The sequence below is a fragment of the Hemitrygon akajei genome, chromosome 17 (genome assembly GCF_048418815.1).
Source record: "Hemitrygon akajei chromosome 17, sHemAka1.3, whole genome shotgun sequence".
In the NCBI taxonomy this organism is placed as follows: Eukaryota; Metazoa; Chordata; class Chondrichthyes; order Myliobatiformes; family Dasyatidae; genus Hemitrygon; species Hemitrygon akajei.
Genome location: NC_133140.1, coordinates 25,503,334 through 25,575,422, shown reverse-complemented (window position 1 = coordinate 25,575,422; position 72,089 = coordinate 25,503,334). Strand labels below are relative to the sequence as shown.

General features: G+C 42.3%; 1 protein-coding gene across 2 annotated transcripts; it reads left to right on the top strand.

The window, feature by feature from the left end:
• The first annotated feature begins 22,293 nt into the window (after positions 1–22,293).
• LOC140740545 (palmitoyltransferase ZDHHC1-like) lies at positions 22,294–71,754 on the top strand. 2 transcript variants are annotated; one of them, XM_073069797.1, is made up of 11 exons: positions 22,294–22,418; positions 27,201–27,416; positions 30,014–30,189; positions 31,418–31,519; positions 39,529–39,653; positions 44,618–44,773; positions 53,175–53,290; positions 57,205–57,275; positions 58,487–58,589; positions 61,800–61,902; positions 71,044–71,754. In XM_073069797.1, the coding sequence occupies exons 2-11, from the start codon at positions 27,201–27,203 to the stop codon at positions 71,193–71,195; spliced, it is 1,320 nt and encodes a 439-aa protein (XP_072925898.1). In that variant the 5' UTR covers positions 22,294–22,418; the 3' UTR covers positions 71,196–71,754. The 2 variants fall into 2 exon arrangements, with proteins under 2 accessions (XP_072925898.1, XP_072925897.1); XM_073069796.1 differs by lacking the exon at positions 22,294–22,418 and adding an exon at positions 22,595–22,726.
• The last annotated feature ends 335 nt before the right edge of the window (positions 71,755–72,089 follow it).

Here is a 72,089-nt window from a genome sequence, read left to right as displayed (position 1 = left end):
CATGTTTTCTTCACAAATACACTTGCATATTGGGTCCAGGACAGATCCTCTGAAATAGTAATACTCAGAAATTTAAAGTTGCTAACACTCTCCATCTCTGATCCTCCAATGAGGACTGGCTTGTGGACCTCTGGCTTCCCATTTCTGAAGTCTACAATCAGTTCCTTGGACTGGCTGACATTGAGTGAAATGCTGACTGCACCCTTTTCCATAGATGTCGCCTGGCCAGAAGAGGACCTCCGGCATTTTGTGTGTGCTGCTGTCATCATTCCTGTCTCCTGCAAACACCTCTGAGATGTCCTAATCTCTGGAGCCTTGCTTTTTAGGCTCTACCTGTACACAGGTAGGAAGAGCGCAGCCAAATGATCCGATTTACAGAAATGTGGTCAGGACAAGGCACAGCTGGAAATTCTTCTGTTGTTCTTCCCTGCAATTATTTATTGGGAATGGAGAAAGAAACAAGTTGAAGACACAAGAGAAGCCAGTAATCGCCCTACTCTGAATGGGGGATTCCATAATCCAATTAAATTAAATTAATGTGATGTGAATGAACTGAGAAACCAAGGGGTGTCTGGGCCCCACCAGGCCATCAGTTACTGTTCCCAGGCAATGCCTCTCTCTGCACCGTCAGGGTCCAACTGCCGACCCCTCCTGTCTGTGCGTTACCGTCTCAGGCGACATCTCTCTTTGTACTTAATCTCTTTCCTCCTCCTGTCTTCACTACTGGCACTCTCTAAAGCCTCTGCTGCAAATCTTTCCTCAAAGATCATCCCCAACCCCTCAAAAGAAACTCATGAAGATAATTGCTCTGTACATCTGTACTTTCTCTCTCTGTTGGCAGAAGAGAGGGAGCTGCCAGAGATAAGGAGAGAATAATGTTTACCTTCAGAGCTTGAGCTCCAGTGCTGTTTGTGTTGACTTTACACAATTTCCCAATAAACATTCGAGTTTCCACTGGGTGCTCCAATTATCTCCCACTTCACACAGACCTGGGGGTCGGTTGTCTTCTCCAGGAATGAATAATTAGGAGTCTAAACTGACACTTTGTATTATACACAATCATTAATCATTAACATACAGAAAATGATAGATGGCAATTCATTGAGAGATACAGGAGGGAAACAGACCCTTCTATTAGCCACCTCATCCTGTAATTCATCTGTTATTTAATTCCATTGCCACCCACAAGAAGCCCTGACCCTCCCACTCACTAAAACATTAGGGACATTACAGTAGCAAATTAACACACCATCCCACACATCATTGGAATGTGGGAAGAAACTGGAGCACACAAAAGAAGCCTTTGTGGTCACGTGGAGAACATACAAACTCCACACAAACAGCACCTGAGGTCAGGATTGAACCTGCGTCTCTACATTGCAGTGTCACAGGCCTCTGCAGCTTGTCATGTAGCATAGGGCTTTGAGGTTTCTCGAGCACCAGTATTTACTAACTGTTATCTCAACTGGAGCTGTTAACCCCTGGTGCTTTCTGTTTAATCTTGCCAAGTTGATTGTGACTGGCATGTGTTTCCCACATTCTGTGATTGTTTAAAGGGGACTTGTTTAGCAATGTAGAACATAGAACAGTACAGCACAGGATCAGGCGCTTTGGCCTACAGTGTTGTGTAGTCATTGTACTCGCATGGAGAATGAGTTGTGGTGTCGCTCAGTCGTGACTCCAGTGGTCCGTTGGTATTCATGTTTCTAACCTCTTGTTTCCATCTCATCATGGGGGGGGGGGGGTCTTCTATGGCTCCAGTCCTGTGTGCAACCACCAAGGTGGAATACAAGAGTCCCCTTTAAATAATCACAGAATATGGAAAACATGTGCCAATCAGAATTAACTTGACAAGATTAAACAGAGAACACTAGGGCTTAATGCCTCCAGTTAAGATAACAAACCATAAATAAATGTGTTCAAGAACCCTCAAAACCCTCTGCTCTATGGCAAGCTGCAGAGACCCATGTGGTTCATAACATTGTGAGGCATTAGTCTACCACTCGAGCCATTGTACCGACCCTGTCTACATCATCTTTCTGCTTCTCGTCTACACTCGCTCCTGAAATCAATTTAGCATCAGTTCCCAAAGCCATTACAAGAGTAAATCAGATCCACTCTGGAGAAACCAAACAGATAAACCAGTCTGAGAACAGCACTTCATCTTCCAAATGAACACTGTGCAATCATCCAGACCCAATGTCCAGTGTTATCATTTCTGTTAACTGACTTTCTCTGTATCAGAACCGGCCCATTGTGTCGCAATTGTCTGCTGTGTGCTAGCTGTCTAGAATATTCACTCTAATTTTCCTTTAATAACAAGCCTTAGCTGCTGGGGAAAAGCTGCAGTTCTGCCCTGACTTCTATTTCACAGCTTTTCCCTCTCCCCTTGTTTGAAATTTTTACAAATCGCAGGTGGTGAAAATTTGAAATAAAACCAGAAAGTGCTGGAAACACTCAGCGGGTAGACAGCACCTGTGGTGAGAAATAGTTAATGTTTAAGGTCAGATATTCTTTCACCTGAAATAGGGAAGAAAGGAAACTCTCACATCTCTTACTGAGGTTTCAACGGCACTTTATCCCCCCCGGCACCATTGAACCATCCCCACGACAGACATCCACATTGTCACATTTGTCCCTTCTTCATTCCCTCTGACAACTAATTGGATTTCTCTCAAAGTTTGGGACTTCAACATTAAACATAGACTCTGTTTCCTTTTCCACAGCCTGTTTCTAACCTGCTGAATGTTTTCTTGGTGAGTCTTGTTTTTATTTCAGATCTCCAGTGTGAGTGTAATTTTAATTTTTTATTTCCTGTAGGTGGTTTACTATAACTTGGCTTGGTTTTTACTGTGCAAGTAAAAAATGCTTGCTTTATGATCGTCAGGCAGGTGTGAATTGGAATGGGCCTATCGGACACATCCATATGTCAACAACCATTTATAGTTGTTATGGGTTTCCCTTTGGTTTTCTGTAATGATTGGCCAAGGCATTCCTAAATGCTGGGAAGTAAAATGTAAACATGAACTATTTTAAACATTTTGTATTGTGAGGTGGGGAAAGAAATGTATAAATTCTATAGTCATTATCAAACAATTTACAATCAATCATACAAAGGTCCAGAATATTAGGAACACAAAGTTAAGTTTGACATTACCGCAGGATACTTGGTAAGTCAATACAGTTTTGTTGTATATTTAACATTCCAGTTAAATTTGAAGAAATCTTATATATACTGGTGATTAAGCTCTCTGTTCATTTAAATCATTCATTATGTAGAAATTCGTGAAATGCATATGTCAACATGCTACCACGTGATACGTGCATGTCTCGCTTAAAGTAAAGATGAAGTTACACCTGTATTCCTAGACTCTTGTGTCCTCCTTTGAATTAATGAAGTTACAAAACATAACATTGGTGAGGAGCTATTTTAAAACAAATTGAGATGGCTACCAACCTGTTTTAGAGCAGCAAGACATTCAAACTAAAAATAACACAGCAAGTGAAATGACAAGTAAAAAAAATAAAACAGTCCAGCACATACAGAGTTTTCATCGGATGGAAAGACACAATTGAGTTTTAAAAAATAGTCAGAAAATGGAATTCATGAGTTCAAAAAACAGAAAGGAAAGATACATAGTTTTATAAAACCGATTACTGGATAATAATAATCATTAAAAAATCATAAATGGCTTACTACATCGGGAAGATTGACAAGTTTGATTATACAACCAGTAACTAGCTCAAAACTAGCCGAGCTATTGGAATGATTTTTTGAAATAAATTAAATACCTAGAAATGAACAGCAAATTAACTAAAATGGAATTGAACACTGGTTCAGCTTTTTCAGTCTTTCCACAAAATGAGTTTGAAGTGCATTTCAAAAAATATTAAAATATGAAGCCTACAGAATCTAACTTATAAGTTATACTGTAGAAACGATTACTCCTGTGGGAATAACATTTGTGGCAGTGAAATACAACAATCAACAAGCTACATTGAGCTTGTATGTGGTAAAAACAGGAAGAGCAGCATTGTGGGGGCTTGATTGGCTGGGACAACTACAACTTATTGGAGATCCATCCTCCATTTGCATGACACATCCCCTGCACTGAAGCAAATAGAAAACAACTTTAAAAAGTTACTGAATGATGCCAAAAACTGTCTCCATGCCAATCACCATGAACCGTTGCCCAGCAGAGGACAAACAGGTGTTGGTACCAGTCTCTGGGCCTCTGATTGGAAAGCATATTGAACCAATGAAGGACTATGCTGCTCAGAGGAAGTGTGAAAGTGACAAAAGCAGTTTTCATAAGCCATGTATCTGAGAAAGCTTCTGATACATTAATCAGCTAGTTGTGAAATGAGGTTTGGTTTTAAACTGGAAGAGATAAAAGGAGCTTCAGGAAAATTGTCAGCAACCAGCTTTTGTGAGTATAAAGAAGCAAAGTCTACTCTGTGTAGTTTAAAGTTATTGCATGAACTTGGAGGCGGAGTTAAGATGGCACTAAATAGTGACTCCTTTGCTTGCATTCTACGGAAACGGCTCTATTTCCATCTTTAATATCTTTATTTTTCCCTTTCAGGGTTCTTTTGAAAACCCTGACCTGGAATTAAATGCTAACTTCAGTTCTTTGTGGGAATGGGACCCATTCTCGGGGTTTCAGGACCGGCCGTTGTTCGGCACACCAAGGGTTCAGCCTGAGAGACGGCCTGGTGTTTGGAAGCCTAAGATCTCAGGCCTCTGGAGACCGGTGGATCGAGGGTCAGTGTCACGGCAGGAGACTCATTTCATCAGGAAGGCCAGAAAATCTTTAGCTGTGGGCCCAAAGACCCGAGATCTTTGTGACCTTCAGACATGTAGTATTTGTACATTGTAGTTGAGATGCATTCCCTATTGAGTTAGAATTCATACCTAAGCAGAGAGAAATGTTGTGTATTATTATTTCCACTTATACTTGAATTATCTGTGTATATTGGCTTAAGCTTTTTGGTTGTTTAAATAATAAATTACAGGTAATATGTATAAATACATTAATTGCTTCATCATCATGCTACCATGTCATAAGTGTACACCTTGCTTAAAGTAAAGACCAAATTATCCCCGCACTCATGGACTCTTGTGTATTCCTTTGAATTAATTTAATGTTTTGAAGTTACAAAACACAAAATCATAAAAAACCTACAACACCATACAGGTCCTACAGCCCACAAAGTTGTGCCGAACATGTCCCTACCTTAGAAATTACTAGGCTTACCTATAGCCCTCTATTTTACTAAGTTCCATGTACCTATCCAAAAGTCTCTTAAGAGACCCTATCGTATCTGCCTCCACCACCATTGCTGGCAGCCCATTCCACACACTCACCACTCTCTGAGTAAACACCTTACCTCTGACATCTCCTCTGTACCTACTCCCCAGCACCTTAAACCTGTGTCCTCGTGGCAACCATTTCAGCTCTGCGAAAAAGCCTCTGACTATCCACACGATCAATGCCTCTCATCATCTTATACACCTCTATCAGGTCACCTCTCAATCTCCATTGCTCCAAGGGGAAAAGGCCGAGTTCACTCAACCTATTCTCATAAGGCATGCTCCCCAATCCAGGCAACATCCTTGTAAATCTCCTCTGCATCTTTTCTATGGCTTTCACATCCTTCCTGTAGTGAGGCGACCAGAAATGAGCACAGTACTCAAAGTGGGGTCTGACCAGGGTCCTGTATAGCTGCAACATTACTTCTCGGCTCCTAAATTCAATTCCACGATTGATGAAGGCCAATACACCATACGCCTTCTTAACCACAGAGTCAACCTGCGCAGCTGATTTGAGCGTGCTATGGACTTCGACCCCAAGATCCCTCTGATCCTCCACACTGCCGAGAGTCTTACCATTAATACTATATTCTGCCATCATATTTGACCTACAAAAATGAAATGAACCACTTCACACTTATCTGGGTTGAACTCCATCTGCCACTTCTCAGTCCAGTTTTGCATCCTATCAATGTCCCGCTGTAAGCTCTGACAGCCCTCCACACTATCCACAACACCTCCAACCATTGTGTCTTCAGCAGACTTACTAACCCATCCCTCCACTTCTTCATCCAGGTTATTTATAAAAATCACGAAGAGTAGGTGTCCCAGAACAGATCCCCAAGGAACACCACTGGTGACTGACCTCCATGCAGAATATGACCCGTCTACAACCACTCTTTGCCTTCTGTGGGCAAGCCAGTTCTGGATACACAGCACAATGGCCCCTTGACATAGCAATCTGCACACTGAAGTTGGCCATTAACTGATTTCCAATTTGATTGTGATACCACACAGTCTCATCCCGATTGCTCCATGCTTGGGGGAAGAAGGAAGAATGACTGGGCATAACTTTGTCAATAAAAATCCTTTACCCATATAATAAAAATAACTCTATTTTTGTCAATGAGAAGCTAGAGTGAAGGGAGAACCAGAGAGAGCAGGGAGAACCTCTGTGATCTGAACAACTAGGTGCAGTTCAAGATTTGTTAAAGGGAGAAAGCAATAAGGAGTGAAATGGATCTGAAAGAGGCACAGCAAGGTGGGCTCAAGCAGACATGAAAGGGAGAGGAGGTAGCGGACCGTGTAGAGTGAACTAGGATTAGGGATGGACAGAGTGAAGGGGCAACTAACCCAAGAATACGCGACAGTGATGGTGTTTGGAAGTAGAGTGATGTGAAGGGAGGTGAGGCACCAGGTAGCAGAAAGCAGAGACAAGCTGGGAAGGTAGAGCGATGCAGGAACGAACCAGGTAGAACACTGAGGTAGTGGGTAGCACGGACATCCTACGTGATCCAGCATTTTGGCAGGGTGGAGCTCCGATGCACGTAAAAGGGAGAGGGTGGTGTGGTCAGATGCAGGGTGGGGCAGCGAGAGCAGTATGTTTGGAAGCGGAGCACATAACGTGAAGAGGCACAGGGTGGTGAGCCGGTCCACCAGGTAGGCACAAGCTGAGAAACATAGAAAACCTACAGCACAATACAGGCCCTTCAGCCCACAAAGTTGACCCGAACATGTCCCTTCCTTAGAAATTACTAGGCTTACCTATAGCTCCATTTACCTATCTAAAAGTCTCTTTAAAGACCCTATCGTATCCGCCTCCACCACCGTTGCTGCCAGCCCATTGCACACACTCACCACTCTCTGAGTAAAAAACTTACCCCTGACATCTCCTCTGTACCTACTTCCGAGCACCTTAAACCTGTGTCCTCTTGTGGCAATCATTTCAGCTCTGGGAAAAAGCCTCCAACTATCCACACGATCAATGCCTCTCGTCATCTCGTACACCTCTATCAGGTCACCGTTCATCCTCCATCGCTCCAAGGAGAAAAGGCCGAGTTCACTCAACCTATTCTCATTATATATTATTTTACTGAGAGATAAAGCACATTAACAAGCCCTTCTGCCCCAGTGAGCCCCCACCATCCAATTACACCCCTGTGACCAAATAACGCATATGTCTTTGGACATGCGAGGACCTAGAGCAAAATTCGCACGGTGATGGGGAGAGCGTGCAAACTCCTTACAGACAACAGTATAATTGAACTCAGGCTGTTGGCACTGTAACAGTGGCATACTAACTGCTACTCTACTGTGCTGCCCCTTCCTGTTTGCAAACATTCAGCATATCATCTAAAGTTTAGACAAAATTCTTTAGGGGGACGGTGGACAGTATATTGACTGGCTGCAGCACAACCTGGTACGGAAACACCAATGTTGTTGAATGTAAAATACTACAAAAAGTAATAGATACAGCCCAGTCAATCACAGGCAAAGCCCTCACCACCACCGAGCACATCCACACGAAATGCCATCGCAGGAAAGCTGCACCCACCACCAGGGACCCCCACCAGGGCTCTCCTCTCACCGTCGCCACCAGGAAGAAGGCACAGGAGCCTCTATGAGATGTCTGTCCAAGAATCTGATAACAGTGGGGCAGAAGCTGTCCTTGAGCCTGATGGTATGTGCTCTAAAGCCCAATGGGATAGGGAGAAGAGAGAACGTTTCAAGTGGGAGAAGTCCACATTTACCGAAGTGGGAGAAGTCAGAAGGTAGAGCTTTTTACCACTTTCAGGCTCTAAAGATGTGGACAACAGGGAGAAGTGGTGGCACAACCAGGAGTGTATTTGGCAAACTGGGTGCAGTCCCCGTAGGGCAGTGAACAAATGGACTTGAAAGACAGACAGTAGGTTAGAGCTTACACTTAGACTATCGCACAGTCTCATCAGAAGAATTGTGAAATCAATCAATCCACTTTCCAGATAAAGTTACAATACAGTGAGTGACAGGGCAGCATTCAAGTGGATGGGAAGCAAGAGGGGAGCGTGGAGCTCCAGAAGACCTGAAGGAGACACACCAGGATGGAACTAAAGGTGTTGTGAAAGGGCTTAATGGGCTGTGTAGGGTGAACCATGATAAAGGATTTACACAGTGAAGAGGCTACTAACCTATAAGGATTTGCATCTGTTGTAGGTCAGCTAAATATTGTGACTTGTACTCTATCAGACAAGATGGAGGTTAATTCTTAAGGCTACCAATTGAGAAAAAGTTCCTGCTAAGTTTAGTATCTTTAGCAGGGATGCCATCTGCTCCAGTGAACTTCCTGTTTCCATTTGGTTCTTCTCACCATCTTCATCAGTCAAATGCTTGAAGATCCAAACCAAGAACGTAAAGCTCATTGCATTAGTTAGCAGAAGTCAGGGACTTCCTACAGCAGGCACTTTAAAGCAGAAATACCCTGTAAACTCCTGCAAATACAGTGGCAGGAGAAGCAAACCAACATTAGCATCATCAGAGAACAGCTCCACTGAGGCCATAATTATGCCATCATCCAGTATGCAAATGATGTTCCATGCTGACACTGCATTTCCAATCTAGATACCATTCACGGCTCCATCATAGGAATAGATGTAAATGGACAGCTGGACAGAAAACCAAAGATGTCTGTCTCCTTCAATCAAATGCAACATCCCTACACTTGGAGTAAACATTGACTCATAACTAACAGAACACCTTGTGGATCCAAGGTGTGGATAAGGCCAATGTATGCAAAACCACCACTCAAATGCAACACAGAAGGCAATTCTAGGAAGTTTCTAACATTGGAAATGTCAAACTAGTCTAACCACACTGAAAATGTCAAAGACTTGACAATACTCATAGGATTACATATTTTCACCAATCCATTGTCACACGTGTTTAGTCATGTATTGATACTTTTACTTGGTTTGTTCTGACAATTTGAAGGAGTCTTCATGTTTTCATTACTTCAGCCAAAGTAATTGCAAGGGCAAAGAATACCATGGAAATTATTACAGACAGGGATGATAGTGAGCACAAGGTCTGCAACAGAAGATTGAAAATATTTATGCTGGTGTAGTTGCATCAAGAATAATAAACAGCTTTTTATTTTCTAAACTAAGAAAAGCTCATCCACTTTTAGAAAGCCACTTGCCTTGGAATACCATTCAGGCAGATGTGACTGAAGATGGGTTCATTGAATAAGTCCATAAGGCAATAAAACTTTATAGATGTGGTTGGTTTCCTTTTTCATTTTTGTGATGATTAGCCAAGACATTTCTACATGTTGGGAAGTAAAAATAATAAGTAATCATGAGCTATTTTAATATTCTATATTTTGAGTCTGGGGAAGGAACAAGTGCTTCATTTTACAGAATCAGGGACAAAGAACTTACAATCATACAAGGCTCCAGACTGTCAGGACCAAAAATTTCAGTTCTGTAATGCACAGATACTTGGAAAATCAAAACATTTGCACACTGAAGTTGGATGTTGTTTCATTTCCAATTTGATTATGATATTGCACAGTCTCATCAGAAGGACATCTAATAAATATCAATTCTTTCCAAATCTCAATTTCAGTTGGAGAAATTCAAAGCATTCATTACTTATTTCCTCTAATTAGATTTGTGAAATCAATTAATCCACTTTCCAGATTAAGTTACTGGAAAACAGGGTAGAGGGAATGTATAAACATTGACAAACTTGGAGTATTGAAAAGACCCAGTGATGCTGGGCACATTCAAGATTGTACTGGATTTAAACATTATCTCCTCATTAGAAAAATAATTTTAAAAAATAAAAGTTCAAGGTACTTGATGTAATAGCCATGTTTAGTTTAGAGCCACTATTTCCAGGAACATTTGATTTGTTGATTTATAGCTGAGAATTCCACAGATGTAGTCTCATACATGCCACTTTCAGAGTGCAAAGCTGGAAAATCATGGGTGAATTCATTCATCATTTATAAATGATAAATGAGATACAATCAATCTATGTATATTGAGTTCAACCTGGATAAGTGTGAGGTGGTTCATTTTGGTAGGTCAAATTTGATGGCAGAATGTAATATTAATGATAAGACTCTTGGCAGTGTGGAGGATTAGAGGGATCGGGGTCAGAGATCATAGGACACTCAAAGCTGATGTGCAGGTTGACTCTGTGGTTAAGAAGGCATACGGTGCATTGGCCTTCATCAACTGTGGGATTGAGTTTAAGAGTCTAGAGGTAATGTTACAGCTATATAGGATCCTGGTCAGACCCCACTTGGAGTACTGTGCTCCGTTCTGGTCACCTCACTACAGGAAGGATGTGGAAATTATAGAAAGCGTGCAGAGGAGATCTACAAAGATGTTGCCTGGATTGGGGAGCATGCCTTACGAGAATAGGTTGAGTGAACTCAGACTTTTCTCCTTGCAGCGGTAGAGGATGGGAGATGACCTGATAGAGATGTATAATATGGTGAGAGGCATTGATTGAGTGGATAGTCAAAGGCTTTTTCCCAGGGATGAAATGGCTAACGTGAGAGGGCACAGTTTTAATGTGCTTGGAAGTAGACACAGAGATGTCACAGATAAGTTTTTTATGCAGAGAGTGGTGAGTATGTGGAATGGGCTGCTGGCGACTGTTGTGGAGACATATGCAATAGAGTCTTTTACGAGACTCCAGGATAGGTACATGGAGCTTAGAAAAATAGAGGGCTATGTGTAACCACAGGTAATTTCCAATGTAAGTACATGTTCAGCACAGCTTTGTGGCCCGAAGGGCCTGCATTGTGCTGTAGGTTTTCTATGTTTTTATATAAGCCATCTTAAACAAGAGAAAATCTACAGAAGTTGCAAGTCAAAACAACCCACACAAAATGCTGGGGGATCTCAGCAGGTCAGGTAGCATCTCTGGAAAAGAACACAGTCGACACTTGGGGCCGAGACCCTTCATCAGGAGTGGTAAAAAAGATGAGGAGTCAGAGTAAGAAAGTGACAGGAGGGGAGGAAGAACTACAAGGTGATACGTATTTATTGTAAAAGACAAAATGCTGGAGGAACTCAGCAGGACAAGCAGCGTCTGTGCATTTTATGTGTGTTGCTTTCGATTTGCAGCATCTGCTGATATTCTGGGGTTTACGTACTGTGTTCTTTTTATTGTGTTCTTTATCTCTTTGTGGTTTTTTTGGGCTGCATCAGATCCAAAATTCAATTATTTTGTTCTTCATTACACTTCTGCATTGGAAATTACATTAAACAATTTTGAATCTGAAGTGTGGAAGGAGTGTTGAATGAATGGGTAATTTGAGGATTCGCAAATGCATTCGGTTTCGATAGAATGAAGCAATCATTTAGACCCCTATCAGTTCCGTCAACTGTATTGTGACGCTTTGGCAGGAGAGCATGGTCGACAGTCTGCCCCTGCATTTCTAATGACCGGTACTGTTTATTGTTCTTGTGGTAAAATGCTTTTGTGTGATTATGGCGGGAAATTCAAATTCATTTATTCTTGCTTGGGTTATACAGTTATTTGCTTGTGTATTTACTGGTCACCCTAATGGTAACTGGGGTGTGTGATGGTCACCTCCCCTGACTGCAAGAGACTGGTTGGGTTCACTTTCTGGGTCAAGGTCTGTTTTGAGTCTATCACAATTAAATGGTTGTTGAGTTAACAAGCTTTCTCGTCTGTCATTCTGGACTAAATGCTCGCCACATTTGTGTCAGGAGTGGGATGCGAGATTGAAGAGCTACGACGTTGGATAGAATGCCTTAAGATCCGGGGAATAAGACAAGGGACCAAGCAGAATGCCATCAGTGCACCCATGGGCAGGGCCCATGAGGACGATAGCCAAAGGGAGGACCTGCAACCTGAGCATCATGCCCTCCCAGGGGTCCCCAACAGAGTGAGCGTACCCAGGCTCTGCAACCCAACAGAACAGGGCGCATCACCCGCCTCCATTGCGACCTGCTACAAACTGCACATCATGTTTTCCCAGGAGTCCCAACAGAGTGAGCGTACCCAGGCCCTGCAACACGGGGAACAGAATGGGGCGCATCACCCGCCTCCATTGCGACCTGCTACAAACTGTACAACATGTTTTCCCAGGAGTCCCAACAGAGCAAGCGTACCCAGGCTCCCCAAACCTGGGGACAGAGCAGAGTGCATCACCCACCTCCATCGCAACCTGTGCCCGAGAAACCAAGATGCCGTAGCCCTGGGAGGATGGGCACCATGGTAGATGCCACCAGAGCAAGAGGAAGATCAAAGGGCCCTAACAATTTGTACCTCAAGGTCTGTCCTGAAGCTCCCCAGATACAATGGTACCAGCCGCCTGGAGCCTTACCTGACACAAGTCAACCTTGCTACCTGGCACAACAGGTGGAGCCCCACTGAGACAGCGGTACACCTTGCCCTGGCACTGGAAGGAGACGCCCTGTGGGCCCTCCTCGATCTAACACTAGCGGAGCAGCGTGACTACAGGGCCCTTGTAGTGGCGCTCGAGCAGTGTTACAAGCAGAGGCTGTTGGTGGAAGCAATGAGGATAGAACTTTTATTAGCAAAATATACTTTATTCACAATATAATTATTTACAATAAACTATTCAATAACTAAATTATTCACAGACTATTACATTCTATACAGTTTAAAAATTTCAGCCACTCACGTGGCGCTCTGGTGGTTCATATTATACAACCATAGATGATGTTCCGGCATACAGGAGGGATCTGACTGGGCGGGCCTCTCTCACCGCCAGCCAGACTCGGTTTTGGTGCCGGTCGGTGAGGTCTGGCATTGATGCATTTTGCCAGATGACCTGCAAAGTCTGCTCCGGGAACCATCCCACTGTGTCTATCACGTCCTTCTCCTGCAGTGTCTGCAGCACATTCTGTGTTGACCACTGCCAATGGCCCTGTGGTCAAAGATGTTGTTCTGAAAGAACTCTTCCATGAAGGACGGGTAGTGTGGCAATGTCCAGCTGACTGGGGCATTGCACGGGAATGGGGCCAGACCTATCCTTCGTAACCAGGGCGACAGGTAGAACCTGGGTATGTAGAGGTACTTGGTCCCACACATTTGGGATCCACACACAACCTGATGCAGCCACACTCAAAGCTGGTCATCAGGATGAAGGTGACATTGGGAACATATCTGCATAAGAAATAAAATGGATGATCTTGAAATTCAGCTACAGATTGGCAAGATTGTGGCCATTTCTGAAACTCGGCTAAAGGATGGCTGTCATTGGGTGCTGAACGTCCAAGGATATTCGGTGTATTGGAAAGGTAGGTTAGTAGGCAGAGGGGGTGGTGTGGCTCTGTGTGTAAGAAATAATATTAAATCATTTGAAATGGATGACATAGGATCAGAAAGTGTAGAGTCTCTATGGGTTGAGTTAAGAAATGGCAAGGGTAAGAGGACCCTAATGGCAGTTGTTTATAGGCCTCCAAACAGCAGTCGGGATGTGGATTACAAATTACAGCAGCAGATAAAAGGCATGTCAGGAGGGCAGTATCATTATCATTGTAGGGGATTTTAACATGAAAATGGATTGGGAAAACCAGGCCAGTACTGGACCTCAAGAGAGAGAATTTGTAGAATGGTGAAGGGCTGGCTTTTGGAACAGCTTGTTGTTGAGCCCACTAGGGGATCAGCTGTGCTGGATTGGGTGTTGTGCAAAGATCCAGAGGTGATAAGTGAGCTTTAGGTTAAGGAACCCTTAGGGAACAGTGATCACAAATATGATGGAGTTCACTTTGAAATTAGTGAAGGAGAAACTAAATTCCAATGTGTCGGTATTTCAGTGGAATAAAGGAAATTACAATGTCGTAAGAGGAGAACTGGCCAAGGTTGACTGGAAAGGGACACTAGCAGGAAGAACAGCAGAGCAGTAATGGCTGCAGTTCCTGTGAAATATTAGGGCAGTGCAAGACAGATGTATTCCAAATCAGAAGAGATTTTCAAATGGAAGAAGGACACTGCCGTGGCTGACAACTGAAGTCAGAGCCAAGTAAAAGCAAAAGAGAGGCATGCAAGGAAGCAAAAGCCAGTGGGAAGATAGAGGATTGGGAATCTTTTAAAAACTTGCAGAAGGAAACTAAAAAGGTCATTAGGAAGGAAAAGATGAATTACGAAAGGAAGCTGGTGACTAATATCAAAGAAGGTACTAAAAGCTTTTATAAGTATATAAAGGGTAAAAGAGAGTTGAGGGTAGATATAGGATGATTAGAAAATTACACTGGAGATATTTTAATGAGAAACACAGAGATGGCAGAGGAACCAAATGTGTATTTTGCATCAGTGTTCACAGCGGAAGACATCTGCAGTATACCAGACATTCAAGAGTGTCAGGGAAGTGATGTATCTGCAGTGAAAATTATGACTGAGAAGGTGCTCAGGAAGCTTAATGGTTTGAGGGTGGATCAATCTCCTGGAACTGATGGAATACACCCTTGGGTTCTGAAGGAAATAGCTGGAGAGATCGCGAAGGCATTAACAATGATCTTTCAAGAATTGACAGATGCTGGCATTGTACCGGATGACTGAAAAATGCCAAATGTTACTCCGCTATTTTAGAAGGGTGGGATGCAGCAGAAAGGAAATGACAGACCAGTTAGCCCCACAGCAGTGGCTGAGAAGTTGTTGGAATCAATTGTTAAGGATGAGATTACAGAGTACCTAGAGGCACATGACAAGATAGGCCAAGGCCAGCATGGTTTCCTGAAAGGAATATTCTGCCTGACTAACCTACTGCTATTTTTTGAGGAAATAACAAGCAGGGTAGACAAAAGAGATGCAGTAGATGTGATGTACTTGGATTTTCAGAAGGCCTTTGACATGGTGCTATACATGAGGCTGCTTAGCAAGATAAGAGCCCATGGGATTACAGGGGAGATACCAGCATGGGTGGAGTATTGGCTGATCGGCAGAAAACAGAGAGTGGGAATAAAGGGATCCTATTCTGGCTGGCTGCTGGTTACCAGTGGAGTTCCACAGGGCTGAGTGTTGGGACCACTGCTTTTAACAATGCATGTCAATGAAACCACACTTGGAGTACTGTGTGCAGTTTTGGGCTCCATTTTTTAGAAGGGATATATGGACATTGGAGAGGGTTCAGAGAAGATTCAGGAGAATGATGCCAGGAATGAAAGTGTTACTGTATGAAGAATGTCTGGCAGCTCTTGGCTGTATTCCTCAGAGTTCAGGTGAATAACGGGGGGGGGGGGGGGGAGGGGGGAGGAGGAAATCTCATAGAAACAATCCGATGTTAAAAGGCCTGAACAGATTAGATATGGCAAAGTTATTTCCCATGGTAGGGGAGTGTAGGAAAAGAGGGCACAACTTCAGTTTTGAAGGATGTCCATTTAGAACAGAGATGTGGAGAAATTACTTTAGTCATAGCCTGGTAAATCTGTGGAATTTGTTGCCACCAGTAGCTGTGGAGGACAAGTCATTGAGTGCATTTAAGCTAGAGATAGATAGGTTCTTGATTAGCCAGGGCGTCAAAGGGTATGGGGAAAAGGCAGCGGAGTGGGGATGACCAGAAGAATTGGATCAGCATATGATTCAATGGCAGAGCAGACTTGATGGGCCAAATGGCCTACTTCTGTTTCTATATCTTACAGTATAACGCAGGGGTCCCCAACCTTTTTTGCACCGCAGACAGGTTTAATATTGACAATATTCTTGTGGACCGGCCAACCGGCGGGGGTGGGGGTCGGGTGTTGGTGTTCAACTTTCCCACTCCCAAATTAGGGACAAAAGTAGCAGTCAAATACGGGACACTTGTTTTTACCCCAAGAAAGTCTACCATGACCATGAAGCCTTGTGCAGGCACCTGCGTGCACATCAGTATGTGCCGATTTTGTTCTCCTCAAATCAGTATTGCCTTAATCTTCCTGATTCTGTTAAGTGAAACCCTGACAAAGAGTCAGCAAGCGTTTGGCGTCGTCCTGACCATGAATGGGTTGTTCGAAGACCTTCTTCATTTCAGCAACAAAGGAGGGGAAGGAGGAACAAACCTCTGGTCTGTTATCCCATATCACGGTTGCCCAAGCCAAAGCATCCCCTCGTAAGAGCCCCATGATGTACGCGATCTTCGACTTATCTGAAGTGTAGGTACGTGGCTGTAGCTCAAAGACCAGAGAGCATTGTAACAGGAAGGCCCGGCACCTCCCTATGTCCCCAGCGTAGGGTTCAGGCTCGGGAACGTATGGCTCTTAAGGGGACTGTGATGCTGCTCCCGGGGGTGACGCCATCCCGAGTGGTGCGGTTTGGGTCGTTGGGATTCTTGGAGAGAACAGAGAAAGTGCAGCTGAAACTTGATCCGCCTGCTCACTGACCTTTGTACATTCGTGGACAACGTCTGACGGTTTTCCATGACCTCCCTAAATAGTTGGTCGTGGGCGCCCAGTAGGTAGCCCTGACTGGCAAGGGCCTGTTGTACGGGATCCTTGTCTGCTGGGTTCATTGTGGCCAGTTCATTCTGTTGCAAGGACGAGGCTGAGGATGAACCCAAGTGCAGAACATGGGAGCGGAGGCAGAGTCAGGAGGCGTTCTTGACGTAGCGAGCGTGGAATTGGTATTCAGGAGTGATGCTAGACTTAGAACTGACAGTCCTAAGAACCATGAAACAAGGTTACTCACACCGGAGTTGACCAATGAACTGGCAGCTCCTTCTTCTTCCATTTCCGGCAGTTTAGACGCATCTTGGCGTATTTCTGCCCTCCACAGAATGTATAATTAGTTACAGAGTTTCAAGAAACTCAGATTCTTGAGTATACACTAGTCGCATGTAGAAACAGAATAATAAACTTTTCAATCAGATGGTGGTTCTCTTGGTGGCCAAACAAAGATTTAACAGAAAAACAAAATACATTTAAATCAGACAGCCTCTTGATCAATATGCTTCTCCCAATTTTATATCAATTACAACTCAGCAAAATATGCTGAACTGTCTCTGGACTACCAGTCACATAATCCAGTAGGATACCTTCCTATTATCTTTAAGTAATAGTTTAGCCCACAATGCCCCAACCTAAATCTTGTTAATTTCACCATATCTCTATGATTTAAAGAGTAACAGTCTGAGACCTTTTTAACTAGTGACTAGAAAATAAATGCCTTCCCTTTAATTCATTTTTCCAATTCTCCTGCCATTGCTTCTCTATACTTTAAAAAAAAATCTTAGTTCTCAATTCTGCACCACCAAAGAGTATTCTAATTCCTACTTGCCCACTCTGTAAGGAAGACTTTGCAATGCCATCCACAATTTCATTTCCCTCCACCCTATCATGCCTAGGTATCCATGTACATCTGACTTCACAACCCATCTTCCCTACTCTAAATAAAGCTAAGAGAATCTCAGTAATTATGTCAGGACGAGCTTTTGATTTATTCCCTTTTATAGCCTCTAAGGCAGCAGCAGAATCTGAACAGATGACAACCCTGCATAGTCGAGAGTCTTCTATCCACCATAAGGCCCAGAGGATTGTTAATAAACTGGCAGCTCCTTGTTGTGATCACAGGGTTTTTATCCTGCATTTGCTGATGGAAAGCAGGTGTGTGAGTTAGTGGAACCTGGGAATGACTGGAAACTAAACAAGGTGATTGAGGCCCAATTCCTGAGGTCAATAGCCAGGTGGGCGATTGCCAGAAGGGACCATGACACTATCCCGATGAGTAGATCTTGGCGATTTAATTTAACTCTGTTATCCGATGAGAACTTTTTAAAATTTATGAAGAATCAAATTACGCTTTTTTTTGAAGAAAATACGTCAGAAGAGACATCTAGTCTTATTATATGGGATACCTTTAAAACATATATCCGGGATCAAATTATTTCTTATACTGCAAACATCATTAAAAAGCTAACAAAGAGAGAAACAAACTAGCTAATCAGTTAAAACAACTGGATCGTAAATATGCTTCGGTACCTGATCCTGAAACATGTGAAAGACGTATTGAAACCAAAACTAAATATGATCTCCTTTTAACCTATCCAATTGAAAGTCAGCTTTAAAAAGATAGAAGTCAGTTTTATATTCATGGAGATAAAACTGGTAAGCTATTGGTTAATCAATTGAAGCCATTTATAGCTAAGCGGCAAATTAAAGAAATACGTAAAATTAATGGGGATCTGACAACTGACCACTTTGAAATTAATGACACTTTTAGGGAATTTTATTCCAAATTGTATAGCTCTGACTCAGTTAATGATAATACTGCAATGAATAATTTTTTAGATCAATTAAATATTCTTAATCTTTCGATAGACGACCGTAGGCAATTGGTTCAACCCATTTCCCAGGAGGAAATTGCTCAGGCTATTCAAGAATTGCATTCTGGAAAATCCCCAGGACCCGATGGATTCTCTGGAGAGTTTTATAAGGCTTTTTCCTCCTTTCTTATATCACACTTATGTTCTACCCTTACAGATTCCTTCAACATAACAGCATTATGAAGGACCCCATACACCCCTCATACAATCTCTTCTCCCTTCTGCTGTCTGGGAAAAGGCACCAAAGCATTCGGGCTCTCATGACCAGACTATGTAACAATTTCTTCCCCCAAGCTGTCAGACTCCTCAATACCCAGCCCCTGGCCTGACACCTTGCCCTATTGTCCTGTTAATTATTTATTGTAATGCCTGCACTCTTTTGTGCACTTTATGCAGTCCTGGGTAGGTCTGAAGTCTAGTGTAGTTGTTGTGTGTTTTTTTTTCTCTGTGTTTTTTTTTAATGTAGTTTTGTGTACTTTTGCTTCCGTTTAGTTTCTCAACATTTTTTAAAGTTAGCCAAACCTTGTGGCTCTTCTGAAGTGGGTGAGGACTGTCTTTGGGAAACTCCCGGTCTCTTCCTGATATATTTCTCTCGGCCTCCTCCCGTCTCCTGCCTTCTCGATTCTCGCATTATTTCCCAAGCGGAGCGGGATAATTCCTCAGTCAGGCTTTCCCTCGATTTGGTCATGCTGACGGGCAACCCTCTGGCCTTCATGTCTGTAGTCACCTCTTCCACTGTCTGGTACAAACGCGTCCCATTGTCATAAAACACTCGAAGTTTAGCAGGTTACGGAGTTTGAAATCTAATCGTATTTTGCCTTAGTACTCGCTTTACTTCAGAGTATTCTTTGCATTTCTGGAGGACTGCGGGGGGGGGGGGTAATCTTGGTCGAAATATATTAATTTATCCTCGAAAAACACTCTCTTCTTACCCCAGGCCCTTCGTAGAATCTCCGCCTTGGTGCTGTACCGAAGGAATTTAATTATTATTGAGCGTGGCTTTCTATCCTGGGTAGGATTTGGGACTAATGCGCAGTGGGCTCTTTCGACTTCCAGCTTCATAGCTGGGGGAAGATCCGCAGTAACTTTCCGACAAACTCCGTCATAGACGAGCCCTCTGCTCCTTCGGGAACGTTGTAGATTCTGATATTTTTTCACCGTGATCTTCTCTCCAGGTCAAGCAGTTTACCTTCTTGGTGATATATGATTTTTATTGTCTTACTCAGTATCCGTTCCACGTTTTGAATGCAATCTTCCACCTTCTCAATTTGAGTCTCTGCTACCGCTATTTTTTTTATTAACGCTGGCAAGCTCTGCCTTAATATCATGGCGCTGCTGTTCTATTTCTTTCCGGAACTCCCTTATCTCTTTCAGGATTTCAAAGATATTCACCGCTTTGCCTGAACGAGGCCCAGCAGCCGCCTCTCTCGCACGCGGTCGGGTTGGAGCGCCGCTCGCTGCACTCCTCTCGGCCGCAGGCTCCACAGTGTCGCTTTTTTTTATTTCCATTCCTTTTCCCCAGTCTTGCCCCTCTTTTCAGTTCAAACATTTTTTGAAAGATATTATATTTGATGAATTAACGGGGCTTAATACGCATTTTTCCAGAGGAGCTAGCGACTTAAGCTGCCATTTTTGACGATGACGTCACCGGAGAAGCTCTCTTGTTTCTATACAGATACTTCCCCCTACTGTGATAAATGTACTAATGGAGTGGCCACACTAATTCATATGTTTTGAACATGTCTGAGCCTTGAAAATTTTTGGAAAGGTGTATTTCAAAGTTTTTCTGTACTCTTTAATGTGATTTTTAAGCCAAATCCCTTGACTGCCATGTTTGGTATTGCTGAGGATAGTATTACAAAACTGAAGCCATCTAATTTGTGGGTATTGGCCTTTATGTCTCTTATGGCCAGGAGGGCGATCTTGCTCAAGTGGAAGGAGGCTGCCTCACCCACTCATGTTCAATGGCTACCTGAAGTTATGTTGTGCCTTGATCTAGAGAAGATTCATTGTTCGATTTCTGATTCTAAACATGATTTTCTAATGTTATGCTTATTCCTGATAACGATGGATAAATATCCTGCTGAGAAACAGAAGATGCGTCAATACAAAGTTACATACTTGGAGTATGGTTTTATTCCGTTCCCATCAGATCAGCAATGCTCCATGAGTCTTCTCTGTATTGCCTAATGAAGGAATGAAACCATCAAGATTGCAGGAACACTTCGGTAAAAGACACCCTCAAAAGGCCGCTTATGGTGTTACTCAGTTCCAGAAGATGAAAGAAGCATTTGAAAAGTGTTGAACACTCAAAGACCTTGATAGTGGTCTCATTGCTTCTTATAACATTTCCAAAATTATAGCAAAATGTGGAAAATCTCATGCAATTGGTGAAAGGTTAATAATGCCAGTGTATCAGAAATGCTCACCACTGTTTTCAAAATGGATACCAGCATTTTAAAATCAATTCCTAAGTAATTACTCTGTAGCTTGTCGTATTGACAAAATGAGTGAGGACATTGAGAATAATCTGTGCACAGAGCTACAAAAACAGAATTTCTGATACAATTGGATGAATAAACAGTGCAAGGCAACGAGGCATTGCTAAAGGCATATGCATGGTTTATCAAAATTGGAAAAGCTTATGAAGAGATTGTCCTTTGTAAAAAGTTAAAAACAAATATCTGTCAAAAGGCTGCTGCTTAACACGTTTCTATGATCTTTTTGACACGGTGGTTCAGTCTTTGCTCCAATTCAACAAGAGCTTGGGAAGTAAGATTGAACTTCTACATGGAGCTGTAGCGTACCAAGCCGATCTGTGTGACGAAATGAACATTCTAAATACGAAACTGTAGGGTGAGAATTTCAATTTAATCCAGGCAAAAAGCACAGTGTCCACTGTGGGTAAGGAGTTGGACGTTTGGAAATAAATAAGCAAAACATTGGGAGAAGTATGTTCTCACAGTTTCCCTGTGTGGAAGGTCTTTCACAGATGGTGACTTAACAGAGTACTGCAGTCACTGTAGAAAGATTTTCAGAATGGATTCAAGGACTTGAACGATCTGGAAAATCTGGACTGGGTAAATAACCCGTTTCTTTGCAAGATGGAAGAACAGGGAGAGCGCTTGCAAGAAGAAATGATCAAAATTCAGGATGATAAAGAAGCAATATTTTTTCAAAAATGTTGGCTTTTTTGGTGTGTGATTACACTGTCGTACGAAGTTTCCTAGTCTTTGGACAAGAGCCAAACTGCTCTTCATTGCATTTCCATCCTCCTACCTTGTTGAAAGAGGCTTCAGTGCAGTGAACGACATACAAAGAAAAAAGAAACCGCTTGGACATTGTTACGCGTGGGGTCTTAAGCCTTTTGCTGTCACAACTTGAACCCGATATTTCAACTCTTGCTAAAAAACCATCAAGCTCAAAGATCACAATGATATCGAAGATGCTGTACAACGTGGTGTGTAAGATAGCTTCTAAAGACAGATAAAAGTTTAAAGCAGAATCATTTTCTCATTTTAGCATATGGTAGATTTGATTTTACACTATGCGGGCGCCGGAAAGTATATTGTGCCTAAGAGGAGTGTTGGCAAGTAGGAAAGGTCGGAAAACACTGGGACTTTTTGGGAAGGGAGGAGCGGGCAGACGATCGGAGTTGGAAGAAGAAAACAGCCCCTCCCCCAGCGATCCGCAGTCTCCCGCGCCGCGCGGGCGTCGGAACGCGCAGGCGCAGTGTGTGTCGCGTCACGAAAGGCGGTTTGTGACGTGGACAGTGGTGACCATGGTGTTGGCGGTTGCAATGGCTCATAACGTGTTTGAAAGGTATGGCGAGCGGACGTGTTTTCTGCTCGGGGAGTGGCGGGCATCACTATCCGCTGTCCGCCCGGTCGATGCCCGCCGTGGCGCGGTTCTTGGCGATATGGTGGTGCAGGGTGAAATCACAGCCGGTCATTCACTCACCCTGCGCGATGGTGTGGGCAGCGCTCCGGTGCCGAGCTCCGGGTCGGGCTGCCGAGGGGAAGGGGATGGTTGTGTGTTGCTGAACCGAGTTACTTTTCACGGGGACGGATTTAACGATAATGATCCGCTTCGAAAGGATCTCAGACCCAGAGCCAATGTCACGGCCCAAGGTAGGAGCATGGCGCATCGTAAACTTACATTGCGATGTCCTCCAGAGCCGGCCTTGTCGCCACCCTCGTCTACTACATTTACAATACTATCCCGAACATGCGAAGTATTGACCAGGTATGACAGTGTAAAACCACTCTAGTCAGTTTTCTTTCAATTGTCGGCACAAATATTCATTTTCATCATCATTGTATGCCGTATCAGCCAAAGTGTTAGTGCTGTCAAATGGGACTTAACCTGCTGTAACCTGGGCTTGGGTGCCCAATGCTGGTTTTGCCTGGATCACACAGCAGAGGTGAAAATGTAGATGAGACAGCAATTTTCCAGTAGTGAGGTGAGAGTGACCAACGTTGAGGCACTTCAGGATGTGCGATGGCTTGTGGTATCAAGGAGTCCTGGTAAATTTGAAGCTTGCTGGCATCACTCTTCTGGCCCAGGTAGTGCCAGTGAACAACGCCACCTCAGGTTGATGTCCAGTCACAAACTGGAGAAAATCTGCAGATGCTGGAAGTCCAAGCGACACACACGAAATGCTGCAGGGGCTCAGCAGGCCAGGCAGAGAGTGCAGTTGACATATTGGGCCCACTGTACTCTTTTCCATAGACACTGCCTGACCTGCTGAGTTCCTCCAGCATGTTGTGTGTGTTGCTCAGGTCGATGTTCTTGTTGCTGTTCCAGGGATTTGTTTGTTGTGCCGGGGAGGGAGGGTGATGTTCTTGCTGCTGTTCGGGGGATTTTTTTTTTGCGGGGGGGGGGGGGGGGGGGAATGTTTTATTTTGAATGGGTTTTGTGACTGTGGAGAATTTAAGTCTCAGGGTTGGCTACTGCATGCAATCTTTGATATAAATATACTTTGACCTTTGATCAAAGGGACAATAGAGAGACAGATTAGGGGTGCTGGAAAACTGGAGTGACACGTGCTGGATGCTGGAGGAGTTCGGGGGTCAGGCAGCAGCTAGGAGGGAAATGGACAATCCCTTCATAAGGCTGGAAGGAAGGGGGACATGCGCCAGAAGGAGAGGGCAAGAGGGGAAGAGGTGTTGATGGGTGATGGGTAAATCCAGGTGGAAGGTAGGTAAATGGGATTACTGTCAGGTGATAGAAGAGGCAAAAGGTTGAACAAGATGGAATCTGATAGGAGAGGGCAGTTGACTGTGGAATAAAGGGAAGGAGGTGAGAAATCTGAAGGTGCTGGTCTGTGATGTTGATGCAGGTTGGAGACTATCAGGATGGTATTGCTTCGAGCAAGCCTAACACTCTAACATGGTAGTCGAGGAGGCCCTAGACAGATACGTCAGTGTGAGAATTGGAAGCGGAATGGAATGGCTGCTCACGAGGATATCCTGACCGTTAGCATCTGGAATGAAGGTGTTCAATGCAGTGGTCCCCAAGTCTGCTTCAGGTCTCTGCAATGTAGAGCAGGTCACGCTGAGGGCACTGAATGCAAGACATGGCGCTGATGGAGTTGCATGTGAAAGCTGCCTCTCCTGGAAGATTGTTTGAGGCCCTGAATGGTGGTGAGAACGATGAGTAGGGGCAGGTTGCTGGGATAAGAGCCTGGAGGGGAGTTAGCGAGCGATGAGCAGACAAGGGAGTTGTGGTGAGTGATCGCTGCAGAAAGTGGAGAGGGGAGGGGAATATGTGCCCTAAAGTGGAACTCTTGTAGTTCTTCTCTCACATTTTGGACTGGGTCAGGAGTTAGCTTTTTCATTGCAGTGCTTGTAAATCTTTGAGATTCTCCGTTGTCCCAATGGATTGGAGCTGATCGACTACCTTCACAGCTGAGACTGACAGCTTTTGGTAGAATGATTACATGTTATAGTTCTTCAGTCATTATATAAACTGTTCAATCTCAGCAATAATATTAAAGCACAGTCTTCAGAAAGAATTTTAAATTACTTTGTATATTTAAAACAGTTTCCTGTTGCTACCTACATGATAATATCTTGTGGTTACCTTCCATTTCAAAAAGCTATCAGTCGCACTGAGTGCCTACAAGCTGACTGGGCTGGGAAATTTCAAACATTTACTCTCTTCTCAGTGAAAAGGTCTTCGTCACTCGGTCCTAAGTGACTGTCATCTCCTTGGATTTAGGTCTCTCTTTTCAGAATATACATCAAGGCTCATAGATTGTTAAAACCTAATGCAAAAATGTTACCGTGTGGTCTCCGCTTGTTCCTTTAAACTGAATGGGATGTGTGTCATGCAGGTGAGAAACTGCTAGAAAATTCAGCAGTCTAATGAACAAATAGGCAATTAAAAGAGAGAGAGGACTCTGACTTGGTTTTGATAACACTTTTAATTGTGACCTTGAGAGAGAGAGAGTACGGCGCCAGCTGAGACACGAGTTGGGAAGTCACCATGGTAACAGCTCAGAGCAGTTGAGCTAACGGACGGCTGGAATTTCGAATGGATTATAAAAAGTTGAGGCTTTTGGTCTGATAACGGCAGAGGAGACACAATATGGGAGAAGTGCGGAAGCTACCCGAGAACCCACTGGTGGAGTTTAAGACCACCACGAGGGTGGAGGCCACGGACCGATTAATTTCAACCTGTAATTACCAGTGTGGGTAAGAGCTTGCCGGTGGGGGGCCTGCTGGTGGTGAACCCGTGCTGTGGGTTAGTAGACCGTTCCCTAGATGGGGCTCTGTCCGTCTGTGTGGGGTTCACACAAAGTGACTCTAAAGACTTTGGAAGCAAGAACAACTAAAGCTGCCAACTTAAACATCAACTCAATTAACTCTCTCTCTCTCTCCCCATCAATTCAACTCGACGCAGCACAAAGTGAACTGAACTACTTAAACTTACCTGACACCGTAAGACTGATATCTACCTCCGGGACTATTATCTTTGTATCCACACACATTTGTGGAGAGATATATATAATATAGTTTATAACCTGTATCGTATTATCCGGTTTAATGATATTAATTCGTAGTAGTAATAAATATAGTCTTAATTTATAGTAAACCAGACTTCAGGTGTGTTCCATTTCTGCTGGTCCTTTTCAACTTGTCACGAGATTCGTGACATGGGCCTGTTTGGATATATGGAACAATTTCCTTATGTCCGGGAACAGGAAAGTGTTGGATGTATTGGAAAGAGGTTAAAGCTCGGGAGAAAGCACAGAAAAGAATGATTTGTCGGAATGAAAGGCTTTGTATGTTATGACAGACAAAAATAACTTGTTTTCACAAAGAGAATGTTAAATAAAATCTACATATTTTGTTTGAATTTGGGAGGTTTTAGTAAAACAGGTGTGCGGCTGACTGAAAGATAAAAATCAGAATCAGGTTTATTATCACTGACTGATAGGTCATGAAGTTTGTTGTTTCGTGGCAACAGTGCAACACAAAGATACAGTCTACTATAAATTACAAAATAAATAGTGCAAAATCCAAACTAATGAAGTAGTCTTTGTGGACTATTCAAAAATCTGCTGGCAGAGGCAGGAGGCTCCTGTACCTCCTCTCCAGTGGTAATTAATAGAAGCGGGCATGCTTGAGTGGTGAGAGTCCTTAATGATGGATGCTGCTGCTTTCTTGGGAGTCCGCCTCTTAAAGAAATACTTAATGTCGGGATGGTCTCTGCCCATGATGGACTGGCTGAGTGTATGTCCCTCTGTGTCCTCTGTCGATCCAGTCAGAATGCTCTCCACCCCTCAACTATAGACATTTGTGACATGCCAAATCTCTTCAAACTCCTAATGCAGTACAGCATGGAGGTGCTTTATTTCAATATTTTGGGCCCAGGATAGATTCTCTGACATACAGAAGCTTGAAGCTGCGACCCTTTTCCACCACAGACCCCTCAATGAGGACTGGTGTGTGTTCTCCCAGTTTCCCCTTCCTGAAGTGCACAATTAATTCCCTGGTGTTGCTGACATTGAACACGAGGTTGCTGTATGACACTTCTCAGCCAGCTGATGTATCTCACTCTCTCACGCCTTTCATTTTCAGATTACTAAAAGAACATGGGGAGATTATACTGCAAATACAACAATATGACAGGAAATACAGCAACATTAGCAGTATTTTGCAGAAAGGGCCACAGGATTATTGATTTAAATACATAGTGCAGTTCCTTAGAATACAGACCTTTTTATAGAATTTGAGATATATAGGATTTCGATATCCTGATTCACACTCCACTTCAGAAGGTGGTGGTAATGCACCTCAAAGCTGTTTGCAAGCTGCCATATAGCCGGAGGAGAAGAAAAATAACTAAAAGGAGAGGGTGTGGCAGATGTGAAAATGTTTGTGTAAGGAAATCCATCTCACAGAATAAATAAAATCAAGGTTTATACAAAGGGAAAGTGAATTGAAACTGCATAGGAACTACTATGAGAATTCATTTTACACTCATGACTGGGGCATAAAGTTAACGCAGTGTAAACTGAATTGCCTCTATAGTGGAACTAACATAACTTTCATTTCAACGTTAATTTACTTATGACTTTTTAATGTTACATTGCAGATGGATTGCTTCCGTAAGGGTCATAAAACTGAACCAGAGGAAAACCGTCGTAGTCAAAGACGCTGCACCCCCAGGCGTCCAAGGGTCAATGGTTGGAGCTGGCCACCCCATCCCTTTCAGATAGTATCTTGGATCGCCTGCTTGTACTTCCCTATCGTTGTAGTGGGTATACTTATCCCTCTTCTTCCATCGAGATGGGTACCTGCTGGCTACATTGTATCCTTTTTAACAGGACTGCAAGACCTTACTAGTGCGCGGTTAAGGAAATAGTTGCACAGCCTGACCTGTTTCCTTGCAGTGATCTTATTTGCGAGTTGCATCTTGCAGATAATCTGCTGGTTTCAGGTTTGGTGAGCATGGAAATTTACAAGCATTTGAGCTGATAAAGAACTGTAGTAGAAGTGGGTATTAATCATGTAAAAATATACTGTATGAATTTTATAATTTATTCTTCTGATTTAGCACATTTTCCTGTAATAAACTAGAGTCTAAAGTATTAAGGTGACTACAAGACCAGGAAATCTTACTGCAAATGGCTAGCAAGTACTGCCTGTCTCTGCAGGCAAACCCTATCATAGAATGGTTACAGCATAGAAGGAGATCATTTGGAGAATTGTGTCCATGCTTGTTGTCCATCCGAGTAGCTTGTCAGTTCTACCCATTGGTCATTTCTCTGCAGCCTTTCAAGATTTTCCTCACCATTTATTTATGCAAGGACAGAACGGAACCTGCCTGCATCACATATGCAGATTACTATCATTCCAGATACTCATTGGCCACTTTATTGAATACAGGAGTGGAACTCCGTGTGTCCTTCTGTTGCTGGAGCCCATCCACTTCAAGGTTCAAACATGTTGTGCATTCAGAGAGGCTCTTCTGTACACCACTGTTGTAATGCAAGGTTACCTGAGTTACTGCCACATTCCTGTCAGCTTGAACCAGTCTGGCCATTCTCTGACCTCTCATTAATGAGCTATTTTTGCCCACAGAGCTGCTGCTCACTGATTTTTTTTTTCCTTTTTGGCACCATTCTCCGTAAACTCTAGAGACTGTTTTCTATGAAAATCCCAGGAGATCAAGAGTTTCTGCGATACTCAAGCCACCCAGTCTGGCATGGTCACAGTCACTTAAATCACATTCTTCCCCGTTCTGATGTTTGGTCTGAACATCAGCTTCACCTCTTGACCATGTCTGCATGTTTGTATGCATTGAGCAGCTGCCACATGATTGGCAGATTAGATATTTGCATTAACGAGCTGGTGTGCCTAATAAAGTGAATATATATGTTGCATAATGAAAATGAGATTTATCTTAAGTCACTCTTAATTGATTTTCCCTTAGTTATATACCTGTGACTTTTAGTTCTTTACCCCTTCACCAGCGGGGACAGCTTCCCACTATCCCCTCTGTCCAGACCCCTCATCGCTATCAAATCTACACTCAGATTTCTCTTCTTTTAGAAAAGTGACGCAAACTTTTGTAATATTTCTAATTGTGGTATCACATTCCAGGAATCACTCTCATAAAGTTTTTTTATTGCAGTCTGTGAAACCTTCACATCTTTGCTGTCATGGGATGACCAGCACTGAATGTGATACATATGTTTATAAAGGTTCAGCATGACTTCTGTTTCTTTTAATAAAAGATAAAGTTGTCTCACATAGTCTACTGTAGTTTTGTGTTGTTTCATGTAGCGCCATGGTCCTGGAGGAACGTTGTTGCATTTTTACTGTGTACTGTGCCAGCAGTTTATGGTCGAAATGACAATAAAAAGCTATTTGACTTGATTATGGATCACCTTCATTTGCCTGTGGATGGGCAAAGTGACTGAACTTCAAAGACACGCGGGACCAATTTATGAAATATGAGAATCTTTAGGTTGAAAAACCCATGAGGGAATATTTCTGTTTAATGGGAAAAGCATGAACTAATGATAGAATAGTTACAGAAGAATGATCAGTATTATCAGTTTAAAAAAAGTATTATCAGTGATTTGATTCGATATTAAATCTAAGCTTTAAACCTGAATACGCTACAAAACATGCAACATAAGTTGGGGGAACTACATTAAAGAATATAACAGTAAGCAAACAATGAGTCTCTCACACACATGCGCACAGCTGGAGGAACTCAAGAAGTCATAAAGCATCTATAGAAAAGAATAAAGAGTTATGCTTTGGGCCAAGGACCTTAATTAGGACTGAGACGTCGACTCTTTAGTAGAACAGGGTTTAATACAAACAGCCTAATGATTTTACCACCTTAGAAGAACTTACAGTTTTTTCAATATTCGTGCATATATTTTGGAGCTATTCACTTTTACAATCCTAAGGAATTTTAGCATGGATCAAATTGATTAAAATATTTTACTTGGGTGATGGTTTGACCAGCTTAACACCAATAATGCAAGACATTTAACTTGGATCAAAGCTGAAATAGCTGACTTGTGTGTATTCATGTGTGTATAACACTACTGTATTTAGTACTTCCAGCTTTAAAATTATAGATAGGTCAGGTCAAGTCAAGTCAAGTCAATTTTTATTGTCATTTCAACCATAAATGCTGGTACAGTGCATAGTAAAAATGAGACAACGTTTTTCAGGACCATGGTTCACATGACACAGTACAAAAACTAGACTGAACTACGTAATAAAAAAACACAGAGAAAGCTATACTAGACTACAGACTACAAGACAAGTTGTTATTTGGCTTGGTCATGTCTAATTTTATTTCAGTGTTTTAAAACTGATAAGCAAAGAGTTACAAAATTTCATCCATAATATTCAGAACATTTTAACCTTAACCCGTTTTAGTGGTTTGGTGGTACTTTTATTTGGCACGTAGCTTTTCAGGTGATTGCAGCCACCATCGACCCAGCTGAGGATATCGTTCGGGCCAAGGGATATAAAAGATTACCCCCGGTGTACAAAGGCAAACCACTTAAATCTGGTCGCCATAAGCGCTACTGCCCGCTTTGTGAAGTTATGGTGTAAGTATCAGATTGAGTAATGCTTCTGTTGCTTAGAACTGAAAAATATACAAAGTAGAGGATCGGCGAGGTTCATTTGTTCAATGGTAGTGTGGCAGTCGGAGTAACACTTTATAGCACTAGCTGTGAGATGAGGTCAATTCCCAACGCTGTCTATAAGGTGTTTGTATGCTCTCTCTGTGATTGAATGGCTTCCCTCCAGGTACATATTCCAAAATGTATGGGCTAGGGTTATTGAATTGTGAGTTTGCTACATTTGTGCTGGAAGCATGGTGGTACTTGTGGGCTGTCCCCAGCACAAGTGATGGAGTTGTTCTGACTGTATTGGCTGCTGAGACAAAACAGTGCGTTTTACTGTAAGTTTTGATGTTTCAATGTACATGTAACAAATAAAGCTGATCAGATCAGGTCTGAAGAACTTTATACCTAACCTCTGACCTTGTGTCTTTGTAGACCTATGATGTCGTAAGCCATTAGAATAATACAAAATCATGTATATTACTCAATGCAGAATTAAGATTGTCTAAACTGATATCTTTATGTCTATATCATATTAACAGTTTTGAACTCCAACCAGTAGTTACTTGATACCTTTATAGTAACTGCAAATAATTGCCTTAGAATTGTAAAATTGATTGAAAATACTTGCAACAAAGAAATGATTTCTTTAAGTCCTTGACGACGAGGCTGTTTTCCTGTGACAATGCTCCGCAGTTTCTTTTGATATTGAAGAAAAAGATGCAAATACTAAGTAAGGTTTTAGAAAGTATGATATTCGGAATATTCAGAGTAAAACACGGTACTGTATTATCTATCGAACATAATACATTGGAGCACAATTAGTTCATTTGGCCCATTAAGTGTGCTCTTCCATCCATCATGGCTGATTTAATATCCCACTCAACTCCATTGATCAATCTCATGAACCTCCTCTGGACCCTCCCCAATGAATATTCTGATCTGTGCTCTCCTTCAGACTTTGACTGTTTATCTGTTACTACTTCCCACCATGTCGTTTCACTACAGATGCTGTTTTAGAATGCTGTACAATATGTAGGGTATTTGCACTGCAGTGTTAGTGTAATTTATTTGTATTTTCACCAAATTAGAAGCACACTAGGACCCTACAGTTATTCCTCTGTGGGAAAAGTATAGAAGTTCCTATTTTTTAACATTTATTATAATTTTGGGATGATAGATTATATTTTCTTGTATTTCTGATTCACAGGTGTCGAAATTCCCATCACTGCAATAGATGCAAGAAGTGTGTAGGTAATTTTGATCATCACTGTAAGTGGCTGAACAATTGTGTAGGAGGCAGAAATTACCGGTAAGGCAGGTTTTTGTATGCTTGTCAATAAGAAAAATACGCATAGCTATTTCGCAATATTTTTGAGTGGAACAGAAGTTGAATTAAGCTGTTATGACCATGTATAGTCACATGGTCCTGACTAGAGGCTGCGGTCGGGTCTGGTTTTAACATCATTAAGTTGAAAATTTGCCCAATCAGAACCAGTTCAAACACAAACCAAGCTAAAGTACTTAAATTTTCGACCAAACCCTCACCATCACTGTGAATGTAAGTTTCGTATGTGCTATTGATTGGAGGTATGATATAATGGTCCTGATATATTAAGTGGTATTGTATCGATGGTTTTGCCTAATTCCGAGTGCTAACTTACGTAGAGCTTTATTTCAGTACATCTGTTAATGTTTTCATTCAGTAAAGTGCAGATGATTTAAACGAGTGTTACTGGACTCACTGCTGTCCATTTCGCGCACAGTGGGAGTGCTGGGTACCAAATATATCTCCAAAGTATGTTCAAAGATCGTGTAACTGTAATTTTGCATCTTGACATTTAATAGCCGTGTTTGTTGTGAGGGTGCACAGAAATATAATGTAGAAGGAAATATGCAGAATGTACTGTTCACTATGCACTGAATGCTTTGAATACTGTATTGGGAATCAGAGCTGGAAAACGAATGCCTCTTTGCTTTTGAGATCAGTTTTTCAGGTACCACTAGATGCGGATATTTAACCTCCTGTTTGATTGTGGAACAAGCATAACATTTCATTTTCAGTTCAATATTATTTTGCTTTCCCTGATTAAGCTCAACCCATCTCAGCATTTGCTCCAGTTTCCAGATTTTGGTTATTGGTTTATTATAGTTATGTACGGAGATACAGAGGAAAGCTTGTCTTGCAGACTGTTCATACAGTCAAATCCTTTGAAGTAGAGCAAGGTTATACAATATGATGATACAGAATAAAAAGTTACAGAGGTCACCAGGAGATACTCATGGAGTGAGCACTGTTTTAGATTCGCTCCATAACCTTTACTTTTTTACCCTATGATCACCTTTATTTAACTTATTTTTACCTACACCAGAAGATTCTTGCTACTTTTTTGGACTTATCTTTAAGAGGGAACTGTGAATTTTGAAGAAATGAGTACTGAAATGGCTTTAAGATCTAAAGGGCGAGACCCTGGGAAAGATTCTAACGGCAATGGAAAGAAAAAAAAAGACTGATCCTAAGCGTACTGAATTGACTTATGATACGTTATTGGAGCTCTTGAATGAAAAATTTGAAGAACAACAACAAACTTTCAAAGCAGATTTAAAGGCTTTCCAGGATTCTCTGGATAAGATTGGTCATGAAGTTAAACAGCATCAAACTTTAATCGCAACTCTGCAAGAGGACGCCCAGAAGCGAGACTTGAAAATCGAGAAACTAGAGCAGAAATTATTTTTGGCGATTAAACAGTTGGAAATACTTAAAGCCAAGAGTGTCGATTTTGAAAATCGGTCTAGAAGACAGACCTTACGCATACTTGGTCTCCCGGAAGGTATCGAACAAGGGGACCCCTCGAAGTATTTCGCTCAACTTTTAAAGGATGTGTTCCCTTCTGTATTCCCAGATAGTCCTCCATTACTTGATCGTGCCCATAGAATTATATGCCGATCACCAAGTTCTTCATCTAAACTACTTGTTGTAATTGTTCGATTTCATTATGTGCATTTTAAAGAGCACCTTATTCGTTTGGCTCGGTGTTTAGGGATGGTTAAATTGAGAGAATTCCAATTTCGGCTTGTGGAGGATTTCAGCCCAGAAGTGATGAAGGCGCGGCTCGCTTTTAAACCTTTGATGTCCGAATGTTATGAAAAAAATCTAAAACCAGCGCTTTTATACCCTGCAAAACTTAGAATCTCGCCTTCGAATGCACCACGACGTGTTTTTCTCTCCACATCTGATGCTCGAAGCTTTCTGGATGAGAACTACCCTACTGCTTCGGATTCTCGTCTCTAATAAATGTATGGTTTTGATCGTTAGGAGATAGTTTTTGTTTCCAAAACCAGATTTTGTTTCTGACTATTGGTGTAGGTTTATTTTACATTTTATATTCCAATTAAAGTTTTTCTTTATCGACGTACTAATCTTTTTAATTTACTTACTTGAACCATTGTATTTTATTTTTGGTCATTATTATTATTCCTTTTGAAGGTGTATTTATTTTAACGTTTTGATATATTTCTTCAGTTTTTGTGTAACTAAGATAGCGGTTTCTTTTCTAAAATATTTCTTGCTTTTTTTTAAATTTTGCCTTTTTTTTGTCGTCTTCTTCCTGTAATGCCTTTCTTATCACATCCTAACTTTTATTTGTTCGGGTTTTAACCCGATTTATAAGTTACCAGTGTTTATATTCTTTTTGTTTTTTTTACTAGCAATTATATTAAGAAGTCTGTTTTAGTATAGTGTTAATTACTTTTTAGGATTTTGGGTGGATCTTTTTTTTCTCCTTTATATATCTGGAGTCGCCTTCTGGAGACATGGGGGTAGATTTAGTCTCACACCTTTTTTTCCTGGCTTCCTTTAGACTCAGGAGGGTCTCTTTTCCATGGGTGGTGGGCGGGCGGTTCCTTTCTAATTCTATTGCTCTTTTTATTAGTTTTTCTAGTTCTTTCATTTGGGCTGATTTCAAACTACTAACATGTCTGCCGTGTCGTCATTTCCGGGTCTTCCCCTTATTTTTGTTCCTCTTCCGGGAGCATGAGTTCATACTTTGGTTAACTCTTTATATACCAAAGGGTTGATTTTAGAAATATGGCTCAGTCCATTAATTTTGTCTCTTGGGATACTAATGGCTTAAACCATCCGATTAAACGGAAAAAGATTTTTAAAGTATTCCAAAGACTGAATGCGCATTTTATTTTTGTACAAGAAACTCGTGAGGAAAGAGGGTAGTCAATGTTTTTTTAGGTTTTGGGGGGGTCAACAGTACCATTCAAATTCAAATGCTAAAGTAAAAGGCGTTTCAATTTTTATTGACTCCTCTATAACTTTTGTTCTACAGGATATTATTTCGGATCCGAGTGGTAGATTTTTGTTAATTACTGGGTTACTTTTTAATAAGAAGGGTGCTATGGTTAATGTTTATGCTGCAAATGTTGATTATCCTGATTTCTTTAAGTCTTTATTTACTTCTGTACCTAATCTAAATGAATATATGTTAATAATGGGTGGTGACTTCAGCTGCTGTTTAAATCCTTTGCTGGATAGATCTATATCCATTCAGACTTTACCAAATAAGTCAGCCACTTACATCAATTCTTTTTTGACTGATAATGGAATTTTCGATATTTGGAGATTTCTGCATCCTAAGGACAAAGAGTTTTCATTTTTCTCACATGTTTATCATTCTCGAAAATTGACTATTTTTTCATTGACTCTCGTTTTATTCCATCTGTAACTGGTTGTGATTATGACATTATAGCCATCTCTGATCATGCTCCAATGAAACTTCCTATTAAATTAATGGATACAGCTTCTAGTACTAAGCAATGGCGATTTGATTCTACCTTACTGTAAGATCCGGATTTCATTAAATTTATGAAGGAACAGATTGATTTCTTCTTTTCAACTAATTCCACGGATGAAATTTCCTGCGGAATACTTTGGGACACTTTTAAAGCATATATACGTGGACAGATTATCTCCTATTCTGTTGGTTTGAGAAAGCGTATTAAGAAGGAAACTCTTTTATTGGTTGATAAGATTAAAGAAATTGACAAGAAATATTCGATTGCTCCCAGTAAGGAGCTTTACAAACAAAGGGTTGAGCTTCAACTGGAACACAGTTTATTACTTACATCTTCAATTGAAAATCAGTTAATGAAAACCATAACTGATTTTTATATACATAGTGATAAATCGGGTAAACTGTTAGCTAGCCAATTGAAAAATGCTTTGGTTAAACGTCAAATTATTAAGATTCGTCAACAGAATGGTGAACTGACAGTTAACCATGATGAGATAAACAAATCTTTTCAAGATTTTTATACCTCCCTGTATCATTCTGAATTTCCTCATGATCATAATACCATACATGATTTTCTTGGGAAATTGAATTTTCCAAAATTATCATAAGAACGTTTAATATTAGAAACTCCTATTACAGATGCAGAAATTAAAGGTGTTATTTCCTCCAGGAATTCTGGGAAAGCACCAGGTCCATATGGGTATACAGTGGAATTTTTGAAGTGTTTTTCCTCTACTCTTTCTCCTTGATTATGCAAGGTTTTTGAAGAAGCAATTAGACTCGGTAAATTGCCACAATCATTAAATAGAGCTTCCATTTCTTTAATATTGAAAAAAGATAAAGACCCTACTGACTGTGCATCCTATAGACCAATATCCTTATTGAATGTAGATTCCAAGATCTTTTCCAAGTTACTGGTGACCAGGCTGGAGAAGGTATTACCTCAAATTATCTCGGAGGATCAAACTGCTTTCATTAAAGATCGCTATTCTTTTTTCAATATTAGGAGATTATTGAATATTGTTTATACTCCTTCAAGCAGCACCTCAGAATGTGTCATTTCATTCGCTGCAGAGAAAGCATTTGATAGAGTTGAATGGCCATATTTATTTACTGTGCTTGAGAAGTTTAATTTTAGTCCGACATTTATATCCTTGATTAAATTGATATATCATGCTCCAGTAGCCTCAGTTTTTACTAACAATCAAAGATCTCCCTTTTTTCGTTTATTTCGGGGGTACCAGGCAAGGCTGTCCTCTTAGTCCATTATTATTTGATATTGCTTTAGAACCTTTGGCAATTGCTATTAGAGAATCACCTAACATTTTTGGCATCACTCACGGGATGGATATACATAAGTTATCATTGTACGCAGATGACTTGTTATTATATATTTCTGATCCTGAGAAATCCATTCCTGCAGTTATATCATTGTTGGCTCAGTTTAGTAATTTTTCCAGGTATAAATTGAATCTTAATAAGAGTGAATTGTTCTCCTTAAATAGACAGGTTCCAATTTATGGAAATTTACCTTTTAAATTAGTTAATGACTTTTTTATATACTTAGGGATTAAAATTACAAAAAATCATAAGGAGTTATTCAAGGTTAATTTTTTACCCTTAATTGATCAGATTAAATGTTTGTTCACTAAATGGTCACCATTGTCTTTATCTCTGATAGGTCAGATTAATTCTATTAAGATGATTATTTTACCCAAGTTCTTATATATATTTCAAGTGGTACCAATTTTTATTCCGAAATCCTTTTTTGACAATGTTGATTCAAAAATTTCTTCATATATATGGCAGAACAAAAATCCCAGATTAGGTAAAAGATATTTACAGAAGGCAAGAAAGGAAGGTGGATTGGCATTGCCTAATTTTAGATTTTATTATTGGGCAATTAATATTCGATATTTGAAATGTTGGTTAAGGGATTGGGATTTATCTCCTAGCCCTCATTGGGTAAATCTGGAAACTAAATCTGTACAAGGATTCTCATTGGGTTCTATTTTAGGGACTTCTCTTCCCTTTGCTTTTTCTAAATTGCATAAACGAATTGACAATCTGATAGTCAAACACACTTTACGTATATGGTTTCAATTTTGGAAATTTTTTGGGTTGAATCAATTTGTTTGAACTATTCCTATTGTATCCAATTTCTTTTTTCACCCTTATATTATGGACTAAGCTTATTCAGCTTGGAAGACTAAAGGAAGACTACAATTTTCTGATTTATTTTTGGATAATTGTTTTATGGCTTTTGAACAATTGTCTATTAAATAAAATTTGCCCAGGTCTCATTTTTTTCGATATTTACGGATTAGAAATTTCTTAAACACTGTATTTCTTACCTTTCCAAATCTTGATTCTTTGGGTATTTTGGAGAAGTTGTTAGAACTAAATCTTTTTCAGAAAGGTGTAATATCAAATGTTTACAATATAATTATGAAAATACGTTCAGAGGCCTTTTATAAGATTAAAAATGATTGGGAAAGAGAACTTAACTTTACTATCCCTATTGAGAACTGGGATAAAATTCTTCAATTAGTTAATTTATCCTCTGTATGTGCTAAACATTCATTGATACAGTTTAAAGTTGTGCACAGGGCTCATATGTCCAAGGATAAATTTGCTCATTTTTATTCCCATATAAATCGTATATGTGACAGATGTCATTCTGAGATAGTTTCTTTAACTCATATGTTTTGGTCATGTCCACTTTTGAAAAAATATTGGAAAGACATTTTTGATATTATTTCCACAGTATTGAACATTGAATTACAACCTCATCCTATTACTGCAATCTTTGGTTTACCAATGATGGAGTCAATCCATTTATCTTCTTCTGCTTGTCGGATGATTGCATTTCTTACATTAATGGCTAGAAGATCTATTTTGTTGAATTGGAAAGAAATTAATCCCCCTACCGTATTTCATTGGTTTTCTCAAACTATGTTATGTCTAAATTTGGAGAAAATTAAAAGTGTCGTATATGACCCTTCTATTAAATTTGAAAAGATTTGGAGGCCATTTATTTCATATTTTCACATGATGTAATTTGACCCTGTTCCAATCCTATTTGTTTTTCTGGTTTTGATTTATATATATATATATATATAGAGAGAGAGAGAGAGAGAGAGGATCGGAGTTGGGGACACTGATGATTTTGTAATTTTTTTTATAGATTCTATAAACAGCCCATTTTTTTCCTCTTTTTTAAATAGTGGTTAGTTTGTTAGTTTAGTTTTTCTTAGGGTATTAATATTATTTATTTATTCATTTTTCTTTCTCTTTTCTGTTTTTTTTTCCAATATGATTTACCTAGTTTTTTTTGTTTCATTTATGTGACATTTGTATCATTCATGATTTGAGAAGACTTAACTATATTGTACTTATTGCTTGTGTATCCTTTTATGTTCATTTTAATTTTGTAAGTTTGTAATCCCATTATTGATGTACTAATCTTATCATGTTGATGTTAATAAAAAGAGTGAAAAAGAGAAAAAAAAGAATAAAAGGTTACAGAGAAAGTGCAGTGCTGATAAGCTGTATAGTGCAGCATCATAATGAAGATTGCAAAGCCAAGAGTTGATTTTATTTTACAAAGGAGCAGTCTTATAACAGCAGGATAGAAGCCACGTTGAGCCTGTTGTAGTTGCTTTCAGACCTGTGCATCTTCTGCTCTGTGGGAGAGGGGAGAAGAAAAAATGCCTGGAGTGGGTGGGGATTTTGATTATGCTGGCTGCTTTACAGAGGCAGCAAGAAGTATAGACAGTTCATAGAGATGAGGCCGATTCCCGTGAGGTGCTGACCTGTGGACACAACTCTCTGCAGTTTCTGCAATCAAAGCCAAGGTGTGATGCATTCAGATGATCTGGCGGCTCTCCTGTACAGTGACAGAGGGATCAGCAGAATATTCACAGGCAATAACCAGCTACTGGAAGGTTATCAGATTGGCTGCCATGCTGATTGTGTCAGGTGGACCTCACCACTGTAGATTCTTGCCAATGACCAAAAGCAAAGGAGGGTGATCCCACTTCCTCCCAAATCCCAAAGGTGGGTTAATGAGCTGCTGTAAATTGCCCCTAATGTGCAGGTAAGAGGTGTAATCCAGGGAGTTGGTGAGAATATGAGGAGAATAAAAAGTGAGAGTACTGCAGAACTGGTGTAAATGGAGAGCTGGTGTAACATTTGTTGCATCAAGGTGTAACACACGCAAAATGTTGGAGGAACTTATCAGGTCAGACAGCATCATGGTGAAAAATAAACAGTAAACGTTTTAGGCTGAGACCCTTCATCAGGACTCGGTTGACTGTTTATTCATAGGTGTTGAAGAAAAAGCTCGTTTATTTAATCTTTGCTAAAATTGCTCAGCCATCCCTTCTGCACCACACCTGTTCAATAGGCTTTGACGGCAGAAAATCAGAATTGTAACAGCTCAGGTCACTGAAGTCTTTACAGTGCACATGCTTTAATATTCATTAACTTGATGTTTTTAATTTGCTTTCTCATGTAGGTACTTCCTGAGCTGTGTTATCTCTGCTGTCCTTGGTTGTCTGATAATTATCACCATTTCAGGCTTTGTCTTTGTTGGATTCTTTTTAAATCCAAAACTGCTTCGAAGCAACCCAAAATTTGGATGTAAGTTTATTTGCTAAATTTTAATTTCAGTGATGTTATGTCTCGGATGCTTTGTACAACGCAAGTTATTTTGCTACCTGTTTTAATTGACTGTGTTTGAATGATGTGAGAATTCTTTCAGGAGTCGCTTCTATTTTGAATCTTTTTCTTGTGTGCTCACACAATTATGTTTATGAATAGAGATGTCTGATGTTTTTGTCTCCTTTTGGTAGGAGCCCAAGAGCATGTATAAAGACTCTGCAGTTCCATTGGCATATTTTAGCTAATTTTCCAGAGATGATTTCAGTTTCCCTATCAAGGGGTAGTGGTAGATACGGGTACAATACTGGCATTTGAACAACATTTAGAAAGGCACATGGATGATTGAAGGAGGGGAGGGTTAGATTGTGGTTAAGTAGTTGGCTCTGAAGAGCCTTTACTGTGCTGTAGTTTCTCTGAATCCCATGTTACAAGTGGGGCTGTATACTTACACAATACTTCCTCTTGCATTGAGCCATTTTATCAGTGAGGACAAAATAACGCACTGCCATTGTTTATTAGTTGTGGCTAACATTAGACTCTGGGGTTGGACAAGACTACTGCGGAAGAAACAACACAAATTGTCAGGTTTGACTTCTGGTCACTGTACTGTCGATCCATAAGATTTGGACACGAGTCACTGCTTTGAGTGGGTTAACAGTCACAGGCCAGTCTCTCCTTTGCCACACTCTCTCCAGTCCAAGGATGCGAAGATGACAAGAGGTGTTTCATGGTGCTGTGTTCCTCTGTGAGGCACATTTTCCCTGGCGCGTAAGGCTGAGGGATTAGGAAAGGGTTCAGCAGATGGGGCTATGAGGGAAATGGATGAAATTCAAGGATTGGGGATCATGGAAGAAATAGAAGCAGATGGGGGGGGGGATAATGGGCGCAAACATTGTGACTTAGTGGAAGTGCAGTAAAGGCTTTGGGAATACTGTACTTTAATGAGGTAGCCATGGTACTGCATCTTCCCACAATGCTTTGCAGGTGCTGAGCTTGGCAGCGCTGCACTCTGACCTGTGTGTTCCTGTGTCAGCTGACTGGAGGAACCCGGCAATAATTTTAAATTCAATTGACATTATACCAAATCTTATTCCCTCACCTTTCTGTGTGAATAAAAACTGACACTTTCTTTTGTTTCTTTTAAACATTTATTTTTTTCCTGATATAACTTCTGTATGAGCAAAACTTATTCTGTATCTCAATTTTTGGATACTGATTTGTGAAATCTGTAAGTGAATTTCTGTAACCTAAGTGGCTTGTAACCCAAATGCAAGGTCACCTGTACATGTCAAACAAAAAGAGGTTCATGCTGTGGGATCTTTATAAATTCCTCAAGATGGCAGCATCCATCATAAGGCCTGCCATCACCCAAGACATGCCCTCTTCTCATTTTTACCATCAAGAAGGAGGTACAGGACACTGAAGATACATACTCAATGTTTCAGCTTTTTTCCCTTTGTTATAATATTTCTGAATGAACAATGAATCCAAGAACCCTCCCTCACTTTTTACACTACTTACGTAATTTAATGATATAGGTAGCGAGACAGAGAGATATACTTACTACAGTACAGTGCAAAAGTCTTAGGCACATATGTATAGCTGGGGTGTCTGTACTGTAGTAAGCTTATATATTGCACTGCACTGCTGCCCCAAAAATAACAAATTTCATGACATATGTAAGTGATGATAAACCTGATTCTGAAGTGAGTCCCTACTGTGGACTGAGAGTGGGAAGGGGACAGGAAGAGGGGTATCATGTTTAGGAAAAGGGGTCGGGAGAGAGAAGAGAGCAGGAAGCATGAGGGAGATGTTCTGTAATGATCAAAAACCAATTGTTTGGGATCAAGTGACCTTGCCTGGTGTCTCAGGGCTAGGTATGTCTGCAGCCATGTCACCCCTGCCCCAGCACACCTGCACTGCCACCTGTACCACACCCCGCCTGCAGTGCTCCCCCCTCACCATTTCCAGCATCCTTTGCTCCTGTGGATTTACAAGTTTGCTCAGCACTCCATGTTGACAGGTACAGCCCTGTTCAACAGTGTTAGGCACCCTATTTACATAGTTCTAAATACAAAGCTTTTTGCGCAGTACTGTATATATACCTCATGTCAATTATAATTGTATAATGATGTATTGCAATGTACTCCAGTGATATTAAACCTGATTCAGATTCTTATGGAAATATTTCTTGGAGAGGAGCAGTGAGTTCTGTGGTTGGCCACTTTAAATTCAGACCATTATGTTTACAAAAGTAATGAGTGCATTCCAGCCTCATATAGGCACCACTTGTTAGTTCGGTTTGGGTAATGGAGACTCTCCCTTGCAGAATTCATAAGCGTGACCCTGAAATCCGATGCGGACTAAGAACTTGCTGTTAAGAAATTCATGTATGGTGGGGATGGGAAACATATAAGCAATTATATTCATCTCTCAGTCCTTTATGCATAGATAATAGGCCTGTCAGTTTGACGTCAGTGGTGGGTAATTAATGAAAAGTGTTCTTAGAGATGGTATATATAATTATCTGGATAGACAGGGTCTGATTAGGAATAGTCAACATGGATTTGTGTGTGGAAGGTCATGTTTGACATTTTGTCAAATGTTTGACAATTTGACAAAAATTGAATTTTTTGAAGAGGTTATGAGGAAAGTTGACGAGGATAAAGCAGTGGATGTTGTCTATATGGACTTCAGTAAGGCCTTTGACAAGGTTCCGCACGGAAGGTTAGTTAGGAAGGTTCAATCGTTAGGTATTAATATTGAAGTAGTAAAATAGATTCAACAGTGGCTAGATGGGAGATGCCAGAGAGTAGTGGTGGATAACTGTTTGTCAGGTTGGAGGCCGGTGACTAGTGGTGTGCCTGAGGGATCTGTATTGGGTCCAATGTTGTTTGTCATATACATTAATGATCAGGATGATGGGGTGGTAAATTGGATTAATAAGTATGTGCAGGTGATAGTAAGGTGGGTGGTGTTGTGGATAATGAAATAGGTTTTCAAAGCTTGCAGAAAGATTTAGGCCAGTTAGAAGAGTGGGCTGAACGATGGCTGATGGAGTTTAAAGCTGATAAGTGTGAGGTGCTACATTTTGGTAGGAATAATCCAAATAGGACATACATGGTAAATGGTAGGGCATTGAAGAATGCAGCAGAACAGAGTGATCTAGGAATAATGGTGCATAGTTCCCTGAAGGTGGAATCCCATGTGGATAGGGTGGTGAAGAAATCTTTTGGTATGCTGGCCTTTATAAATCAGAGCATTGAGTATAGGAGTTGGATGTAATGTTAAAATTGTACAAGGCATTGGTGAGGCCGAATTTGGAGTATTGTGTACAGTTCTGGTCACCGAATTATAGGAAAGATATCAACAAAAGAGGGAGTACAGAGAAGATTTACTAGAATGTTACCTGGGCTTCAGCACCCAAGTTAGAGAGAAAGGTTGAAGAAGTTAGGTCTTTATTCTTTGGAGCATAGAAGGTTGAGGGGGGTCATGATAGAGGTATTTAAAATAATGAGGGGGATAGATAGAGTTGACTTGGATAGGTTTTTTTCATTGAGAGTAGGGGAGATTCAAACAAGAGGACATGACTTGAGAGTTAGGGGGCAAAATTTTAAGGGTAACACGAGGGGGAATTTCTTTACTCAGAGAGTGGTAGCTGTGTGGAATGAGCTTCCAGTAGAAGTAGTAGAGGCAGGTTCGGTATTGTCATTTAAAGTAAAATTGGATAGGTATATGGACAGGAAAGGAATGGAGGGTTATGGGCTGAGTGCGGGCCAGTGGGACTAGGTGAGAGTAAGCGTCGGCACGGACTAGAAGGGCCGAGATGGCCTGATTCCGTGCTGTAATTGTTATATGGTTATAATGTGGCTTTGTATTATGTAGCATAGACATCTGGATTGTTTTCTAGGAGCAGAACCCTATCTCCACCACGTCCCAACCAAATAACATAGGTTTGCCTGTATTCACCAGCTACAGATTTGGGAAAAAAACAGTTTGATCATCGATTCTAATGCATATTTATAATTTTCCAACTTTTTCCCACAATAAATGAGGTTCTGAACAGGCTCTCTTCTTGATAAGCTCCAATTTGCTTGTATTTGCTAGATGCAACAGTTCTACTTTGCCATAGGATTAAACATTCAAAAATTAGTATCAGTTCAAGGTTTTTTAAACACTTAGTTCCAATGACTTGATAATTTGAATAATTACTGTAAAGAAATATTTAAAATCCTGAATTGAAATTCTTAATTATGTTAATATTTTGTGTAAATGTGTTTTGAAATATTAATGGTAATCAATACACTTGGATCTTGATTTAAGTGTGTCTTGGAGATCCATATTATCTAAGGCAATAGGAGTTTCTGGCTTTCATGCAATTATGTGCAAGAACACTACATTATCAATTCTTTAGTATTTTTATACTCTGTTATTTCTCATAGTTAATAATTCCTTGACTCTAAACAGAAAATTGAAATATTATTTCATATTAGTGTATACAGTCTACCCTCCCCACAGTGACTAAAAAGCTTATGTCATGTTAGTGTATTTACTTTCTTTGAACATTTTTAAGTCCCACTAATTTTATTGCTCTGATGGAATTATTTTATCACTTTATGTACTTTATAAAAATTGTAAAGTCATTGATCTTTCAAAAAGCTTGAAATCTTTAGTTATGTTTGTAGAAATGTGGATAAAAGGACGTGCATTTTAGATTAAGTTTGATAATTTTATACACCAAGCGCATTTCACAAAAGAAACAATAAGGACTTTTATCAAGTTTAAGTCGTTTTATGGAATCAGGCAGTCTGATTATCAATAGAGGTTCTGCTGCTCTGAATCTTCAGAATTATACCTTAAGCCCTTTTTAAAAAAAAACGTAGACTGGGAAAGAACTGGTGGAACTTAAATCAAGTTTAAACTTGTACTCTTTATTCCAACAGTTGTAAATGATACAAATACCTGGCTTGTATTTCTGCCATATTTTTCCATTCATACAAATGCAACTACTATTCTTGTTCTCGCTGTGGTGACTATTGGACTAAGTGTGACTGCACTGATAGTTTTGTGCGAACTTCTGTTCTTCCACTTCTACATCAGTAAGTAATGTACAGAATGTCTGCTCCCATTTTAATGTCAGTAAGATTCACCGCTAGTATACTGTTTTTTTAAAAAAGAAATTCAGACCTCTTTAAATTATGTCTTAAAGATTGTGTTACAAGGAAAAGATTGTTTAAAAGTTGAACTTGATCCGTTCTGTGCGATGGAAGGTATCTACTTTGACAGATCATAGAAAATATGACTGACGATAAAATAGGCTTAGCATATGGTTTTAACCACAGTCGAGCAGACTAATCCTACTTTCCCAATAGAGAACTCCATTTATTAAATAGAAAGTTGGTTTTCCTGGACTGTTCCTTGTAATTATCAGCAGCAGGGTACTGTTCCATAGTTTTAGTTTTACCACTTCTGTTCTGCTTCAAGGCTGCAGACCTCAAACCTTGCATTTCTTTTCATGAAATAATTGAAAGGAAGATGGGTACTTTGTTAATCTCACCCAGAGGGCAGCATAAATGTAATATTTAACTGGATTACTAATCTAGATGAATGTCAGGGTGGAGAATTGTCTCTACCAAAGAAGGTGTAATGCGCTCCTTGCCTCAGTCTACAGGTCATCCTTGGGCAAGGTGTAGCACCTGCTTAGAGCTCCACCCCCCCCCCCCCCCCCCCACTCCAAGATCAGGGTGACATGAAGCCATGGGAGCAGGTGCTGGAAGATCATATGAGCAGCTGGTGCATATCATAAGTCCTGGTTATGTGACCGCTGACACCAGGCAACCTCTGAAGAATATTGATAATGGTTGGGGTCATCTGTCTTGTAAAGAAACTGCCCAGAAGGGTGCAATGGCAAAGCATGTCTAAAAAAAAATCTACCAAGGACAATTGTGGTCATAGAAAGATTATGATGCCACAGGTCATATGACACAGCACAGAATAAGTGAACAAACAAACGAAACTAACCTTGAAGTTTGATGCCTGACCAAAGACAGTTAATCGTTCCTGATTCTGACAGGACAGGTTCAAATCTTGGAACAGATTCAAAGAATATAGAAATGAAGGTAAATAGAAATGGCCTTTGCTGTTCTCATACACATTCAATTGACCATCAGATCATTTATGTTTCATAGTTCCGTAGCTCTTGGTTGTATTCAGATTACAAAGCCAGTTCATTATTAGCAAAGTGGACATTCTGAGATTGAATTTTTTTCAAATAAAGAAATTGATGTGTCATAGAAATCAAAATATAGTAATTGAAGACAATAAGACAGAGAAGCAGAATTAGGCCATTCAGCTAATGAGTCTGCTTGCCTTTGTATCATCACTGATTTATTTTCCATCTCAACCCAATTTTCCTGCTTTCTCCCCATAACCTTTGATGCTCCGACTAATCGAGAACCATCAAACTACACTTTAAATATGTCCATCGACCTGGCCTCCATAGCCATCTGGTGAGGCTACCCAGAAGGAATATGAGTTGTTGCTTCTCCAGTCTGAGAGTGGCCTCAGGACAGTATGTGAGGCCATGGTCTGATATGTCGGAATGGGAATGGGAAGTCAAATTGAAATGTGTTCCCACGGGAAATCCCATCTTTTTGTGGCAGATGGAGTGAAAGTGCTCATCGAGTGGCCACTCAGTCTACATTGACTCTCACCAATGTAGAGGAGGCGTCACCAGGAGCACCAGATACAGTAGATGACCCTGACAGATTTGCAGGTGAAACGTCGCCTCACTTGGAAGGAATGTTTGGGACTCTAAATGGAGGTGAAGGAGGAGGTAGGGGCGTGTAGAACTGGTCACACTTGCAGGCATAAGTGCCAGGAAGAAGATGAGTGGGGAGTAGTAAGTGCCCCAGGGAATCATGTAGAGAGAGATCCCTGTAGAAAATGGAGAGTTGGGAGAGGTAAAGATGTGCCTAGTGCTCGGATCATGTTGAAGAGGGCAGAAGTTAGGGAGAATGATGTGATGGATATGGAAAAGCATATATTCTTTGTACCATTGTAAAGGGGATTTCTTCTTTTTCTTTGTAATGTCCAGCCCCAAAGGGGCGGAGGCGTGGGCGGAGCGGACCTCTCAGTTGTTGGGTGAGTGGCAGTGCTTGGCTGAGGGAAAGCGACAGGGATTGGTTGGAAGTTTGAGTAGGCGGACTGGTGGCGTTGTTAGAACTGTCGGGTACAATTACCTCGGGGTGACAGCTGTCAGTTATGTGAAAGTGTGGGAAAATGCGTGTGGCTCGACTGGAAGTCAAATGCCGCAGCTGGGGGGGCTTATCATATCCGTGGCAGGAGGTTGGTGGAAAGTTTTTAGGGTATCCCTTTTGGCTAGGGGGGCTGATAAATTGCTTGCGGTGCCAAGGGGATCTGTCAAGGGTATCACCTCTTCCCTCAGTTGTTCAGTTGATCCGAGAGGTGTCAGGGAACATGGAGGAGACCCAGTGGGGGAACGGCTTGGGGTCTCTGGGGGAGCACATTCCCAGCAATGTACCAAAGAACTCCCGAAAGGAACAGACCCTATTCCTGAAGGCTTAGAGGGACCACACGCACAGGTGTTGTTACGGATGGATGGAAGTCAAGTTAAAGCCATCCTCGGCACCGGGGCGCCGGTTAAGTTGCTGTACAGTTTGTTTTATAACCGTTATTGGAAGCATTTACCCTTGACGACATTGAGGGCACTGGAGATTTGGGGTACCACTGCCGGTGATTATCCAGACGACAGTTGTTGGTCAGTGAAAATGGAGTTCTTAGAGGTAAATGTAGAGGGGGCTGAGGTTCATGAATCATTAATGCTGATGTGTCCGGACACCGTTGAGACGGGCAGCGTTTCGGTTCTGGAGAGAACCAGTATCCTGCTGGTGCTCTTGGGGGCCTGCCCGGAGGAGGCGGATGAGAGCTGTTTGGAGGCATTGTCGATGCACCCAGAGTTTCGAGCTGCTTGTGCGGATGTGTGTAGCAACATTGGGCCAGTACCGAATTCAAACAAGAGCCGGTGGTGGTACGGCCTGGGGAAAGTATCTGAGGGTGAGACCCTCTTAGTGGACGCTGCGAAATACCACGAGGGAGGGGAGTTGACCGCTGAAGACACCTCGGTGAGAGAGAGGTTGCGGCGACTGGCCCCTGAAGCCGTGGAAGATGTAGGTAGCGTGTGTGTGGATTATATTGCGCTGAAGAGGTGCACGGTCAGTGACCAGAATATGGCCCTGAGGGCCGAAGAGGCGATGGCCTATCTGAGTGGTGCGAAGTGGTTTAAGGTGCTGGATCTGAGGAGTGGATGTTGCCAGATCCCGATGAGTGGAGCCGACAAGGAGAAGACAATAGGTGCAGAAGTCGACCATTCGGCCCTTTGAGCCTGCACCGCCATTTTGAGATCATGGCTGATCATCTACTATCAATACCCGGTTCCTGCCTTGTCCCCATATCCCTTGATTCCCCTATTCATAAGATACCTATCTAGCTCCTTCTTGAAAGCATCCAGAGAATTGGCCTCCACTACCTTCCGAGGAAGTGCATTCCAGACCCCCACAACTCTCTGGGAGAAGAAGTTTTTCCTTAACTCTGTCCTAAATGACCTACCCCTTATTCTCAAACCATGCCCTCTGGTACTGGACTCTCCCAGCATCTGGAACATATTTCCTGCCTCTATCTTGTCCAATCCCTTAATAATCTTATATGTTTCAATCAGATCCCCTCTCAATCTCCTTAATTCCAGCATGTAGAAGCCCAGACTCTCTAACCTCTCTGCGTAAGACAGTCCAGATCTCCCAGGAATTAACCTCGTGAATCTACGCTGCACTTCCTCTACAGCCAGGATGTCCTTCCTTAACCCTGGAGACCAAAACTGTACAAAGTACTCCAGGTGTGGTCTCACCAGGGCTCTGTACAAATGCAAGAGGATTTCCTTGCTCTTGTACTCAATTCCCATTGTAATAAAGGCCAACATTCTATTAGCCTTCTTCACTGCCTGCTGCACTTGCATCAGTGACTGATGAACAAGGACTCTTAGATCTCTTTGTATTTCTCCCTTACCTAACTCTACACTGTTCAGATAATAATCTGCCTTCCTGTTCTTACTCCCAAAGTGGATAACCTCACACTTATTCACATTTAACGTCATCTGCCAAGTATATGCCTACTCACCCAGCCTATCCAAGTCACCCTGAATTCTCCTAACATCCTCATCACATGTCGCACTGACACCCAGCTTAGTATCATCAGCAAATTTGCTGATGTTATTCTCAATACCTTCATCTACATCGTTGAAGTAAGTTGCAAACAGCTGTGGTCCCAATACCGAGCCCTGTGGCACCCCACTAGTCACTACCTGCCATTCCGAGAAACACCCATTCACCGCTACCCTTTGCTTTCTATCTGCCAACCAGTTTTCTATCCATGTCAATGTCTTCCCCCCGATGCCCTGAGCTTTGATTTTACCCACCGATCTCCTATGTGGGACCTTATCAAATGCCTTCTGAAAATCGAGGTACACTACATCCACTGGATCTCCCCCATCTAACTTCCTGGTTACATCCTCGAAAAACTCCAGCAGATTAGTCAAGCATGATTTACCCTTGGTAAATCCATGCTGGCTCGGCCCAATCCTATCACTGCTATCTAGATATGCCACTGTTTCATCCTTAGTAATGGACTCTAGCATCTTCCCCACCACCGATGTCAGGCTGACAGGTCGATAGTTCTCTGTTTTCTCCCTCCCTCCTTTCTTAAAAAGTGGGAAAACATTAGCCATTCTCCAATTCTCAGGAACTGATCCTGAATCTAAGGAACATTGGAAAATGATTACCAATGCACCCGCAATTTCCAGGGTCACCTCCTTTAGTACCCTAGGATGCAGACCATCTGGACCTGGGGATTTGTCAGCCTTCAGTCCCATCAGTCTACTCATCACCATTTTCTTCCTAATGTCAATCTGTTTCATTTCCTCTGTTACCCTATGTTCTTGGCCCATCCATACATCTGGGAGATTGCTTGTGTCTTCCTTAGTGAAAACAGATCTAAAGTACTCATTAAATTCTTATGCCATTTCTCTGTTTCCCATAACAATTTCACCCAATTCATTCTTCAAGGGCCCAACATTGTTCTTAACTATCTTCTTTCTCTTCACATACCTAAAAAAGCTTTTGCTATCTTCCTTTATATTCCTGGCTAGCTTGCGTTCGTGCCTCATTTTTTCTCCCCATATTGCCTTTTTAGTTAAGTTCTGATGTTCCTTAAAATCTTCCCAATCATCTGTCCTCCCACTCACCTTAGCTCTGTCATACTTACTTTTTTTTAATGCTATGCAATCTCTTACTTCTTTTGTCAACCACTGTGGCCCCTTTCCCCCCTCCTTCCTTCTGTGGGGGATGAACTGATTTTGCACCTTGTGCATTATTCCCAAGGATACCTGCCATTGCTGTTCCACTGTCTTTTCTCCTAGGCTATCCATCCAGTCAACTTTGGCCAGCTCCTTCCCCATGGCTCCATAGTTTCCCCTGTTCAATTGCAACACTGACACCTCCGAGCTGCCCTTATCCTTCTCAAATTGCAGATAAAAACTTATCATATTATGATCACTACCTCCTAATGGCTCCTTTACTGCAAGATCGCTTATCAAATCCTGTTCATTACATAACACTAAATGCAGAATAGTCTTGTCCCTGGTCAGCTCTCGTACAAGCTGTTCCAAGAATGCATCCCGTAGGCACTCTACAAACTCCCTATCCTGTGGTCCAGCACCAACCTGATTCTCCCAGTTCATCTGCATGTTGAAATCCCCCATAACTACTGCGACATTACCTTTGCCACGTGCCAATGTTAACTCCCTATTCAACTTATAAGTTCCGTTATAAGTTCCCTAGGAGTCTTCCGGTCCAAAACGATGCCACAGGGCATATCCGGAGCCCTTGCAACCTTCCTGCGGGGTATGTGGAAGACCATGGGGGATGTGGAGGCGTTTGGAGTTTTGGCGTATGTGGATGATCTCTTGGTATTTGGATTTGCCTCAGGAGAATATGAAGTGAGGTCGTTGCAGGAGCGGCTGAGAACTACAGAGTTAAAGTGTTTTCTGGACACGTGCCAGGGCTGGCGAAGGTCGCAGCTAGTGAGTAACTGTTTCTACGGAATGAAGTTTGAAATGAAGACGGAGAGACTGGAAAAAGTTGATCTGGAAGAAGTCATGAGGAAGAAAAAGCTGGAGAGAAGTGCAGTGAATACTGAACTGGAGGCTGACCAATCTTGAACTGCTGCTTTTCAGGTCGGGTGGAAGAAGCTGTTGGAGTAACTGTGTCCCAGATTGAGATGGCCGGGATGCGTGAGTCAGAACTTCTGAGCCTGTGGCGAGATTTGCAGGGGCCAGAGAAGAAGCTGATATCTCAATTGCAGGAGGCTGAAGAGACTGCAGGAGCAGTGCAGGCCACGTGTTTCCATTTGGAGAAGTTCAAACAGCAGCTACCGATAGCAGAAATGAGGACGAATACAGATTCGATGGATGATGTGCTAGATGTGTGGTACATGCTGCCTTTTGCTGACTTTCCCTCGATTGAGGACGAGACCTTTGGCCCTTCTCCCACTGAGTCATGTGTAGTGGGGAGGGTTAGCTGTGTGCAGTGGGTGGCATGAGTGAGAGGTTGAGAGAGGAATTGGTAGCGGGCCCGAGGTATCCCCAGTTGTGTCCGAGCCTGAAGGGTTTAGGTGAGGGGGTACGGAGGTCTCAGAAGGGTTAGGGAACTCCCAGATAGTTGGCCTATGTAGCGCCTGAGGAACAGGGCATGAGGTTTACTGTGTGGGGAGGCGATGTCACTGTTTGTGCTTGGGTTAGGGTGTGTTGTCAGGAAAGGTGGCGAGTTATTTAATAGTCATGAGGACATGACTTTTATTTGGTGGGGGGAGAGTGTAAAGGGGATTTCTTCTTTTTCTTTGTTACTGTGTATGTAATCAAAATGGCTTCTTTATTTTGTTAAAAGTAGGAATGCTTCTTTGTTGCGAGAGAGTGCTGGAAGCTTGTTTGGATTAAAATTTACTGATAATGAGAATTGTATTCCTTTGTAAACCAATTGAGATTAATGTTGTTCTTTCTTCTGAGTCTGTAAGCTATTGTTGGCGGGCTTTTGGGGAGATCGACGCGAGGGGTTGAGAGAGATAGGAGACGATGCTGTAAACTGGGCGAGGAACGGACCTAAAGCAGGGGTCCAAGGCCAGGAGGTACCCCGAGGAGAGGAGATGAAGCTAGATGTGCTTGGTTGACCACTTCGGATGGTCCTATGCTGCGAGTCGAGGAGATCGAATGGTGGCCAGAAGACTTCAGTAATTGAGCTCCAACGGTTGTGCACGAAGTGGTTTGGACTTTGATAAGTTTGGCGCCTTTTCTTTATTTTTTTTCTTCATATATACTGTATCGTTATTAATCACTTAGTTATAGTAACCTTTATATATTGTACTCATTTAATCGCATATGGTGTACTGTCTGTTTTTGGGGGAGGTGGGGACATCACACAGCATCCACACAAGCTGATTACCTAGTTTGGCGGGGCCAAAGGCTGCTCCCCCTAGACGAGAACGAGCTGAGCGAGCCTGAGGCGACCCAGGGGGTTACATTTACAGCCTTGGATTATAACTTGAAGACAATTGAATAATTCTAGAATGCACTAGCTGTGGTAATTATAGAAATAAAAGTTTTATCTTAGAAAGGTTGTTGGATCCAACCTGATGACATGGGCATTAATGTCTCTAACCTATGGAAATTTCTCCTGCTTTCCCATCACTCTTCCATTCCCCAATCTGGCTCCCCGTTGCCCCTTCTTTTCTCCTCACCTGCCCATTACCTCCCTCTGGTGTCCTTTCTCCTATAGTCCACTGCCCTCTCCGATCAGAGTCCGTTTGCCTTTAGCTCTTCCATCTGTCACCTCTGATCTCTTTGTCTATCATTACCCTTCCCCAACCCATTTACTCTCTCCCTCCCCTTGTTTCACCTATCATCCCCCACCATTGCCCTTTTGTTTATCAAGATACACCACATGCATGTGTGCCAATTCTCCATCCATAAGCATATAACTGGAAAATATCTTGCTAATGTTCCACCTAATTGCAGAAACGATACATGCATCCAAAACCACTGATATATTGCATAGTAGCAAAAATGAACGTTTTAGCATTTATCAAATAAACTTCTCAATGTTTTCATGATAAAAGTCGGTTCTAATGGTGTTCAGCATTAAAAAATATATTTTGATTTTCTAAAGTCTCAAAAGCTCTTAAAACATTTTACATATATTTTTCAGTTTGTTATCTTAATAAATTTTACTTCTAAATTTGATTCTCATTTATGTACAAAGCCCACAACTAACATGCAAAATGAATTTAATATTATTACTCATCTTGCAAGATGTTGTTAGAGATTCAGTGTAGAATTTGCAGGTGTCACATAACTTGGATATGTTCTTTATCTGACAGTGTGGAAACAAATAAGCACTTATGAATATATACTTTTCCGCCGTGAACAGAAAGTGTCGAAAGTTTCACCACAAAATGATCATGACATAGAAGCTTTACGATGGAAGTCTAATCAGGTAGCAAGGTGTCAGTTTTCTATATGTGATACGTGCATTTTATAACTTCTGATACTGTCCTGCGCCTGTTCAGAAAACTTTGCTTTATGTTCTCAGATTAAGCTGATTAAGATATTGACAGTGGATTGTGAATCTTGAGAGAGTGGCAGAAACAGGAAGTATTTTGTATGTAGAGAAATGAATAGAAGTTAATAGATTCTAACTAATAAAATGACATGGGCTGGAATTTAGGATATAAATAGTCTAGGAAGATTTGAGTAAAAGTAAAAAGTGGTAACGTGGAGGTCTACTAAGCATTGAGACATCATGCTAAGAAACATGAAAACATGTAGAGTACATCTGTGCTCCAGTATTGGACAATGAGGAAGGTTGACAAATGATTCAGCAGGATCTTAACCAGTCAGGAATATTGTCAGAGAAATGATGGGTGGACCTTCAGCTGGACCTCTGTGAGGTGCTACACTTTGGGAGTTTGCACATAAGATGAAGGTATAGAGTTTTTAGGAGGATTCTTAACAGCATTGATTTACAGAGGCATTTTGGAGTATGTTCATAGCTCCCTGAAAGTGGCACCTATCGTAAGAAGGCGATAAAGCAGGCACGACATATTTGCCTTTGTCAGTAGTGGTGTTCAGTGTAAAAGTGGTGAAGTCATTTTGCAGCTGGTGTGCTACAATTTGGAGATTTGTGTGCAGTTGTGCTTGCTTCATTTCAAGAAGGATGTAGAGGCTTTGAACAGGGTACAGAAGAGTTCACCAGGATGTTGTCTGGATTAAAGAGATCAGCTGTAAGGAGAGGATAAACAAGCTTGGACTTTTTTATTTGTACTGTCAGAGGCTGAAGGGAAGACCTGACTGAAGTATGTGGTCTGAATGGAATGACGTGTTGGTATGGCACTGATGCAAAAGTGTTGCATTGTATCTTAGTACATGGGGCAATAATAAATCAATTTCCAATGTAAATTTGTGAAGCATAGATAATTTAGATAGTCAGAAGCATAAGGGAGGTCTACAGTTGCTAGAAATCCTGAACAACTGATGCACCATCAATAACTCTCTGAGACGTGAGGCGAGATATCGGCTGGAAGAAAGAACAAGCAGCAATTGACCACCATGCTACATCCTGGAGACTGAGGGCAGGTCTCAGGCCTCAATCACCTTTATACCAGGGTCTGTGGGAAGAGCCACGGTCAGTGGGAGGAGCCACAGGAGCAGTCAGCGGGGGGGGGGGGGGGGGGCGTGTCCAGACAGGTATATGTAGTTCACCACGACAACACACAGAGTTCTGGAGGAACTCAGTAGGTCAGGTGGCAGGTATAGAAGGAATTAAACCGTCAACATTTCAGGCCAAGACCCTTCAACAGTCTTTGTTTCAGAGTGGAAATGTTAAATGCTAAGGGGGATAGCTTTAAGGTGATGGTAGGGGTGGGGGGAGGAGAGTTCAAAAGATTTTACATGGCAAGTTTCTTGTACAGTGGTGAGATCAGCACTGAGATTGTGGTTGAATAATAAATTTAAGTGATGTTGACTGAGGAACCATTAGAGTAATTCTCTTTTACTTCAGGGTATCTCTATCAGGTTTCAAAGGGTGTTGATAAGTTGCTGTATAAGAGATGAGTGTTGATTTTGCCCGACGCTGCCTCCCTAGGCCTGAGTCGACATAGTAGTAGTAGTTGATTTTGGGAAAATAGCCGGCTAAATTTGTTGCTTTTTAGATTTGCTTAGTATGTGTATTAGTGACCCACAGTATCAATGCCAAGACTTTTTTTAATATGAGCATTGGTGCAAGTGAAGATGATATGTTTGTTAATGGCCATATAAGGACCATGTTAAGAAAAGATATTAGAGTATGTCCTAAATGATACAGTTTTAAGGGGATGAGATTGGCAAACATATTTAAAGGTGATTGTACAAAAAGATAAAATCTGAAACAGGTCTATTTGTCACATAAACCCTCTCCACTCTGCAGGGGTACCTGCAGGTCCTGTCTCAGTGTCTGCCAAAGCTGCAGGCCTCTTTCTCCTTCACCTACCATGGACCTGTCCAACATTTCATCCTCCACCATATCCATGCCTTCAACTGCCAGTTCTTTGCCTTCCTCACTTCCAGGAAGGATCAGATCTCCGTACTCCAGACCGCAGATCCCGCTGACTCAGACCCCGGTTCCGACAGCCCTGGACACCTCCATTCTGGGGATACAATCCTCGCCAACTCCAGCTCCAAAGAACCCGGGCAGCACCAGACCTCAGACTCCACCACCAACTCCAGTTCTAACAAACCCAGGTGGCACCAGATCTCAGACTCCACCACTCCCAACTCAGGTTGCAACAAACCTAGACAGCACTAGACCTCAGATTCCACTACCAGCTCCGGTTCCAATGTACCCAGGCAGCACCAAACTTCAGATTCCACCACTGCCAACTCCAGCTCCAACAAACCTAGACAGCACTGGACCTCGGAGTCCACCACTGCCAAATCTCAACTCCAGCTCCAACAAACCTAGGCAGCACTGGACATCGGAGTCCACCGCTGCCAACTCCAGTTCCATGACCCTGAGCAGCACTGGACCTCAGACTCCACCACTGCCAGCTCCAGCTCCAACAAACCTGGGTGGCACTAGACCTCAGATTCCATCACCAGCTCCGGTTCCAATGTACCCAGGCGGCACCAGACTTCAGATTCCACCACTGCCAACTCCAGCTCCAACGAACCCAGGCAGTATCAAACCTCAAACTCCACTGCCAACTCCAGTTCCAATGAACCCAGGCAGCACTGGACCTCGGACTCCACTGCCAACTTGAGTTCCAACAAACCCAGGACCTTGAATTCCACCTGGCTTGACCTTTTCCCTTTTCCTTCCCTACTTTTTCATTCTGGCATCTTCCCGCTTCCTTTCTAGTCCTGAAGAAGGGCCTCGGCTCGAAATATCAACTGTTCGTTCATTTCTGTAGATGCTGCTTGATCTGCTGAGTTCCTACAGCATTTTGTGTGCGTTGCTTTGGATTTCCAGCATCTGCAGAATTTCTTGTATTCACTATTTACATTACTTGTATTCCTTGAAAACAGTAGAATAGGCCATCTGCTTGAGACGTCAGTTGAAAGTAAAGTAGAAGCATCAATGGTTAAGAATTGAAGAATAAAAGGTTTTAATATTAGAGATCAACCATTTAAAGGCAAGATAAAAAGTTTCTCTTGTACAATCTGTAACTCAGTTTAAAAGTAAATTGGATAAGCTTCTTGGAGGAAGTGGCCAAAGGAAATTAAACAGAATAAAAGTAATTTTCTCTATCTGAGGAAGCACTATCATTGGCTGATATTGTATGATGTACTTTTATTTTCAGATTTTGGCTATTGATAAAGCAGTTATTGGTTCTGAACTTGATATTTAATGTTCAAATATTGACAGTTACGTTCCAGTATAACAATTTGAATTGGACAAATTACTTTTATCCCCTTTATGCCATTTCTAAAGATATGGTGAAAATATCTTTAGATATTGGTGAAAATTCAGTTTCAAGGGCAAATATTCTTTAATCTGGACAAGTTGCACCCAATGTCAGCCCTCCACACATGTGCGTCTTCCAGCAGAGCTTCTTACGATTGAAAGTTTAGCTTTGAGCTTAGCAGGCTTGGTTTATGACTTAACAAATTTGTACCAATCCTAGCATATATTTATCATTAAATATTAAACAAAACTGAAATTCTGCCATCTTTATCTTTAATTGTATAATCATTAACCTTTGGTTGTACTGATGAAACGTTTTGCTTCCATCCCGAGAGACCAGTAATGAAAAGCTGATTGGCAAAAATGTGTGTTTCTACCTGGGCCACTTTGAAAGAAGCATGTCTATAGTGAAGATTGTATTTTTTTTTAAACGGAAGCTCAAATGGTATGGTAACCCTTCTGTTTTCCAGAATACTAATAATGCGGCATCTCATCAAAAGGGTAATACTCACGTTCACTTTGAGAGCACCTCAACAGATGGGTCAGTAACAAATGAATAATTACTCGTTCTAACTTGTCTCAGCATCCAAAGCTAAATTGATAATCATTTTAAAAGAAGTGTTAGAGTAAGTCCATAAGATAGCATTATGTTAATTTACAACATTAAATCAAATCCATTCAAATTAATTTGATGGCAGAGGAGAGGGAACTGTTCCTGAAATGTTGAGTGTGTGTCTTTAGGCTCCTGTACCTCCTCCTGGATAGTAGCAATGAGAAGAGAGTATGTCCTGGGTGATGGGGATCCTTAATGATGGATGCCTCCTATTTGAGGCATCACGTGTTGAAGATGTCCTCGATGCTGGGGAGGTGAGTGCCACATGATGGAGCTGGCTGGGTTTGCAGCATTCGACAGCTCTTTTCAATCCAGTGTAGTGGCCCCTCCATATCGAACATATACCACCAAGTTGAGTCTTCATGTACAATATTTATTTATACCAGCATGCAACATCTTAATTTGCTCACATTATCTAACTATAACCCTGCAGTTAGATGTATTATTGAAATTGGGTGTATATTTTTTACAACAAAATATTCTTTTAAATAGGCTTGTTGGAATTCAAGTACATTTAACTCTGAGGACATGTTTATAGTGAATGCCTGATTCGGTATACAGGATAGTCCTTAGATCAATATTGGTACTGGGCCAGGAAGCAGATATTTTTTAAATTTGGAGATGTTAGATGTTTTCTGCAATCAAAATCAGTTATAAAAAATATACTGGGAACCATGGTAGGGTGTAGGAGAACTGATTTTATTCTGTTTCCTAAGTGCTTGAGATTTTGCGTACATCAGAAGAACAATACAGTGAGATACCTAAATGGGAAGTGATAGAAATGGCAAGATAGACTTTTGTAGATGGGAAGAGAGAAAACTCGGAAACACCAACCTGTTAGCCTAACATCAGTAGTTGGACTCTATAATAAAGCTTGTGAGATCGAGACTCAGAAATACTAATAGCATTGAACAAAGTCAGCAGCAAAAGAATGCTTGACTGATTTATGCTTATCAGTAAAGTTAGACCAGACACAGGATTGAATGTGTCAGGTTACATGTTTACATAGATAACCATCAGACAACAAGGTAAATTTATCTGTCATTTCCCTCTTTACTAGTGTGAAAAATCTTGCATCTTACCACTGACTGTCTATACATCACTTTGTTTTACTTTGTATCCTATCATCTGTTTCATAGGTCAACATCAGAGTATCGCCAGGACATTGTCATGATAGAGGATGAAAGTTTCCCAACAGTTGCTTCTAGTTGTAATCAAGACAGAAGAAAGAAGATTTCGCAGGTAAAGGAGGCTGATGCAGAGAACATTTCGAAGTATTTATAATTAATGAATTCAGGATAGATCTTCAGAGATATTGATCAGAATCAGGTTTATTATCACTGGCATGTGTTGTGAAATTTGTTAACTTACCAGCAGTTCAATGCAATACATAATACAGAAGAAGAAAAAAATAATAAAATAATAATAAATAAATCAATTACAGTATATGTATATTGAATAGATTAAAAATTGTACAATAACAAATAATATATATTACAAAAAGTGAGGTAGTGTTCACGGGTTCAATGTCCATTTAGGACTCGGTTAGCAGAAGGGGAGAAGCTGTTCCTGAATTGCTGAGTGTATGCCTTCAGGCTTCTGTACCTCCTACCCGATGGTAACAGTGAGAAAAGGGCATGCCCTGGCTGCTGAAGGTCCTTAATAATGGACGTTACCTTTCTGAAACACCGCTCCTTGAAGGTGTCCTGATTTCTTTGTAGGCTAGTACCCAAGATGGAGCTGACTAAATTTACAACCCTCTGCAGCTTCTTTTGGTCCTGTGCAGTAGCACTCCCGAACCCCCCGTACCAGACAGTCATGCAGCCTGTCAGAATCATGTTACATCTATAGATGTTTTTGAGTGTATTTGTTAACACACCAAATCTCTTCAAACTCCTAATGAAGTATAGTCGCTGTCTTGCCGCCTTTAACGTATAACCATATAACAATTGCAGCATGGAAATAGGCCATCTCAGCCCTTCTAGTCCGTGCCGAACGCTTACAGTCACCTAGTCCCACCGACCTGCCCTCAGCCCATAACCCTCCATTCCTTTCCTGTCCATATACCTATGCAATTGTTTTTTAAATGACAGTATCGAACCTGCCTCTACCACTTCTACTGGAAGCTCGTTCCACACAGCTACCACTCTGAGTAAAGAAGTTCCCCCTCGTGTTACCCTTAAACTTTTGCCCCCAACTCTCAACTCATGTCCTCTTGTTTGAATCTCCCCTACTCTCAATGGAAAAAGCCTATCCACGTCAACTCTGTCTATCGCCCTCATAATTTTAAATACCTCTATCAAGTCCTCCCTCAACCTTCTACGCTCTAAAGAATAAAGACATAACTTGTTCAACCTTTCTCTGTAACTTAGGTACTGAAACTCAGGTAACATTCTAGTAAATCTCCTCTGTACTCTATTTTGTTGACATGTTTCCTATAATTTGGTGACCAGAACTGTACACAATACTTCAAATTTGGCCTCACCAATGCCTTGTACAATCTTAACATTACATCCCAACTCCTGTACTCAATGCTCTGATTTATACAGGCCAGCATACCAAAAGCTTTCGTCATCACCCTATCCACATGAGATTCTACCTTCAGGGAACTAAGCACCATTACTCCTAGATCACTCTGTTCTACTGCATTCCTCAATACCCTACCATTTACCATGTATGTCCTATTTTGATTATTCCTACCAAAATGTAGCACCTCACACTTATCAGCATTAAACTCCATCTGCCATCTTTCAGCGCACTCTTCTAACTGGCCTAAATCTCTCTGTAAGCTTTGAAAACCTACTTCATTATCCACAACGCCACCTAGCAGAGTATCATCTGCATACCTACTAATGCAACTTACCACCCCATCATCCAGATCATTAATGTATATGACAAACAACACTGGACCCAGTATAGATCCCTGAGGCACACCACTAGTCACTGGCCTCCAACCTGACAAAGTTATCCACAACTACTATCTGGCATTTCCCATCCAGCCACTGTTGAATCCATTTTACTTCTTCAATACTAATACCTAACGATTGAACATTCCTAACTAACCTTCCGTGTGGAACCTTGTCAGAGGCCTTACTGAAGTCCATGTAGACAACATCCACTGCTCTACCCTCATCAACTTTCCTAGTAACCTCTTCAAAAAATTCAATAAGATTTGTCAAATATGACCTTCCACGCACAAATCCATGTTGACTGTCCCTATAACTTTATAACTGCATTGATATGTTGGGACCAGGTTAGATCCTCAGAGCTCTTGACACCCAGGAACTTGGAACTGCTCACTCTATGAGGATTGATGTTATGTTGTGCTGACTTCCCCTTTCTGAAGTCCACATTTAATCCTTGGTCTTACTGACGTTGAGTACAATGTTGTTGTCACAACACCGTTCATCCACCCTCCTCGTCACCATCTGAAATTATGCCAACAGTAGTTGTGTCTGCAGCAAATTTATAGATGGCATTTGAGTTGTGCTTAGTCACACACAGTTGTGGGTGTAGAGAGAGTAAGCACGTATCCTTGAAGCACACCATTGTTGATTTTCAGCGAGTGGAGATGTTATTTCTGATCTGCACAGACTGTGGTCTCCTGGTGAGGAAGTTGCAGGGGGAGGTACTGAGGCCCGAGTTTTGGAGTTTGTTCATTAGAACAGAGCGTGCTATCGATAACATTGAGCGCTGAGCCATAATCAATAGATAGCAGCCTGAGCTAGGTATTTCTATTGTACCAAGAGCCAGGGAAATTGCATCTGCTGTAGACGTATTGTGGTGATAGGCCAATTGTGCTGGATCCAGGTCCTTGCTGAGGCAGGAGTTGGTTCTAGCCATGACCAAGCTCTCAAAGCACTTAATCACAGTAATTGTGAGTGCCAATGGGTGATAGTCATTGAGGCAGCTCACCCTTCTCTTCTTGAACATTGGTGTGATTATCACCCTTTTGTAGCTTGAACCAGTTTGACTATTCTCCTCTGACCTCTCTCATTAAGGTGTTTTTGCCTGCAGACCTGCTGCTCACTGTATGCTTATTGTGTTTTGCACCGTTCTCTGTAAATTCTAAGGGCTGTTGTGTGCGGAAATCTCAGGAGATTAGCAGTTTCTGAGAGATGCTAAACCACCTCATCTGGCACCAACAATCAATCCATGATCAAGGTCACTTAAATCACATTTCTTGCCCATTCTGATGTTTGACCTTAATAACAACTGAATCTCTTGACCACGTCTGCATGTTTTTATGCATTGAGTTGTTACCACATGATTGGCTGATTAGATATTTGTATTTACGAGCTGGTGTACAGATGTATCTAATAAAGTGTCTACTGGACGTAATTAAAGTAGTACTTTGCATGTGAACAGCTCTGTCAGTTTCTGAATGAAACGTATATATCCTTCTGGCAGTATTTTACATTCGGTGAATAACTGATATGAATCTTTCTGTAGTTGAAGGAAAAACGAAGACGTAAAATGTCTGCACGTAGATTTAAACGCACGGCTGCAATCAGGACCAATAAAAGACCATTTCGACCTTCTCAACTACCACCAGGTAAGGGTTAAATAGTTACTACCTGAAGTAAAGTTTTAAAAAAAGTTTGTACTTAAAACAAATTGAAGGGATTGTGAACTTTTATAATGTCCTAATAGCCTGATTTTCTAAATTTTCATAATTTGAAATGAACTAATCTATTTATCAAAAGAAGAACATTTGTTTAAATGGTATCAACATATTGCGACAAAGTTAATGTAAAAGTCATAAAAACACAAAATGCTGGCAGAACTCAGCAGGCCAGACAGCATCTATGGGAGGAGGTAGTGACGACGTTTCGGCCCAAAACCCTTCATCAGGAGTGGATTGAGGTCTCAGCCCAAAACGTCGTCACTACCTCCTCCCATAGATGCTGTCTGGCCTGCTGAGTTCTGCCAGCATTTTGTGTTTTTATTTATTTCCAGCATCTGCAGATTCACTCGTGTTACCTTTTAATGTAAAAGTCTATTGATTTTAGTTAATAGATAGCTAAAGCATCATATTTACTGCACTTTATTTCAGTCTTCTGAAATATATTCAGCTATTTGAGTCACGTTGATTTTCATCTTGTGCTGAATTACTCAACTAGTTTCTTTCACTGTAGTTTTATTGACTTGCATGCATTGTAGGTAAGGGGCAGGGCATAAGAAATCACTCTGGCTCCCCACATTCCAGATAGTCCCTTCTCTTGTACCTGTGCCATAGTCTCCCACCCACTGCTGGAAGCTTTTCTATTGTGACCACTTTCTCCTCGGGGTTTTGGGGCATTCCTGATCGTTCTAATTGTAGGTGATCTTTGTACCTTGAGTTGGTACAGCCAGCCACCCCTGTAGGGTGTAGGTCGATTTTAAGAGGCAGTTTTGTTTCTTCGATTCATCCTTTTAATCAGCCCTGATGCTTTGGCCGTCATGGAGGATGTGATACACTGTTGCTGGTGGTCCAGTCTTTCAGGCTCTTGTTATTTAGAGATACAGCACGGAATAGGCCTTTCTGGCTCAGCAAGCCGCACCAACTAGCAACCCACTGATTTAACACCAGCTTAATCACAGGGCAATTTACAATGACCAATTAACCTGCTAACTGGTACCTCTTTAGACTGTGGGAGGAAACCAGAGCACCCTTGTCCTACAAAATGAGACCCGGTATCCGATTGTATATCCTGCGGGTCCCCAAAACAATGCAATCCCTTCAGCGTATGGTCCTAATCAGACTCGAATATGTGTTAGCCATGGTGAGCAAGTATTTACATAGTTACTGCTGTGGCAGGGCTTCGATATAATCCATCTGCCACATTAGGGCTGAACCAGTTTCCCTTTTAGTGTGGTGGGAGTAGTGGTCTTTCAGGGAGAGCTGTCTTTTTAACCTGCTGCCAAATGAAGCCTGTATCGACAGCTTCCTTTGTTACGTCCACGGGTTGCAAGCCCATTCAGTGGTGTCAAGTGACCAGCCGTGTTCCTTTTCCCCAGGCACTCAGCAAGATTCATTAGGCCATACCCTTATTCTCCTTTTGTTTGGAAAACCCTATCTCATTTACCAGAGTGACTTCGTTAGTCAAGGGGCTGTCATTAGTGCTTTCCATCAACATGGGAGAACACCTTCATAAATAGGGGCATCACAGCATGAAAATTCAACATAACCCCTTTGTGCAAAAGATCACATCTGAAGTATAGTATTCAGTTTTGGTGACTATGCGAAGGCCTTCAAAGGCAAAGAAGATTTACTGGAAAATTTCCAGGAATGAGTGATTTTTGCTTCAAGATGAGATAGGAGAAGCTGGAGTCATTTTCCTCACACTAAAGAAGATTGACTGGATATTTGATGGAGTTGTACAAGATGATGACCAGTTGGACATTTGTTGGACCTATACAAGACTATGACCAGTTAGAGATTTGATGGACCTGTATAAGACAATGACGAGATGGACATGTTATGGAGCTGTACAAGACTATGACCAATTTTAGGTTAAAACCAAGAAAAGCTCTCTCAAATATGACTTAAGGATCTTATTTTTGGAGGGGTTGGTTGGAACCCAGAGATATAGTTGAAGTGAAAGGGAAATACAGTAAAGGAGAGGTATAAGGAGAAACACTATTACACAGTGAGAGACAGATCTGGAACTCTGTGCCTGAAAGAGTCCTAGAAGCAGGAACAGTCAGGGATAAGAGAAATGGAAATGGAGAAAATAATTTTCATAGCTCGGGGGAAAGAAGATAGTTTGGGACCAAATGAGTTGCTCTTTGGGTACCCACAGTGGGCAGTGTGCTGAAAGGCACACTCCTGTGAAGCAACTGATCTGTGATTCTACAACAAGCCAAGGGGGGAAGGGAGGGAGGGAGGGAGAGAGAGAGAACTTTGACAGCTCAAAGCATTGATATTAGTCATGGAAAATTGAATACAGAGATCCTCAAGAGGCTAGACTTAGAAGAGTGCAGATATGGTATATTATTCATGAGATTGCAAGACAGAAGTGATTAGAGGAATATGAAAAACAAACATTTATGAAATTGAGATTTTGCTTTACCATAAATCAAGAAGCCAGAGTAAAGGATGTATAAAATATAGACAACAGAATTCTGAATGATTATATTTATGGAGAAGAAAAGAAGAAAGACAGGCCAGGAATTCTTTGTGCTTCATCAAGTGTACAGTTAACAAAAAAAGAGGTTTGAGTGGTAGAGCTTTGGCAAGGATGAGGGGATGTCCATAAATAGAGGGGAATACAGGAGATCTTACTGATGACACGCACAAGGCCAGTCTATTAATTTTGAGAAAGTTTAGGATCAAGAGAAGTTGTCAAGCGGTAAAGCTGAGGCTGTCATTTCAAATAATGTTGACAAGACGATGCACATACAGGGAGAAGGGGGAGATGTGATCGGCAGAGGTAACGGTGCAAATGATGCAAGTGCTGCACAAAATTCTACTGCTGATGGCAGTCTGGTGAGAGCAGGTGAATGTGATTCCATTCATCCAGAAAACACTGAATAGATATAGGAAAAGGAAAGTGGAATCAACATTGAAGGTTGCAGACAAGTTGAGAAGGAAGGACACAAGTCCTTGTTTCAATCAAATCGGATGATAGTAGTGATCAGAACTTTAGCAATAGTGTGGCACAGGTGGGAATTTGATTTGGTGGATAACAAGATCTAAGTGAGATCGACAGAGATGTAGGAAGCCCAAATATCCGCATAAAGTTTGGAAAGGAAAGAGCAACTGGAGCTGAGGTGTTCGACAAAGAAAGAGTGAGGGACTTGTAGTTATGAGTATCATGTTTTAATAAAAGAGCGTTGTAGCTAAGGGACCAGAACTATCCACAAAAGACCAGCACTAGAAGCAGGAAGGGTGATTCCATATTTATGAGTTTACAGCAAATAAAATCAGAGTGGGAGATGCACTGGGGTCCCACACCACCCAGGTTCAGAGTGGGAGGTGCACTGGGGTCCCACACCACCAGGTTCAGAGTGGGAGGTGCACTGGGGTCCCACACCACCAGGTTCAGAGTGGGAGATGCACTGAGCTCCCACACCACCAGGGTCAGAGTGGGAGGTGCACTGAGCTCCCACACCACCAGGTTCAGAGTGGGAGGTGTGCTGGGGACCCACACCACCGAGGTCAGAGTGGGAGGTGCGCTGGGGTCCCACACCACCAGGTTCAGAGTGGGAGGTGTGCTGGGGACCCACACCACCAGGGTCAGAGTGGGAGGTGCGCTGGGGTCCCACACCACCAGGTTCAGAGTGGGAGGTGTGCTGGGGACCCACACCACCAGGTTCAGAGTGGGAGATGCGCTGGGCTCCCACACCACCAGGATCAGAGTGGGAGGTGCACTGGGGTCCCACACCACCAGGGTCAGGGTGGGAGGTGCACTGGGGTCCCACACCACCAGGTTCAGAGTGGGAGGTGCTCTGGGGTCCCACACCACCAGGGTCAGGGTGGGAGGTGCACTGGGGTCCCACACCACCAGGTTCAGAGTGGGAGGTGCACTGGGGTCCCACCCAGGTTCAGAGTGGGAGGTGCACTGGGGACCCACACCACCAGGGTCAGAGTGGGAGATGCGCTGGGCTCCCACTCCACCAGGTTCAGAGTGGGAGGTGCGCTGGGGTCCCACACCACCAGGTTCAGAGTGGGAGGTGTGCTGGGGACCCACGCCACCAGGGTCAGAGTGGGAGGTGCGCTGGGGTCCCACACCACCAGGTTCAGAGTGGGAGGTGCGCTGGGGTCCCACACCACCAGGGTCAGAGTGGGAGGTGCACTGGGCTCCCACACCACCAGGTTCAGAGTGGGAGGTGCACTGGGCTCCCACACCACCAGGTTCAGAGTGGGAGGTGAGCTTTGGTCCCACACCACCAGGTTCAGTGGGAGGTGCGCTGGGGTCCCACACCACCAGGGTCAGAGTGGGAGGTGCGCTGGGGTCCCACACCACCAGGTTCAGAGTGGGAGATGCGCTGGGCTCCCACACCACCAGGTTCAGAGTGGGAGGTGCGCTGGGCTCCCACACCACCAGGTTCAGAGTGGGAGATGCGCTGGGCTCCCACACCACCAGGTTCAGAGTGGGAGGTGCTCTGGGGTCCCACACCACCAGGGTCAGGGTGGGAGGTGCACTGGGGTCCCACACCACCAGGTTCAGAGTTGGAGGTGCACTGGTCTCCCACACCACCAGGGTCAGAGTGGGAGATGCACTGGGGTCCCACACCACCAGGTTCAGAGTGGGAGGTGCGCTGGGGTCCCACACCACCAGGTTCAGTGGGAGGTGCACTGGGGTCCCACACCACCAGGTTCAGAGTGGGAGGTGCACTGGGGTCCCACACCACCAGGGTCAGAGTGGGAGGTGCGCTGGGGTCCCACACCACCAGGGTCAGAGTGGGAGGTGCACTGGGCTCCCACACCACCAGGTTCAGAGTGGGAGGTGCACTGGGCTCCCACACCACCAGGTTCAGAGTGGGAGGTGAGCTTTGGTCCCACACCACCAGGTTCAGTGGGAGGTGCGCTGGGGTCCCACACCACCAGGGTCAGAGTGGGAGGTGCGCTGGGGTCCCACACCACCAGGTTCAGAGTGGGAGATGCGCTGGGGTCCCACACCACCAGGTTCAGAGTGGGAGGTGCGCTGGGCTCCCACACCACCAGGTTCAGAGTGGGAGATGCACTGGAGTCCCACACCACCAGGTTCAGAGTGGGAGATGCGCTGGGCTCCCACATCACCAGGTGCAGAGTGGGAGATGTCTATAAGCTCTTTTTGCAGTTGAGGATGAAGGAGATAGTTAAGAGGGGTATAATAAGACAACTTACACAGGATGAAAACAGTTGAGGTTATCCTTACACCGCAGAATGATTTTTGGAGTAGTGACAAGTTTTGGTAGCTACACAGAGGGTGAAATAATTCTGCATCTGGTTTAACCAGATCAGATGCTAAATGGCTAAACGTTTCCACCTCATCCATTAAGGATCCTCAATATGAGGTGAGGAGTGCTGTGCCAGGCCAGGGTGAGGGAAGTAGTTTGAACAGGAGGGAGGCAGCAGTACTAAGATGTTGCAGAACTGCTGTAGTGAATGGAGATTGGACAGGGATCTCACAGATGGAATTAGGATTGTCCTTATGAGGATGAGTTTCTTCCTCTGCACTTCTGTGGCTTTGGAGGTGGCCAATGAACTTTTCCACTGATGAGGCAGGTAGTTTGTGAGGTGTGCTCCTTCCACTGCTACTGCTGGAACTGCTGAGTTTCTCCAGCAGTTTGTCTTTTGCTTTGGATTACAGCATCTGCAGTCTGTCCTGTCTCCAGACGAGAGCTCTGAGTTCAGTCATTTTCTGTTCCCGTTTAGTGACAAAACTCTAAAGTACTGTTATGGTACTATTATAGGTTCACCAGTGAAGGGCAGAGTTGATTGGGATAAATCAGTTCCTGCCCTGCAAACTAATTTTCATAGCAGAACCTGAAAGTGAGATGGGGAAAACCAGACAATCAGCATCAAGCCTGTCAGCGGTGTAATCTGTGACTATCGGGGCTGCGGTTATTTGGTTTTCACTATAGCATCAGGTGGATGATGGCAAGTCAGTCACTCATTTTCTACCCGATCAATGAACAAACAAAGCAGGCAGCCTTGAATTGGGTGCTGATTTACAGTTTCTAAGGTCCAGTCTCATCGCTGACGTTGTGTGCTTTTCCATTATGACAGATAATAGGCTTCGTCGTACAACTTAATAAATAGTCAAGCAGGTTTGTAAAATAGTCTGCAAATGATTACTACAGAATGCAGTTTTGCATGTCATTTTTCAATGATGTAATATTTGTCAATGTTCAGAAAGAAGTTTGTTATCACTGATGTATGTCATAAAACACATTCTTTTGTGGCAGCAGTGCAGTTGCAAGACATAAAATTGTTACTAGTTACACTAATAAAAAGTGCAAAAGAGGAATAGTGAGGACCGTTCAGAAATTTGATGGTGGAGGGGAAGCAGCTGTTACTAAAATGTTGAATGTGCTGGCAGCAATGAGAAAAGTGCATGTCCTGGATAAGGAGGCTCATTAGTGATGGATGCTGACCCCACCGTTTGAAATGGTGGGCAGAGTTGTGCCTGTGGAGCTGACTGAGTCTAACAGCCCTCTGCAGCCTCTTTGAGTACATTGGAGTCTCCACACCAAATGGTAATGCAACGAGTCAGAATGCTGTCACTAGTAATTTGCCAGAGTCTTTGGTAACATTCTTAATCTTCTCAAATTCCTAATGAAGCATGATTGCTGGTGTGCTTTCTTCATTAACTTTGGGTCCAGGATAGATCCTCTGCAATACTGACACCACAGTGCTGGAAGCTGTTCACCCTTTCCACTGCTGGTCCCTCGATGAGCACCGGTGTTTGTTCTCCCTTTCCCTGTCCTGAGGTCTGCAATCACTTCCTTGGTCTCACTGACATTGAGCGCAAAGTTGTTATTGTGACTCCACTCGATCAGCTGATCCATCTCACTCTTGTACACCTCCCTGTTGCCATCTGAGACTCGGCCAACAACAGCGGTGTCATTAGCAAATTTAAGGATGGTATTGGAGCTCTGCCTGGTCACACAGTCATGAGTGCTGAGAGTAGAGCAGTGGGTTGAGCATGGGGTTATTACAACCATTCAGCACCACTTACGAATAAGCTGGATGAACTCAGCAGGTCGGGCAGCATCCATTGAAATGAGCAGTCAACGTTTCGGGCCGAGACTGACTTTCAGGACTGAAGAAAGAGGGGGCAGGCGCCCTATAAGGAAGTTGGGGGGAGGGTGGAAGGTGCCAGGTGGAAAAACCAATCAGAGGAATGATCAAGGGGTGGGGTAGGGGAAGCAGGTAGGGGATAGGCAGGAGAGGTGAAGAAGGAATGTAAGGGGAAAGCACTATGGGTAGTAGAAGAAGGCAGAATCATGAGAGAGGTGATAGGCAGCTGGAAGAGGAGGCAGAGTGAAAGTGGGATGGGGAAAGGGAGAGGGAGGGAATTACCGGAAGTTGGAGAATTCGATGTTCATACCAAAGGGTTGGAGACGGTATATGAGGTGTTGTTCCTCCAACCTGAGTTTGGCGTCATCATGGCAGTAGAGGAGGCCATGTATGGACATATCCGAATGGGAATGTGAAGCAAATTTGAAGTGGGTGGCAACCGGGAGATCCTGTCTGTTGTGGCAGACGGAGCGTTGGTGCTCGACGAAGCGGTCCCCCAATCTGCGTCGGGTCTCGCCGATGTAGAGGAGGCCGTACCAGGAACACCGGATGCAATTGATGACCAGCAGACTCACAAGTGAAGTGTTGCCTCACCTGGAAGGACTGTTTGGGGCCCTGAATGGTGGTAAGAGAGGAAGTATAGGGACAGCTGTAGCAATTACGCTCGCATGGATAAGTACCAGGTGGGAGATCTGTGGGGAGGACCACAGTAGTTTCCTGATGAGGAAGTCAGGAATCCAGTTGCTGAGAGAGGTGCAGAAGATCAGGTTTTGAAGTTTGTTGATTAGTATTGAGAGGGAGATGATGCTGAATACTGAGCTGTAATCGATAGACGGCTTTCTGTTGTTGGTATTCCTGTTGTCCAGGTGGCCTAAGGTCGAGTGGGAGAGCCAGTGCAGTTGCATCTGCTGTAGATCTGTTGTGGTGGTGGGCAAATTGCAGTGGGTCCAGCTCCTTGTGCAGGCGGGAGTTATCTCTAGCCATGACCAATCTTTCAAAGCACTTCATCACAGGAGACGTGAGTGCTACCATGCAGTAGTCATTGAGGCAACTCACCCTGCTCTTCCTGGACGCCAGTACGATTAATGCCCTATTTAAGCCTGTGGCTGACTGTAGCAATGAGAGGTTTGAAGATGTCCTTGAACACTCCAGTCAGTTGGCTGACATAGGTTTTCGGTATCTTGCCAGGTTCAGCATCGGGGCCAGACACCTTGTGTTTTATTTAATATCTTTCTCTTGTTTTATGGAACATATTTTTTTCATGGTTACCCCGATGTTTCAGTTTTGTGATCTGTTTTACTTTCTCGTTGTCTCATCTCCTGCATCTTCTCCACTTGTACCCTGTTTTGTGGATTCTTTTGGAGCCTTTAAGTAATCTGAGACGAGCTTCAAGGAAGAAAGATAGTGGGAATCTTGCAGGCATGGACCTTTTTTGAGAAATAAGGCATGGGGGATTAGGTGGGGTGGAGGGCCCAGGTGGGCAGAGGCATGAACATATGACCCATGTACTCAATCTTGACCATCATTATCCCCAGGCCTGAGCATAATCATGCCAAATCCTGAAGGTTAAAGCTGTCATGTCGACATCCTTGAGCTTTTCAGCCATATACTATATCAGAACAAGCACAGCTTTAGTGCAAGATTTCTGTAGTACCTCAGTTGTGTCTGCGAACTTTGCGGTGATTTGCCCCACTAATATGATGAGCTGAACTCTGAGGCTTTGGGCCTATCCGGGCTGCTCTGGAGATTTGGATCTCGGGACTCGGTTTGGTTCAGAATGCTGCTGTTGTTCCTCGCTTCCATTGTTTGCATGATTTGTGTTATTTTTTTCTCTGCACATTTGGTGGTTGGTCTTTACTTTTATTAAATTGGGTTCTTTCAGGTTTCTTGCTGTGTGGCTGCCTGCAAGCAGACAATTCTTAAGTTTGTATTATTTATACGTACTTTGAATCTTTAATTCCACTTGTTTGTTCCATTCCACAGCTCTCGCTGCTGCTATTCGGAGTTCAGTGCTCTCTGTCCAATCCTTACCATCGATGGATTATCTGTCTGCTTTATCAGTGAGCGCTGTCCGCTCCGTGCGGGCTGCAGGACCTCCGGCTGAGTACCGTTCAGACTCTGTAGAGTCTGAATGAAATCCCGGTGGTCCAGACAAGACTCGGCAGTGCAGCAGTGGCCATGCAGACCAGCACAACCTTCCACAGCACAGAGAAATTTTGGAGATTCTCTGCAGACTGCTATTTCTAAAGAGCGCCACAACAAAAGACCAGATCAGCCAACTGAAGCAAAAAATCGAAAGGCTTGGATCCAAGCATTGAACAGTTTTCCCGCATTTAAGGCCATTTCTTAAATGGAACTGCTTCTCAGGGACTGGTTCAGTGTGATGATTTTTAAGTATCACATCACATTTTAAGTACCCTCCATTAACAAATTGTTCATTGTGACAATCTGAGGGGAAGAAAACATCATTTAACAGCTTCTTTTAAACACTTTTCCTAAAACCACAGCATTTATTTTGTGTGGCCTTGGCAATCTTTTAATGGCAATGTGACATTGCTCTTGTTTTATTGAAATTTTATTTCTATGTTATTTAATAGTTAAACTCTTAAGTGCCAAAAGTATTATAGATACAATTTTAATTTTTTTAAGACTACAACATTGTTTCTATACTAAAATAAATTGTTTTAAAGTATACGTACCTCTTGTGAAATTTATTTAAACATTACTGCGGAACACTTGCATCACTAAAATGCCATGTCGTATACACATCATTATGGTTATTTCTATTAAGCCTCCATACTGGAAGACCAATTTAACACCTTCATCTCCTTACCGTACACTGAAACCTTTTCCTCTCAACTCAGTTTGCAGACATTAGTATTGCTCCATCACAAATGGTGGTGCACCTCAACAGAAAGGCAGCCAGCACTCCAAGATTCCACTTGTGGAACTAAACAAGGCCACGTTGCTGAGATCAGAGCACTGCAAACAACAGCCACTGACTGTCTCCTAACAGTAGCAAACATATA

Bases quoted from the DNA above. Each gene is read 5' to 3' on its own strand.
- LOC140740545 (XM_073069796.1), top strand. From the start codon at position 22,676: ATGATCCGCTTCGAAAGGATCTCAGACCCAGAGCCAATGTCACGGCCC. The intron at 27,417-30,013 runs GTATCCTTTTTA...AACCCGTTTTAG, and splicing joins GGGTACCTGCTGGCTACATT to TGGTTTGGTGGTACTTTTAT. The intron at 30,190-31,417 runs GTAAGTATCAGA...TCTGATTCACAG, and splicing joins CCGCTTTGTGAAGTTATGGT to GTGTCGAAATTCCCATCACT.